Genomic DNA, 68,052 nt, shown 5'->3' with positions numbered 1-68,052 from the left:
GACCCCAGACCTCCTGCTGACTTGAACTTGTAACTGACACCAGCTACCGATTTTTACTCACCCTGCATTTTTAGTTAAAGATAAAAAGCCTATTTCTGATGATGAATTTTGGACCATTGTTATGTGACTGCCATTAATTCAAACCCTGTTTCACAAACTGCTGGAGGTGGGGCACGTTTAAACTAATAACTTGCAATCTAATCAAAAGGATTTCTTTTTAGGCAGACTGCCTGATATGCCTCAGCAAGACAGAACTGGATTCACTCTTCTTTCTGCTCAAAATGAAACTAAAGAGAGGATTTAACATAAAAATTTTTATTGGCTCAGCTCTGTAATAGCAAAGCTATTGTTGCTTATATTTATGGTAGAGATGGACTAGCCCAAAGAAATTAGGAGACGGGTAACTATAAACCTCAGTGGCCACATACATAATACCCGACCTGCATCACAGTGTGTTGATCTCTGCATCACAATGCCATCCTGGGAGACTCCACACTGGAACTGGCAGCCCTTCTCCAGAGAGATGATCCCAAAAAAGGGTGGGCTGCATAGGGGAGCAAACAGCCTAACCCTCTCTTTTCACCTATCCACCAGAGATGGGTTTCCAGAGTACAAGCTTTGCCGGATGATTTGCCACATGATGAGTATTGCCTTATGTCAGGGGCTCACAGGCTATAACTACACTAGCACTTCTGTCAGTCTGGGGTACTACCGCTGCTCATTGGGATGGTTTCATTATGCTGGCAGGAGAGCTCTCTCCTGTCAGCATAGAGCAGCTACACACCTTACAGTGGTGCAGTTGCAGTACAGCTGTGTGTCGCTGTAAGGTCTGTGGGGTAGACATAGCCAGCGTCTCTCCTAAAGAGATGATGTGTGACCTTGGGAAATCACTTAGTCTATAGCAGAGCTGGGAAGAGAAGTCCAATGTTTCCAGTCCCAGGCCAGTAACCTATCCACAGACCATCTTCCCCAGGTTGGAGAATGTCCTTCAGGTAGAGGGAGTAGGACTCTGGCATTTCAAACGGGGGTGGCCTGTTTCCCTTGGGGTCCTCAAACCTCTTGCAGTCACCAACCTTCCCACAAGGGAAAGCTTCTACTGTTTCCTGAGGGCTGTTGGAAGGGGGCACACAGGAGTCTACACTGTAGTTCTACCATAGTCCCCAGAAGGATCTGTGCCTGACTTAGCCAGAATCTCCTGGGGCTCCCACAGTGCACACACTTGGCTGGAGTAGTCAGCCAGCCAGCCTGGGAGACAGTGAAGAGCACTCCTCACTCTGTGTCTAGGTGGTGTGGAAAGCGCTGGACTAGGGTCTCCACCTCCCCTTCCCTCTCCCGGTCTATGGGATACTAGTAGGGAGCAAGGCCTGTGCACTCTAATTACATTCTGGCCAATTAAATATTTCTCTTTGTCCCCCTGAATATCCATCAGGGGGTTGTCCAGAGTCTGATACAAAATCTTTGCTGCAAGGAAGCCTAATAGCAGATGCTGCCTTGTGTCTGTCTTATATGGTAAGAAATAAGGCAGTTACAATATCTTCAATAATGTATAGGGAATATAGCAAACTAGAAAGAGCTTCTATTGTCACTATAATCTAGTGTTCTGGAGGGATGGCTTATACTGACTTCTAGCCAGGAAAAGTCTTGAACAGAATAGGTTTATTATCACATATGGATGGTACAGAACAGGCCCAGCCTGTCCAAGTTTTCTCTAAGAAGAACTTTACAGGATTTACACAAGAATTTACTTGCAGATCAGCAGAGCCATGTGTCTCTCTCATTTAAAACACCCCATTGTGTGACTAGATTAACTATTTCTTCAGGAACACAGAGACCCATAGCTTTTTGCAAGCGTGTCTGTGTTTGTCCTTAAACACAGCAGCTGGAACATCGCTGTTGTTATACCAACATTAAAAACATCGAGCAGGCTACTTGCTAGCTAACATTTCAAACTCTTGATCTAGTGTGGTTTCAGAGTAGCAGCTGTGTTAGTCTGTATTCGCAAAAAGAAAAGGAGTACTTGTGGCACCTTAGAGACTAACAAATTTATTAGAGCATAAGCTTTCGTGAGCTACAGCTCACTTCATCGGATGCATTTGGTGGAAAAAAAAACCCCAGCAAATGCATCCAATGAAGTGAGCTGTAGCTCACGAAAGCTTATGCTCTAATAAATTTGTTAGTCTCTAAGGTGCCACAAGTACTCCTTTTCTTTTTGATCTAGTGTGGCGATTCTGGGCTCTGCAGTGGGAGATGTTCTTCTTGGTAACAATGAAGACCGCATCTGTTTTGTGGTAGAGAGAGATGAAACTCAACCTTCACATCAATGCGTAGACTCAGGGCCAGCATTCGAGGGTCTTGTGTGCATAGTGAGATCAAAATATATAGTAGTGCCCTATGTGAGGGAATTGGCAACTTCGTGCCCTATAATGTCACTTAAGTAGACATGCGGCTCACAAAGGAGTTGGTAAAAAGAAAAGGAGTACTTGTGGCACCTTAGAGACTAACAAATTTATTAGAGCATAAGCTTTCGTGAGCTACAGCTCACTTCATCGGAGGCATTTATTTATTAGAGCATAAGCTTTCGTGAGCTACAGCTCACTCACGAAAGCTTATGCTCTAATAAATTTGTTAGTCTCTAAGGTACCACAAGTACTCCTTTTCTTTTTGCGAATACAGACTAACACGGCTGCTACTCTGAAAGGAGTTGGTGTTAACCTTCATCTTTTGCTTAGGTAGAATCTGTGAAGTGGCAAGAATTCTAATATCAGCAGTGGAAAATTGCTCCTTCCTGGCTGGGGAAACAAATTCTTTGAAGAAATATGCATTTGCATAGAAGGGAGTGGAAATGTTTGAATGTGTATCACCTGGCGGGGAATGGTTGGGAATGGAAATTCCCTGGGGGAAGAAATGGCCTGTGTTATGCCATTCCTTCTCTCAGTAAAGTGGCTGCAGACAGCACAAAGGCAAGAGGGCTTCAATGACTCTGAGGAAGACTTGAAAAATGCCCTTTGCCTGTTCATGCCAGAGCTCCAAGGATTAGGGCAGGAGAATAGAAAATGTAATAGTCTCTGCTATGTGTGACAATTGTCAGATTTGAGCTAGGAAAGGGTGAACCAGTCCAGATAGGACAAAGACCAGTCCAGGCCTTAAATCCAGAATCACCCTGAATTTTTTTTTTTCTTTTCAGGTTCAGAAAAGTCTAATTAACCATTTAAGTAAATGACAACTTTGCACTTCCTGGTTTTCCTTCCTCTTCCCCACAATTTCATTCTAAGTCACTGATGCTGCTTGTGCCTCCCTGTAGTTCTTTGTCCCTTTCAGGGATGGAGGCTGCACCCTCACCCCCTTCCTTCCTCAGGTTTCAGCCTAATGAATACTTAGGGAGTGGCAGTTGGTCAAAAGTTGGCCTAGGTGAGCCAGAATTGCCAGTATGCCATCATCCCAAAATTCAGGGATCAATACCCATCTACAATTCCTATAGTCTCCAAAAATAAAGATAAGTACTTCCCTATAATGCCATTGGCAGTGACTTGTTTTTGACATTCTAGGAAGGGAGCTATCCATGTCACTTCTTCAGCTATTCAGTCCAACCCTCTTTTAAGAGGCTGTATATGTCAATGGATACCACAGAGTTCATATTTCAAGCAGTGGAACCACAGCCGCAATAATTCCAGCACAAGTGCTGCTGCTAATCCCAGCGGAAGAAGGGCAGTTGTCCATAAACCTACTCTCCGGCACAGTTGATTATTTTAAACACAATGAGCCAAATTCACCACCGTCATAAACAGGCTCAACTCCATTAACTTCTGAGATGCTGCATCCATTTATATCAGCAGATATTTTGATCAGATGCTTTTTAATAAGTAAATCATTTGTATCTGAGGGCAGGAGGATGGATGAAGTGGAGTCAATCCAGTATCTTTCAGAGGATGCTTTGGGTGCATTTCGTAGAGATGGGTTTGGGCTGCCAAGTTCAAAGAGGTTCAGACTTTTTCAGATTCAGGTCCATCTCTCATTCTATTTCTTTACCAACATCCCTGCTTGTTTTTCTGTAATGCATTAAATTACTTATGACCCTACAGCTGATCACCACCACAGCTGGTGCTGGATGCAATTAGGCTGACCCTTCCCCCTCCCACCCCGATCAGACAAGAAGCAAACGGCTCAAAGTTTGTCAAAATTAACATGTAGAGGGATTTATTATAATCTCTGGATATTGCATGTCTGATTGCAAACACAGCTTCTCATCATGGATATTGTTTCTCCACCAGCACCACTCATTTTGAAATAACGGAAGTTGCTATATACTTCTAATAGTGAGGAACAGGTTTACCTGATCCCCCAGGGAAGGTGGCTGGGGCAGTGAACAAATGGCTATAACCTCCTTCTCTTCTTTTCTGAGGCTCCCCCAATGGTGCTGTAAGGTATGAAGAAAGCCAAGGGCTTGTCTAGATTAGTAGTTACACCAGTGTAAACCCCAAATGTAGATGTTCTGCACTGGTGTGACTTGACCTGGTAACTTCTGCCAATTTACCCTGCAGCTGCATATCTGGCACTGGCATAGCTACCAAAAACAAAAAACAAAACAAAAAAAAAACAGTACAGAGAGAGCCCAAATGTAGCTTAGGAAGAAGTAAAAAAAACAATTAAAATGTCATAGACTCATAGATATTAAGGTCAGAAGGGACCGTTATGATCATGTACTCTGACCTCCTGCACAATGCAGGCCACAGAATCTCACACACCCACTCCTGCAATAAACCTCTCACCTATGTCTGAACTATTGAAGTCCTCATATCATGGTTTAAAGACTTCAAGGTGCAGAGAATCCTCCAGCAAGTGACCCATTCCCCATGCTACAAAAGAAGGCGAAAAACCCCCAGGGCCTCTGCCAATCTGCGCTGGAGGAAAATTCCTTCCCGACCCCAAATATGACAATCTGCTGAACTCTAAGCATGTGGGCAAGATTCACCAGCCAGATACCCAGGAAAGAATTCTCTATAGTAACTCAGATGTCCACTCCCACCCCACAAAAATACTCCTAGACATGCCAATACCATCACACTGAGTTATCCATTATCTGAATTCTGATTCCAACATCCATTGCTCTCCGCACATGCTAACAATTCTTGCCACTGTCTTCTTCTGGGACAGCAACATGAAAAATGTTGGGTCACTTTTCCATTTCCTTGAGCTTCCAGCAATCCCTCATGCAAATATCTTCTACAACTTAATAAAGACTGAACCCCAATCAATGGAATGATACAGCAGGTTTTCAAAGTAATTTCCATAGAAACCCATTTAATTTCTAAAGAATATTATTTAATTTCAATAGACTGTCCTGTGACAGTGGTAAAAATATAATCTGAATCACTTTCTTCTAACACTGAACAAGAAAGTGCATTAGAAATAAGAAAAGCAGCATTATCCCTACAGCTATTTTGCCTCTGTTCTTCACTGTACAGCTTCTGCCTAGAACCTTCCTTAGCCCCTTCTTGCTTGTTACAGATTTAAAGAAACAGTACACATACCCACATGTAAAACCCAATTGTTTTTAACCCTACTCAATGCTATAGCATGTTTTCAGAATGGAGTGCAGCTAGGAAACCTGGAAACCTGGTCACCAAGCGCTTGTGTTGAGCAGAGAGAGGCCAGTCCCAGGTCTGCCATAGTCACTCGTTAGGGGAAGAAGAAGGGCAAGGGTGGAACCAGCTTAAGGATGGGCTGAAGCACCACCTCTTCCCTTATTCCAATGAGGAGCAGCAAGGAGGTTAGAGGTGGGAGCCTGCTTCCTTGAGCTCTCAGCAGCCAGGCTTGTATGCTCTCCAGTTGTATTGAGGTTAAACTCTTCATTGTTACCTGTGCTGCGTGAGAGAGGAGGGCAGAATATGGCTGACTAGCCAAATCCGCCCAGATTAATCTGTCACTGACTGTGATAAAGTCAGGCCAGGAGGATCTGGGAAACAGGTATTAGCCCTAGAATGCTAAAGGCCCTTTTTCCTACAAGCTGGGAAGGAGTTACTTCAGGTCAGTTAGAGACACCTGAGTCCAATTAAGGGCTGCCTGAAACCTGTTAAAATCACTGCGGCCGGGGAGACAAACTGCTACAAGACTAGAGGCAGCAGGGAGATAGGCTTCTCCAGTGTGAGAGACTGCATTCTTCCCCCATGGGGGAGACACCCAAACCCCATTGCTTGTAGGCTGGAAGGGAAATTTTTTACCAGGGCATATTTGTGCTGGAGATTTCTCAATTTTTTAAATTTTTTTAAATTTTTAGACAGGAGTAAAGTAAAGAGCATGGAACTCTGGGTCAGGAACATCTTGGTTTGAATACAGGGTCTCATAAGGAGTATGTTACAGAGTGTTGTTACTCCCACACCTTCTTCCACACAGAAATTTCACAGGGTCCAGTGATTGTGCCTACACCAAACCCCTTTATTTTAAGTTCCCCTCACAATTTCCACAATAATCCCCATGCACAAGTCTATTTACAGCATCACCATGCCTTTTGGCCCAGGACCTGAGGGTAACAGAGGTCTCTTGCCCCCAAAAGCCTCCATGTAACTGAGCTAAACTAGCCCTAGTCCCCTCTCTCCCCTTGGCATTTCCTTCCTGCCGTGGGCTGATGGGCTAATTGGCTCCTTATCCCATCCAGCCTGATTACCCCATCAGCTTTCTCAAGGGGAACCCATTAATACCTGAGTGATCAGAGTGTAGGCTCACATGTTCAACCCCTGCACTCTGTCACAGGATACATCTACACAGCAAAAAACCAAAACCAAAAACTCCCAGCAGCAAGTCTCAGGGCCCAGGTCAACTGACTCAGGCTAGTGGGGCTCATGCTGTGGGGCTAAAAATGGCAGGGTAGACACTGGGGCTCAGGCTGAAGCCTGGGCTTTGAAACCCTGTAAGGCGGGGGGGGTCTGGAAGCCCAGGCTGCAGCACAAGCCTGAACATCCAGACTGCAATTTCTAGCCCCACAGGGTAAGCCTCACAAACCCAAGTCAGTTGTTCCAAGCTCTGAGACTCACTGCTGCAGGACTGTTCTTGCTTTGTTTTGGGTGGGTGGGTTTGGTTTTGTTTTTTGTTGTTTTGTTATGTGGATGTACCCACTGACTTCCTATGTGGTCTTTAGCAAGATCAAAGTGACTTGCCATCTATATTTTCCTTCCGCAAAATAGGGATAATAATGGTTACCTACCTGGCAGAGTTGTTGTGGAGATTAATTAAATAAGATCTGTATAGTGGCTAATATTCTTATTCTTCAAAGGGATAGATCATCAGTATAACATAAAATGGATATTCTGATGCAGAAGTCAGGATTAGTAAATGTCAGAGACACTTTAAACAAAAAAAACCAAGTTGCCTGTAAAGTAAATACTGCTCAATGCACAGTGGAACTTGTCAAAAACAAAGGAATTTCTATTCTGTGACAGAATCCAACATGTTGACTTTTTTTGGTGGTGTTGTTCCAGTTTGGATTAGAAGTCCAGAGTTAGAAATTTCTTGCAGAAAGGAAATTTAGAAAAATTTCAAATCAGAAACATTGAATTGTTTCATTTTGGTCATGTCAAAACATAATATAATAACTAAGATTCACTTTGTTTAGACTTTTATATATTTTGATAATAAAATCTTATTATAAATAAAGTCCATAGAAAATGAATCACAATGATAAAGTCTTAACAAAATGTTTAGCATCTCAAAACTATTCAATATTATTGAAACAAAAATTGTCAGTCTACACATTCCCATTAAATCTTTCGATTTCAATGAAACTCTATTTTCTGATGGAAAACTATTCTGTCAGAAAATGTTACCTAGCTTTAGTACACAGCATGACTTTTGGCACTCTTATGCATTTTATAGCAGGTCAGCTGTTACTTGCCTTACTCACTCAAATATTCCTATTGACTTTGGGTCTATTCAGGTAAGTAAGTGAATTGGACTTGGCCCAAACTCTGTGAAAGAACATTTCTGATCTAAGGCCGTTACTGATCTAAGACAGCGATTCTCAACCAGGGATACATGTACCGCTGGTGGTACTTAGTGGTCTTTCAGGGGACACATCAACTCATCTAGATATTTGTCTGGTTTTACAACAGGTTACATAAAAAATACTAGTGAAGTCAGTACAAACTAAAATTTCATACAGTGACTTGTTTATACTGCTCTATATACTATACACTGAAATGTTAAGTACAATATTTATATTCCAGTCAATTTATTTGATAATTAAATGGTAAAAATGAGAAAGTCAGCAATTTTTTAATATGCAAGACAAATCAGACTCCTGAAAAGGGGTACAATAGTCTAGAGAAGTTGAGACCTACTGATCTAAGGGATGCTTGGTGAGTTTTGAACCACATACAGATCAGTGTATTCGTCGTCATCTTTTTTTCTTCTTCTTTTTTTAAGGGGAAACGTCTATAAAGAAGCAGGCATGTGAGCTTCCACCAAGCTGAGGCTGTGAGATGTTAATGAGCTAAATGTATGAGGCGGCTAGTCAATACAATGTGTATTACCTTAGTAACTCCAGAAACACAATCACACTTCCATTCTCCATATAGATCTTCATCTCAAAGAAACAAACTGGAACCACGGCCCCCACCATCCCTGATTATCTGCAAATAGTAAACACTTAACAAGAGGAATTTCTCTTCCTGTCTGTCTTCTCCCTAGAAATTGTTAAATCAATTGACCTATTTGTAACAAATAGAATTTCATTCCTTCTCTTAGTTTGATGTCACTTAGGTCTCAATCCAAAACACATTAAAATAAATGTAAGGCCACCCTCAGACTTCAGTGGGCCTTTGGACCGCAGTTCAACAAGACACTGAAGCACGTACCAAATGTTAAACACATGAGAAGTCCCATTAACTTCCATGGGACTACTCATGTCCTTAAGATAAGTGTACTTGCTGAATTGGGGACTCAGAATTCTCTATCCCACTAAGTCCTAAGAACTTCTGCCATGTTTAAACTTGGAAATGCATAGATGATCTGACATTTTTCTGGCCCTCAGATTCATACTCCTTGCAAAAAACAATTTATGGTGATTTTGCAAGAACTGAGCCTTTAATGTCGCCTGACTTGTAGGATGGGAATGTCTTTTCTTCTCAGGACCTCAGTGGTATTCAAGGGAATTCCCTCTGCAGGGAACTACACTAGTTGGAGTGAGAGGAGAATAAGGCCCCAGAACTGGAGGAGAGTGAGAATGGAAAAGTCTTAGACCAACTGACACGGTATTTGAAACCACAGTGTAGAGGAGAGCAGGGAACTTTTTACAACTACTATCAAACATGCACAGTCAATATGATTCCAAAATTATGCAGGGGACAGCTGTATTATGCACAAAGCAGACAATTCAATGTAAAGATAAGCCTGCTTGGATTTTTTTTTAAATCAATACATAAGAACTGACAGAGTGTATGAGAATAGTATCAGAACTTGGAATCGGTAATTATGGGCTACTTGAATTTTGGAATAAGGCGGCATACCAAAAAGATTGGTTTCAGAGTAGCAGCCGTGTTAGTCTGTATTCGCAAAAAGAAAAGGAGTACTTGTGGCACCTTAGAGACTAACCAAATTTGTTAGTCTCTAAGGTGCCACAAGTACTCCTTTTCTTTATACCAAAAAGATTGTGGCTTGAATAGGAACACGGTCATTTAGACTGAAAACTTGTTGAAGGGTAATGAAGTAAGCAAATGTAATAATTAAGAGCAAGTATTGAATTAGCATAGGTGCCTTGTAAGATACTGCAGAGCTCTGTATTTGGTCTATTTAAGAGTAATAATCAGAAAGAGGGTCTAATTGATACTTTAATGAAATCTTCAGGTGATATGAAATTGGGACATGTTATGAACACTGAGGACAAAGAGAGAGTGAAGAGAGGCATAGAGAGAATAGCAATATAGGCAGAAAATTAGATTCAGCTTGAAAAAAAATGCAAACTATAACCTGAAATGCACCTGTGTAGTCAGGGGTTAAATTCTCATACAGTATTTCCTGGAGCCCTCCATTTGGGGCTCTGGGCTTCAGCTGTGGGATGAGGGGGCTCAGGATTTCAGTCCCACAGAGCACACAAGGGCTCAGGGCTTCTATCCCATGGGTTTGAAAATATTTACTGGACCTCTCCTCTGGACAGCTCTGGCTGAATTTAAGCCCCATGTGTAGTGATTGGGGAAAACCTGGAAAGCAATAAGGTTGAAGGGGACTTGTGAGTGATAGTAAATCAGACATGAGTTTGCAATGTTGTGTGACAGCAAAGAGGCCAATGCAATTTGGGGCTGTGTACAACAAGAAGGCATCACATCATGCTGCCAGGAGATAATCATTACTCTCCAAGGCTCTAATATGACAGCCCGGGCCATATTTATTCAGTTCTGTGCCCATTATTTCAGAAAGGCATTGACCAGTATGCTATTTCTAGGTCTGTCACAGAATAGGGGACCTTAGGAAAGACACTTAATTTCTCTGTGCCTCAGTTTCCTCATCTGTAAAATGGAGATAAAACTTACTGAGATCCTGGGCTGGATTCTGCTGCCTCTGTGCAAAGAAACATTGTACTTTTTTTCCTGGTTTTCTCTGCTCACTTTCCAATCTGCTCTCAAGCCCTTTCTGGTCCCCAATCTCTCCAGTCTCCTCCATGAATCTTGTCTTCAATGTCATTCTGAGCCCTTCTTTCCCCTGATTCACCCTGACTAATGTGACTTAAAAATTCTTAAGACTACTCTGGGCTTCTGATGTCCCACACTTCCACAATCTCCTGAGCATTCTGTGCTTCTCCGGTTCCCCCATCCAACCACTAGGTCTCATATTCTCTCCCTGCTCTTCCCCTCCCCCCCCCCGTGTGTGTGTGAGTTATATATATTGGTGTGTACTGCTCCCCGTGTGTGTGTGTACTTTATATATTGGGGGAGCTGTGTGTCATGTTCCCCACATGTGTGTGTATACTGTATATATGCGGGGGAGGGTGTATATATATATATAACTGTATATAATGAGGTGTGTGGGCACACATATGTGCATCTTTGCATTATCTGAAATAAGGGCATTTACATGTGGAAAATAAAGTTCAAAAGTGTGAATGGGAAGGAGACAGGAGTGAACAATGGTGTATTTAATGCTGGATAGTCACAATTGTGTGAGAAAACTCATCCCCGTGTTTGGACTAGGAATGTTGCAAGAGAATCAAACATAACCCTGTGAAAAATAAACAGAAATAATCACAAAAACAGATGGACATCTCCTAATCCCCACTAGCCTAGGGCAGGATTTTACTCATGTTTTTAGAAGATTCCCTTTTCTAAACACCGCTATCAACCAAAATTTGTTTTTTCTAGCAGATGCTGTAGCTGCCAGCTGTGCTCTGATTTCCTCACTCCCTATCCATCACCTTATAAGCTTCGGTCAAAAAGTCACTGTTTCAATTCAAATCAAATTCACTGAACTCTGACAAGAGGTTGTCTCACCAATTATTGCTTTCTCTCTAACGAGAGGAAGTAATCCTTGCGACATCAGCTGCTTCAGGAGGAATGTTTTCAAAGGCAGCTCTTCTGCCACTCAGATATAATGCTCAGAGATTGTTATTTTATTTACAGTCACTTCACACAAGGATGCATGATAGGGCACATTTGTTGAAAAAGTTTTGTTAACTCAGAGTTAAAGGTTGCCTAACATTGCCTTCTGCCCCTCCAGAACATGCAGGGTGGCTAAATTTACACTTCCTGAAAACCAGCAAATGTCTCCCCCACAGCCTGAACCCTGCAGCTGTTAAGATATGCCCCAACCCTGCTCTGTCTGCTCATAGGACTGTATCTGTCCTGAGCACGTGAGGGTGTGGGGGGGGAGTGGGGAACATGCAGAAGAGTAGTGCTGGGGAAACTCTTAGGCCTTGTCTTGACTAAGACCCTATTCTCATTATATTTGTATTACTGTAGTGCCTAGAAGCTTTTAACATGGACCAGAACACCACTGTGCTAGGCACTGTACAAACACAGAACAAAAAGTTGGTCCTTTCCCCCAGGAGCTTACAATATAAATAACATTGGTGTTAGGTTGGGACAAGGACACTCAAGCTAGCTAAGCCTGATCTACATTCGACCACTTTGCCTGCTCCAGCTAAACTCCCCAAAGATTTGCCAGGTGTTAAAAGAAAAGGAGGACTTGTGTCACCTTAGAGACTAACAAATTTATTTGAGCATCAGATTTCGTGAGCTACAGCTCACTTCATCGGATGCATTCAGTGGAAAATACAGTGGGGAGATTTATATACACAGAGAACATGAAACAATGGGTGTTATCATATACACTGTAAGGAGAGTGATCACTTAAGATGAACTATTACCAGCGGGGGGGGGGGAGGGGGAGGGGAGAAAACCTTTAGTGGTGATAATCAAGGTGGGCCATTTCCAGCAGTTGACAAGAACGTCTGTTAAGTTATTCACCCTTATCTAAAGATTCCCTCTAGGACATCACCTTTGGGCTCCTCTGACTGAGCCTCGTGAGGCAGTGCGATGTGTGCCAGTGGAGCAAGTAATGGTGCAGCACAGAGGCTGCACGGCAGTGTGTGAATGCCAGTGCAGCAGTGGAGTTCTGGTGGGCATTGAGAGCATGCAAGACAGTGTTAGACTGGGGGAAAGCATTCATACGATTACTAGGGTAAGGTCACTACTTAACAGCTTTTCCAACAGCAAGTCATCCGGTCAAAAATATGGAGTGAAATTTAAATTATTAAGGATGAAGATTTTAACTGGAAGATTTCTAAAGTCTAGGGTGGACTCTCTGGTCAGTTCCAGAGAGAGAGAGAGACTGGATATGTCTACACTACAAATGAAGGTGTGATTGTAGTGCAGGTAGGCATACCCACACTAGCTTTAATCTACCTAGCATGAGTAACAATAGCAGTGCAGACACACCATGGACCCCAGCATGCACTAACAACTGGAGTATGTACCCGGGGTCCCTGGCAGGTTTGTACTGGGATAGTTAGTGCTTGCTGAAGCCTGTACCACCCGGGCTTCACAGCTATTGTTACTTGTGCTAGCTAGATCAAAGCTAGCAAGGGTATGACCACCCATGCTACAATTACACCTTAATATGCACTGTCTAGACATAACCAGTGAGAGAAAGAGAGACCTAGATTGCAAAACAGATATTTTGACTATTCCATTTCATTAAAAACCTTTGAAAGGTTTTGTTTTTGTTGCCAAGTAGAATAAAAACAAATTTCAAAACCTTGAAGGTTTTTGCAAAGCAGAATTGTTTTTCTCAGGCCAACTCTACAAGAGAGACACAATGAAGAGAAAAGAATGGTTTTGGTAGGGAACCACATCTTGGAAAGGTTGGCTGAGGCAGTGTCATTTCAAATCCTTCAGGAATCTCTGGGACAAGAAATGCTAGTATAATATTTACTGCTTCTGTGCTGTGTGGTTAGTGACCTAAGTGATGACAATAAATTTGAATCCCTTGGGGAATCAGGAATATACTTTTTTTAGTATCTGGCTCAGGCTGGGGCATCTCACAGGTTCTCTCCTCCCCATCTGAGCAAAAATCTGTATCTGTGTACCAGGGGGCTCAAACTGTTGCCTCCAAATATCTCTCAGTCATGACACACACAGTAGCTCATGCACAAACCAGTCCTAATCGCATCACCTATCCTCCCTGCCTGCCTGCCTGCCTGCAGTGGAACTGACTCTCACCACTCAAAGCCTGCATGCCATAGAAATTTGAGGCAGGTAGTGTGGAAAATATTGCACACTGAAGCTTAGCCCTTGCAGCCGGGGGGGTCCTCAGCTGGATAGTTGTGCAAAGAGCCCCAGATTTTCTTGAAGTAACCCTGAGCTTTGTGGTTGAGGCATCAACCTTGAGCCATATTGAACCACAGGTTGAAATCCCAACAGGTTCAACTCAGCCTTACCATTTTTCAAAATCAGTTGGGATTTCTTTGCAAGAAACAGTAAGTTTCACTGGGTAGGTGGGGCCATCTTCTCTTTGGTTCACTATCGTCATCTGATAAGAAGTAAGTAATATCTATTATTAGTAGAATTGATGAGAAACTGGAATTTCTGACATTTAAAAAACAAAGTTTGTTCAGAATTGGAATCAACAGCTACAATTTTGAAAATTCCTGCAAAATGAAAATTCTGCAAAAAAAAAACCAGTTTCAAAACATTGAAACATTTCATTTTGTAATGCTAAATCCTTTTGTTTTGATCAGGTAAAAACATTTTGTTTCACCTTTATCATTTTGGTTTATTTTGTTTAAACTTAATATTAAAATTAATTTGGTATAAAAGTTAAAACAAAATGAATTAAAAATGTTTTTGCCTTATCAAAACAAATCACATAACTATATCCAAACAAAAAGAGAGAGTCAAAATTGTTTGTCTACTTTTTCCAGGAGAAATTTAATGGAAATTAACATGTTCCCACAAAACACTTAGAGAAAACTGTATTTTTAACAGAAAATTGCTTTTAATGGAAAACATTTTGACGAGCTCTGATTATTATATTTTACATGAAGTAGTTCTGCCTGAGCTCCATTTAGTCTCTATCGCCTAATTTGTCATCTTCTTTTTTAAAATTTTTACCTTTTTTTAAAAAAATAGCTCTAGTAAACGTACTAACCTTTCATACATTTTATATTTCTCTTACTGATAATGAGCCTAGTTAGAGCACAGAACAGGGAGTCAGGGCCGTTGGATTTTGTCTGATTCTGCTCCTGACACTGAGCAAATAGCTCAGCCTCCCTGATCCTCAGTTTGTCCATCTGTAAAATGGGGTGATAGTAATGAACTAATTCACTGGGGTACTTTGCACCGTAATTAAATGTCTGGAAAGTGCACTGAGCTGCTTACATGAAAGGTGTTATGTAAGTACAGTTTCATTAGGCTAGATTCATCCCCCATATGATTCCATTGACTCCAAGTGGGTTTCCATCATAAATTAATTTAGCCCATTATTTGTATAGTCTCCTCTCTTCCAATGAATATAATCCCAACTTCTTTAATTTTTCTTCATTAATTTTGTTTGTTTGTTTGTTTGTTTGTTTGTTTGTTTGTTTGTTTGTTTGTTTGTTTGTTTGTTTGTTTGTTTGAGGGGGGTTGTATTGTCATAGTGCCTAGGAGCCCTATTCATAGACCAGGACTTCATTGTACTAGGTGCACACAGAACAAAAAGACAGTCCTTGCCCCCAAAAGCTTACAGTCTAACATACAAAAAGAAAAGGAGTACCCGTGGCACCTTAGAGACTAACAAATTTATTAGAGCATAAGCTTTCGTGAGCTACAGCTCACTTCATCGGAGTGAGCTGTAGCTCACGAAAGCTTATGCTCTAATAAATTTGTTAGTCTCTAAGGTGCCACGGGTACTCCTTTTCTTTTTGCGAATACAGACTAACACGGCTGCTACTCTGAAACCAGTCTAACATACATTTTTGTTACCTGTTCTCAACTCGTTCTGTGAAGAAGGAAGCAGCAGGAGGTACAGGGAAGGATAGGGGTAGTAGTGGGGAGTGGAACTACTGAAGTAAGAGGCAGCTGAGTAATTGGGGAATTTGTGAGCATCCAGAAAAAAGATTTTTATACCTGACTTCAGTGATTGGACAAGCCATACAGTAATTCAGTTAAGAAAGTCTTGTAAATGTTATGTCCCTATAATCTGCATTTACTTAAATTGAGTTCATAGAAATTATAACCTTAGAAGTTCGATATGGAAAAGACTTCATAGATAATTAAGTCCGTGTTCCTGACAGTTCAGGCTATACAATTATTCCCTAGACAGAGGACTACAGTACTAGCATACATGTCTGCTACAGTGACTGCACCACTTTAAAATAACGGAACTCCACAAAAATATTTGAAACTTGGTTCTGGCATCAAAGCATGGTTCAGTTCTATCTTCTGCCTGCATAATAAGTAGTGCTACCAGTGCCACCTCTAGTTGTTAAGGTTGTCTAACACTTCCCATTCTGGGATCCTGTTTTCAGTTGCTTATAACTTTGCCAAACTTCATCTGTTTGGACTGAAATTTTCTATGCTAGGTGTCTGCCTCAGGCTGAGTTTCTTTAGAAAGTGTCACCTAAAATGGTTCCAAGAACAAGGTTAGAGAAAATATATCATTAAAACAATTCTTACAGCCTTCTGAGTGAGATGCTATATCACTTCCAATCTTTGGAAAAGGGATTTGACATTTTGCAGAGGCATCCTCCTGGTGCCAGCAATGTGCCTTTTGCTGTCTACCCAGAAATACAATCATATTTGGCCAAGTTATAATCTTCTGAATGTTTTAGTTCATACATGTTCAATAGAGACCCTTTAGACTTTGGTGGCTAAATTCTCCAAGGATTCTGTCACACTGAGCATGTGTGCCCCTCCCAGCTCCTATGTGCTGACTAGACAGCCCATGCCATGCTCCAACTCCCCAAGATGCTCTATTCCAGGGCTTTATGAGCTGAGCAGGACTATATCTGTAATTGCTCCTCGCAGCTGCACCAAGTCTGTCCTCCTGCCACATGGCACCAGAACTGAGAGCTGGGAAACTGTCACAACTGTGCTCTCAATACTCCCCCTACTGATGTCCAGGATGTGAGGAGGAAAAGGAGGAAGCTGCCCCACCATCTGGAATGAAGAGGAGTGAGAAAAGGCGGGGAGGGGGTTGCAGGATCCCGAGTGGGGGGATAATAGCAGTAAGGCAAGTGTATAGGAGGGGAAAGGGGCCAGGGGTCAGGGTGGGCTGAGTGGTTGGAGTAGAGTGAGCTAGAAACAGGCTAGGGGCACTAGATCAGAAAGGTCTATAACCACAAGAAAGCACTGCCATCCAGGGCTTAGAATTGAATCCAGGAGTCCATCTACATTCCGCTGCTCTCACCTGGGATCCAATTTACAGAAATGCTGAGGACTCTCAACTGCAACTGAAGTCAATATGAGCAGTGCTTTGGACACATGAAGTGTTAGCTAATGCTATGTACTCTACAAAAATCAGGCTGTAGGCATCTCAAATTGGGCACCAAAAATTAGGGAACGCTTTTGACCTTTCTCTGTGCCTCAGTTCCCCATCTCTAAAATGAGGATAATAATACCCTCACCTCACAGGGATATTATGAAAACTTATTAATTCATGCTTATGAAGCACTCAAATACCACAGTGCTAAATACTATAAAGAAGCTCACAAGGAAATGAATAATTCTGTCTTCAGAGTGGGGTTTGAATAGTGGGCAGTAAATGAAGCATGGGACCACCAAAGGATGAGGATAAAACAAAATACTTCATAGCTACTGTTGGAGAAAAACACAGTTCTCACTCTCAGGTTGGATGCAGCAAATCAGATACACTTTCTTATCTCAAGCAATTGCACAGAGGGAGAGAGTGCACTAGGACACAGGGTTTCCCCCACCTAGGCAGGTCTCTCCCAGATAAACAATTAGAGCAAGTATTTATACCTTTATTACAGGCAATAATAAGCAACAACTGCATATTGTTTATACATATTCCTTCATGATATCTTATTTTTCTTACCATTTCTTGCATTCTATTCTTATCTAATACAAGGTCACAACAGCCTCTTTCACAATTGTTTTCCACTCACTTTGCACTATCTCCGCTTCTACAAATCTCGGGTTATTAAAGCTAGAGTTAGCCTGACTCCTGCTCATTTCAGAGGCCTGCATCCAAATTCCCTTTATCTACTTCCACATTACTCATTAAGTGAGCACCAAAACTGTATATTGGAAAGTTTGGGGCTGATTCTCTCTCACTCACGCAGGTGTAAATCAGGAGTTATGCCTTTGGAATCCATGAAGCCTCCTGACATCAGTAGAAGGAGAATCAGGTGCTAAATCTACTGGAAATCAAAAACAAAGGTAGTATTCACTGCTGCAGGATTCTGTATACTAATGCTGGTCAGCAAAACCAAGTATTTTGCTTGAATGTCCCTTTTGTTTTGATCCAGTGCTAAGTACAGTGAAAGTTGTACAGTTCATCAGTATGAACCTTTTCCCACCATCATTTCTTTTCCATCTCCAATTTTATGGTTTGAATTTTTGCAGGGGGTCACACCTTTGTCTCTCATCTAGTAACAGATAATAGATTACAACAAGCTATTTGCTGAGTTAGCCAAAAAAGATTAAGTGGCATCTTCAAAGATTCTGGGGAAGAAAGTAATCAATACAACCAAGGAGATAATCAGGAAGCTGGTTAGGATAAAGATAGCACTGAGATATGCCTCATTTGGGACTGAATGTAGGGGAAGATAAAAAGATGAAAGAAAAGGAAGAACAAAGATCAAAGAATAATAGCTCTCTGTGAAAGAAAGAAAGAAAGAAAGAAAGAAAGAAAGAAAGAAAGAAAGAAAGAAAGAAAGAAAGAAAGAAAGAAAGAAAGAGAAAAATAAAAATTTACATAATCTAAGTCTTATAGTAAATATATAGCATATATAGTGGTGTATGACTGACTTGTGTGGGGTTTGAATAAAATAATCTGTACTGCATGTCTGTTTTAATATATGCCAAGCCAAGTGAATTTCAAAAACACTTCGTTATCTTATGTTTCAGAGTAGCAGCCGTGTTAGTCTGTATTCGCAAAAAGAAAAGGAGTACTTGTGGCACCTTAGAGACTAACAAATTTATTAGAGCATAAGCTTTCGTGAGCTACAGCTCACTTCATCGGATGCATTTGGTGGAAAAAACAGAGGAGAGTCTGGCCAATGTACATGGCAGAGGGGCATTGCTGGCACATGATGGCATATATCACATTGGTAGATGCGCAGGTGAACGAGCCTCTGATAGTGTGGCTGATGTGATTAGGCCCTATGATGGTATCCCCTGAATAGATATGTGGACAGAGTTGGCAACGGGCTTTGTTGCAAGGATAGGTTCCTGGGTTAGTGGTTCTGTTGTGTGGTGTGTGGTTGCTGGTGAGTATTTGCTTCAGATTGGGGGGCTGTCTGTAAGCAAGGACTGGTCTGTCTCCCAAGATCTGAGAGAGCGATGGCTCGTCCTTCAGGATAGGTTGTAGATCCTTGATGATGCGTTGGAGAGGTTTTAGTTGGGGGCTGAAGGTGATGGCTAGTGGCGTTCTGTTGTTTTCTTTGTTGGGCCTGTCCTGTAGTAGGTGACTTCTGGGTACTCTTCTGGCTCTGTCAATCTGTTTCTTCACTTCAGCAGGTGGGTATTGTAGTTGTAGGAATGCATGATAGAGATCTTGTAGGTGTTTGTCTCTGTCTGAGGGGTTGGAGCAAATGCGGTTATATCGTAGCGCTTGGCTGTAGACAATGGATCGAGTGGTATGATCTGGATGAAAGCTAGAGGCATGTAGGTAGGAATAGCGGTCAGTAGGTTTCCGATATAGGGTGGTGTTTATGTGACCATCGCTTATTAGCACCGTAGTGTCCAGGAAGTGGATCTCTTCTGTGGACTGGTCCAGGCTGAGGTTGATGGTGGGATGGAAATTGTTGAAATCATGGTGGAATTCCTCAAGAGCTTCTTTTCCATGGGTCCAGATGATAAAGATGTCATCAATGTAGCGCAAGTAGAGTAGGGGCATTAGGGAACGAGAGCTGAGGAAGCGTTGTTCTAAGTCAGCCATAAAAATGTTGGCATACTGTGGGGCCATGCGGGTACCCATCGCAGTGCCGCTGATTTGAAGGTATACATTGTCACCAAATGTGAAATAGTTATGGGTCAGGACAAAGTCACAAAGTTCTGCCACCAGGTTAGCCGTGACAGTATCGGGGATACTGTTCCTGACGGCTTGTAGTCCATCTTTGTGTGGAATGTTGGTGTAGAGGGCTTCTACATCCATAGTGGCTAGGATGGTGTTTTTAGGAAGATCACCAATGGACTGTAGTTTCCTCAGGAAATCGGTGGTGTCTCGAAGATAGCTGGGAGTGCTGGTAACGAAGGGCCTGAGGAGGGAGTCTACATAGCCAGACAATCCTGCTGTCAGGGTGCCAATGCCTGAGATGATGGGGCGTCCAGGATTTCCAGGTTTATGGATCTTGGGTAGCAGATAGAATACCCCAGGTCGGGGCTCCAGGGGTGTGTCTGTGCGGATTTGTTCTTGTGCTTTTTCAGGGAGTTTCTTGAGCAAATGCTGTAGTTTCTTTTGGTAACTCTCAGTGGGATCAGAGGGTAATGGCTTGTAGAAAGTGGTGTTGGAGAGCTGCCTAGTAGACACTACGGTGCTAATAAGCGATGGTCACATAAACACCACCCTATATCGGAAACCTACTGACCGCTATTCCTACCTACATGCCTCTAGCTTTCATCCAGATCATACCACTCGATCCATTGTCTACAGCCAAGCGCTACGATATAACCGCATTTGCTCTAACCCCTCAGACAGAGACAAACACCTACAAGATCTCTATCATGCATTCCTACAACTACAATACCCACCTGCTGAAGTGAAGAAATAGATTGACAGAGCCAGAAGAGTACCCAGAAGTCACCTACTACAGGACAGGCCCAACAAAGAAAAGAACAGAACGCCACTAGCCATCACCTTCAGCCCCCAACTAAAACCTCTCCAACGCATCATCAAGGATCTACAACCTATCCTGAAGGACGAGCCATCGCTCTCTCAGATCTTGGGAGACAGACCAGTCCTTGCTTACAGACAGCCCCCCAATCTGAAGCAAATACTCACCAGCAACCACACAACAGAACCACTAACCCAGGAACCTATCCTTGCAACAAAGCCCGTTGCCAACTCTGTCCACATATCTATTCAGGGGATACCATCATAGGGCCTAATCACATCAGCCACACTATCAGAGGCTCGTTCACCTGCGCATCTACCAATGTGATATATGCCATCATGTGCCAGCAATGCCCCTCTGCCATGTACATTGGCCAAACTGGACAGTCTCTACGTAAAAGAATGAATGGACACAAATCAGACGTCAAGAATTATAACATTCAAAAACCAGTTGGAGAACACTTCAATCTCTCTGGTCACTCGATCACAGACCTAAGAGTGGCTATACTTCAACAAAAAAGCTTCAAAAACAGACTCCAAGGAGAGACTGCTGAATTGGAATTAATTTGCAAACTGGATACAATTAACTTAGGCTTGAATAGAGACTGGGAATGGATGAGTCATTACACAAAGTAAAACTATTTCCCCATGGTATTTCTCCCTCCCACCCCACCCCCCACTGTTCCTCTGATATTCTTGTTAACTGCTGGAATTAGCCTACCTGCTTGTCACCATGAAAGGTTTTCCTCCTTCCCCCCCCTGCTGTTGGTGATGGCTTATTTTAAGTGATCACTCTCCTTACAGTGTGTATGATAAACCCATTGTTTCATGTTCTCTGTGTGTGTGTATATAAATCTCTCCTCTGTTTTTTCCACCAAATGCATCCGATGAAGTGAGCTGTAGCTCACGAAAGCTTATGCTCTAATAAATTTGTTAGTCTCTAAGGTGCCACAAGTACTCCTTTTCTTTTTTCGTTATCTTATGTGTGTCATGGCATTTTGCAGGAATCTAACAGCATGTTGTGTACTGGTTTGTTGCCACCTTCCACCCCAGAGGTGGGAGCCTTTCATGTTGTTAGTCTGCACACATCAAGCTTCTGTTCCGATGTTGGTTTCACTTTCTACCAGCTGTGTCTGTTGACAGTCAGATCCTAATCATCCTGGTTGCTGAGCTCTGCACACCAGGGGTTCAGTGAGAAAAGAAAGCCGATGTTCATGAAAGAGTGGATAAAGCTTGAACAAGGTATCCCCATTGACCACCCTCTTGCATACACAGTCCTTTAGGAATGTGCAATTTAGGAATGGGAATTGTACCCACGTGGAAGGGTGGCATCTCTACTACAAGTAGAGCCATGTTGAGAGATCTGGTTAGAGTGTTTCCATCCGCGAACCAGTTACAACACAGCTCCATTTTGTGGTGTAATAGCATAACCATATTCATGGGAAAGCCTTAGATGGAGGCATGGTGAAAATAAGGATCGATCCCATTTGAACTACAGAATAGTACTTTGCTGCAACTGGGTCAGGGAACAGCCATATTATAACCAGGTATCCCGGTATGGTTCTGTGTCTAACACAGATTAAGCCAATAGCCTTACCTACCTTAGCATTTTTCAGGAAATCTCCCTCTGCCTCATTACCAGCAAAAAGAAAAGGAGGACTTGGGGCACCTTAGAGACTAACGGATTTATTTGAGCATAAGCTTTCGTGACTTATGCTCAAATAAATTTGTTAGTCTCTAAGGTGCCCCAAGTCCTCCTTTTCTTTTTGCCAATACAGACTAACACGGCTGCTGCTCCGAAACCTGTCGTTACCAGCAAAGTAGTTCGACAGAGGGTAATAATGGCAGAGGCACAAGCGTAGACAGACATTTTTACCACATCAGTTCTACACCTGATTTGAGCTGGCCCTACGTCCAGTCTACCTTAGTGCTCCTGCCATTGCTGAAACTAGACGATTTCCCCCCAAAAATGTTAGTGTAGAATAGATGCAACCAATGAGGGGGACGTGACCAACCAAAAACAGATAGTGAAAGGAACATGCGTGAGGAATAGGTGCCAGTGCAGCATGTTCCCATCATCCCACCACAGCAACGTACTCAGGACAAGGGCACTGTGATACTCAAAGTCAAGCAAGACTGCTTTAGAGCGTATGCCATAGAAGCAGAAAAGGGGAGGCATGGGCAGATGGCGTGTCTCTGTTAGCCCAGTACTAGATGTCTTATTTGCTGCTTTGGGGAAGCATATGCCCTTGCTGACCCGATCTCAAGTAATTTGAATACAGCGATCTCCACACCTGCGATCTGGGCGATTGACGGCTACGGTAGCAATGATTCATATCCTAGTGGCCGCAGGAGCAAATTTGCTTCCTGCAGTGCGCCTCATGTATGTCCATTGTGTTCATCAGACCCCTATAGTGTCAGTGCTTCTTTTCTTCCTCTGGCCTGTGTATTAGCCTGGCTGGCTGCTGATCAAGTGTCTTCTAGGAGTCCTGCGTGCAGCTGCCCGCGTTTGAAAGTGTAAGTGTAGGCATTTCTGGGTAGCAACCGCTTGGTTGTGTTAGGTTTCCACTCTCAGCTGTGCTTTCAGGCGCCATTTAGCATGTACCCTCAACCCTCCGTGGGAGCTTTCCTGGTGTGAGACACGCAAGCCAGCCCCCTCAGCGGCTTGCAGGTAAGTCTCTGGCACCCTATCGGGGGGGGGGGGGCAGCGTAGAGCAAGCCCTGTTATGGCAGCTGGGAGCGCCGTTTTAGAGCGATGCCGCATCTCCATCTGAGGGATGGGAGAGGGCGGCAGATGCTGGGGGTGAGTGAGAGAGGAAGTTACAACATGTGTATTTTGTGTGTGAAAGCGTACGTTGGGACGGACTTTATTTTACCCTGCGTGAAACCTCAGTGGGCCAAATTCCGATCCCACGGGGGGGGGGCAAATCTCGGATGCTACCATCGCTTTTGGCGGGGCTACAGGCGTGTACGCGCGCTCAGAGCGTCGGCCCTCCGCCTTCAGACGGGCTGAGCGAGCAGCCGGGGCAGGACCTTGGCCCCCCCGGCGAGGGGCTGAGAAAACGCGTCTCCCCAGAAAGCTGCTGCTTGCGGCGTCGCGGGAATCAGCGGCGCCGCGGCCCCCGCCGCCCCTCCCCCCGCGCCACATTCCGGGCTTTTGCTGTAGCTTGAACTCAAAAGGCCTTGGGACGAAGGCTGCGGGAAGCCCCCCGTCGTCGCGTCTCTCTTCCGCCCGAGCCGTGCCCCGCTCCCGCGGGGGGAGGGGCGCGGGCCCGATCCCCCAGGGGCGGGGCGGGGCGGGGGGAGCAGGCCGTAACCTCTGGGGCTGGATTCGCCCTCGCCAAGAGAAGGCTCCTCCGCCCGCACCGGGGGGGGCGAGTTGCGGAAGGGGCGGGGGAGGAGGGAAAGGCGGACGATCCACCTCTACCCACGCGGATAGGTGGCCCCCGGGCGCAGAGCCATAGGCACGGCCCCTTCTCCAAAACCGCGGCGGCCGCAGGGGCTTCCGCCGCACTCCCTCGGCTCCGCGGCCAGCGGCAGGGAGAGGGCGAGCCGCTCCGGCCCCCACCCTGCGCCGCTCGCCGCTCGCCCCTGGCCATGGCCCCGGCGGCTGCCAGCCTCTGAAGATGCTGGGGGGGAGCCAGCAGCACCGGCCGGGCGGCTGGGATCGCTGCAGGGTCGGGGAGAGGCTGCACGCGGCCCTGGCCGGCCTCCAGGAGCTCCAGGTGCTGCGGGAGAAGCAGCGGGCGCTGGTGAGCGGGGCCCTGGCCACGCGGCAGCAGCCGGCCGCCCGAGGGGACCAGGCGCGTAGCAAGGAGCACAGGCTGGAGGCCACGCTGGCTGCCTTGAAGGAGCAACTGGTAAGGGACGAGGCGCCGCGGCGGCGAACCGCCCAGCTGTTCGGCCAGCTGTTTCCTGTAGAACAGCGGGTTGAGCATCTGAGACGCCGAGAGTGTGTTGTGTGTCTGGGGGGCCGAGTGCAGATGAAGCGTGTGTGTGTGTGTGTCTCCATCGCTCATGCGCACCTAGGTAGGCTAGGTTAGACCTCAGGGATGGGAACAGACCGCTGCACAGGACGGCTCAGGAAGCGGGCAGTGGCTGTGCAGTATTTAGTCCACCCAGCGGGAGAAACGACGTGCTCATGCACAAGCACGCCTTTGCGGATACGCTCGCTGCTGCCTTTAACTCGTTCCAGTCATAACTCCATTTTTCTACCCCCGTGGGGTGTGAGGGAGAAAACGTTGCCCCTGTGCAACGCGACCGAAAATGATTTCCCCCCCCCCCCCTTCACATCCTGTTAAAGTAACATTTCCTGTCTGTATCAGCTGATTTGAGCAACGAGTTTCACATTTGAAGGGCACAAGATCGTGACAACATGTGGATATGAGCTTAGTTTTGCATTCGGTGACTCCGCACATTGGAACACTTCAAGTTTATTATAAAAAGTGCGAGTGGATTGTCTAGTGTGAAAATGATTATCTGGGGCAAAATGATAGGAATGAAGGATGAGTGATTTCCAAAGACACTGGTATTTGTGCCTGAAATGAATGTCTGTTTTACTTTTATCGATTATAACAGTAGTATACATACTTTTTGATTTACTGTAATTTAGCCTCCTTTAATTAAGAATAGTGGCTGCAGCTCTCCATTCCTGCCAAATGATTTACAGCCTATTTCTATAGTTTGGCACTGAATCTAGTTCTTTTGCACATTAAAATGTATGTTTTGGCTAAGTATGTCAAAGACATTTTGTCCACGCAACATACCAATTCCCATCTTCTATGTGGTATGTAAATGTATTTGTTTTGTATGTTTATTATTTAAATAGAATAGTACCCAAGTACACAAATCTACAGATGTCAACTTGTAATAGGGGAGAATTAACAAAACTGGAAGTCGGCTCTAAAAGTCTTTTGTTTTTGGAGAGTGGGATCTTTGTTTAGAGCAGTGATTGACCACTTGATATGACCACATGTCTGAATATGCATTTGAAGGAAATCTGCGCTTTAATTATTTAGAAGCGCTGCACAAGCATCTTTCTGTGTCAAGTCGAAAACTTAGCTATGTCTTTTAAGGGAAATAATTTTGCAAAGACATCGCTAAAACACACGACCAGCAGTATTAATTAGCACTGACAGCCTTCCTGCGTGCCAGTCATAATACATGGCACTGGTATATTCAGTTTCAGAATTCATGACTACAGCCACTGTTATAATGTTGTTTTATTTAATAAGATTTGGTTACGGTTTTTACCGAGTGCATTTTCATCAGCCTAAAGTACATAACATAAATATAACGTGAAAGTCATGAGCCAGACAGAATGCTGAATGCTCTAACCAGAACCGTTTGTTCATAGGTTTCAGAGTAGCAGCCGTGTTAGTCTGTATTCGCAAAAAGAAAAGGAGTACTTGTGGCACCTTAGCGACTAACAAATTTATTTGAACGTAGGCTTTCGTGAGCTACAGCTCACTTCATCGGAAGCTTATGCTCAAATAAATTTGTTAGTCGCTAAGGTGCCACAAGTACTCCTTTTCTGTTTGTTCATAGGAGGACAAGGAACAAAGCTGATGATTAACTTGATTTAAGTAGTATACATATCAGACTTGTCAGCACTCATCTTATTTAAAAGTAACCATTTAGAGCTGAAGATCAAACTTTTTCTAATGTATATATGTGGGGGAGTAATGGAGGGGGAAGGATCAGGAAAACTTCTGGCTTGCATCCCTTAAATACTTTGTTCTGGAATGGATTGCCTGATCAAAAGAGGGAAATAATTGAATTTGTTTGACATCAGCCTTGCATTTAACACTTGTACATTTTTGTGGAAGGAAAAAAAAAATCTAAATTAGGACTGAAACTAGTTTCATAAGAAAGAATACAATCAAAGGCTAGAGGCTTTAATCTCTCTAGTACTGGCAATTACACACATCAGTAAACTCAAAGTTAATTCAGAGCTCTCTCCCTCCCCATATTGGTGGTAGACTTGGTCATCAGTTATCAATCAGGTGTGAAAACAGAAAGGATATTCATTAAGTGCAGGCAGTTTTATCAGACAGAATCTCAGAGTGAAAATTGGCTTTAACCTTCAGGGAACCTAAGCACCACTTGTGAAAACACAGCAGCAAGCATATCTTGATTAAAGTCAAAATTGCAGCACAAGTGTACTGCCAACAACTTGATTACCTGTCATTGATAATTTTAACTAATGGCTACACTTCATGCTTTTAACAAAAAGAAAAGATGATTTAAAGCATTTATTGCCTGCTCAAGACCAGTGGGTTAATATAAACACTCAGTGACCTCTGACCAAAGTGATCCATTGGTGTCTGACACAAGGTGTTGTGCTGTAGTTACACATTTTTATATATATTTTCCAACTAAGACATGAAAGTGGAAGATTAGTTTTATCAGAACTTGTCTGGCCATTAATTATGCTTTCAACAGGGTGAGGAAAACTAGACCATAAAATTCTACTTTTGAAATAAAAAGCAGATATAGCTGCAGGAATCATGAGAAATGTATTGTCCTAGTTCACCCTTGGAAAAGGACTGCTTTCACCAGGAGGTGTCACTACAGCCATGGGAAAGAAGTAGAGATACTTTTTCCTGGGGGATGATGCCAAAAGGCACAAGAAAGGCTATATAGTTAGATTGGATTGTGTCATGTGTTGAGTAGCAACACGCCACTTCTAATTAATTTAGGTGGAGTCTAGATTTCCAGGTCCCAGACTGGCAAACACAACATAGGTAAAATTGTTTCCATCCGCTAAGCACCTCTTAAGTTGGAAGACTCAGATACAACATAGGAATGACAGGTTTCAGAGTAGCAGCCATGTTAGTCTGTATTCGCAAAAAGAAAACGAGTACTTGTGGCACCTTAGAGACTAACACATTTATTGGAGCATAAGCTTTCATGAGCTACAGCTCACTTCATGCATCAGATGAAGTGAGCTGTAGCTCACAAAAGCTTATGCTCAAATAAATGTGTTAGTCTCTAAGGTGCCACAAGTACTCCTTTTCTTTTAACATAGGAATGGATAATCATGGGTTGATCTTCAGTGTAGGTGAAACCAAATTTTAAGCATATTCTTGAACTGCACTACAGCATTTGGACTTTAGCAGGGTTGTAGTCTTGTTCAGGACACACCTGGGTGTCTTCTTCATAGCAAGAGCAAACCATGTTAAGTTTGCAACTGGATCCCTCCTCTCCATCCCCAGTAATTGTAACAGTGGAAATAGGATGAGACTCTCATTGCAGAGATGGTGAAGGGAAGCAACATTGAGTGGCACTACCCAGTTGCACTGACTATTAAGAAAGCTAATCTAGTTTCCTGAGATGACATTTTGGTAGCATTGGGTAGAAGGAAGAGGAAAGAAGGTAGTCAAACTTAGTAAAAATAAGTAATTGTGAGGTTCTTTAGATATGTGAATGGACAGAAATTCAAGGCAATATCACCCACTATTTCTCAAATGTTTCCCCAAATAATAATATTTATAAAATGAAGTCAATTGAGTGCAATCATTTTGCATTGTCTAGTTCCAAATGAATTAACAGATTATGAAAATCTGGTGAAGGGACATGTAGGTTTATGCTGAAATGTCAAGAGAAAAGACATTCCAGTCTCTTGAGTCTTGACAGATTCTATACACTGCAGATTACCATTGTCTATCTGGTTTTATATGGGAGGAAGAGAGAAACTTATTTTGAAAATTTCATGTGTACCAGAAACCAAATGAAGTAAAGCGTACTGGCAGAGCCTAAATTTATATCCACAGAAGTCAACAGTTAAACCTCCATCACTTCAAAGCTGCAATATTGGGCCCTAAATGATTGGCCAAGATTTTCAAAGGTGACTAGTGATTTTCATTGCCTCAGTTTGGTGAGCCCACCTGCCTTCTGAGAATCAGGCTCCTTTAAGGGTCTCAAATTGGGCACCCAAAAACTGAGGCCATCCAGAATACTAGTTGCTTGTGAAAATTTTGTCCCAGTTCCCCATGCAAGCAAGGACAGTGCCGTCTCATTGTACAGTGTACTGCAGACTTCTTCACATCTGTACACCTCCAAGTGAATATATCTTCACATCTCAAAGCAAATAGATGGTTTCATTCTGCCTAATGAAAAATTTATTTTGTGAACTGCGAAATCTTGAGTTTAGGATTTATTGTTCGGGGTGCTACTTGCTGCTTTTTTAAAAAAATCTGAATAATTTTAAAAAAATCTGAATAATTTAAGGAGCACTTGTTCTCTTGAACCTTAGAAGGAGTTAATGAACAGTGTGGAGTCTCCCAGAAACATGAAAACCCCGGAGTGGGGGACAATGGGAAAGGGTTAACAAGGATGATGTAACTCATGCATATTGGTTAAAGCAAAAGCTCAAGGGTGTAATAAATAATCTTTGAATATCTGAGAGCCTTGTTGAATACTTCGTGGCCTCTCTGCCATTAATCAGAAATCACAGACTGAGGGATTGGCTGGCAAAACATTAATCATTAAGCAATTAATTCCAGCCATCCAAACAAAACTTTGTGATTTCCTGAATAGGTGGGACCCAGGGAGGCACAACTTGTTTATTTTCCTCAATACAATTCAAATAAATGAAAGGAGAGTTGAAAAGGTAATGTCCATCATGAGATGGAGAAGAAGAAGTTCTTTGCTATTTAGGTCTTACCTTAACATTTCTTTTGTGACAGGAAGAACAAAAACCCTCCCCCTGTTTTGTTAGGAAGCAGTTGTTGGCTCGTGCCTAAGTCTTCTTGTATATATGGCACTAATAAAGGGCCTCACACCTCTTGTGCCTTGCAAGTTTCATCCAGTTCTTTAGGATTCCAGAGCAGGCTGGAGAGATCTTTTCAGTCCCTTGAGCAATGTTGCTAGCTCTTACAATTTTATTGTGAGTCTCATTAAAGCTCCAGCTCCTGGCACCTTGGAATTGCATCAGAATGTCAGCGTCAGTTTTTGTTGTTGTTATTGAAGTTTTTAGCTCTCATGGTTGTGGAGAAAAGCTTGAAACATGAACCCTAAAGGTTCAAAACCCAGAAGCCAAATAAAAATAACCCCAAAAAAAATATATATATATATATATATATATATATATATATATATATATAAATCACATGATTTTTAAGCCAACTTCATGGTTTTGGGATCCTGAACTCATTGATTTTGTTATATACCCATATAACTATAGAGAAATGTCTTCAAAGCTTGGGTCTTTTAACCAAATATGCTTGCTGTGCCCTGTGTGATAAGAAGATAAATTTACTTTCTATAGTGTCCGTTCATCATGAAGGATAAAGTGTTCTTAGAGACTGTACATACTATTTGTCTTGCTTATCCTCCATTAAGGCCATGTCTACACTACCACTTTTGTTGGTATAACTTATGTCGCTCCAAGGTGTGAACAAAACACTCCCCCGAGCGACATAAGTTACGCCGACTGAAGCGCTGGTATGGACAGCACTATGTCCGTGGGAGAGCTCCCACCAGCGGAGAGCTGGTTTTATTATGTCGACGGGAAGAGCGGCTACATGAGTGATCTTACAGTGGCACAGTTGCATTGATACAGCTGTATTGGTGTAAGCTCACTAGTGTAGACATGGCCTAAGATGCAGCAGACCCTTCTGAGGTGGAATGAAGGAGATGTTGTTACCATTCTATACCAACACAACTATACAGTGAACCCAATGCAACCCCACTGGAGTCAGTGTAAAGTTTCCCATTGACATCAGAGGAAGTTGGATCAGTCCCAGTGTGTTACAGAAAAGGAAGAGAAGAATAATTGTTTCAGTGTGAAAGTACACAGAAAATGTTTAGGGTAGGTAGGCAGAATACAGGATATTCTGAAAAGCAATGTTTTATACTTATGCCAGATTTCAGAGTCATTACATTAGCCAATTACTGCAGTCCTTAGCTGAGCAAAACTTTCAGTGGGACTTTTGCTTCAGGAGTACATAATTTGGCTAATACACATGGTGAATTCACTATCTGGCCCCGAGATCCTAACTGTGGCTATTCTTTATTTCCTCCTTCTTTCCATGACCTGTGAATAGTCTCGTTTAAGGAGACAGGATGTTGGCTTGAAAAGTCACCTGGACCAGCTGGACCAACAAATAAGTGAACTGAAGCTGGATGTCAGGAAGACCTCGAGTGAATACCTTGACAGTGACAGCAGACCCAGCTCAGGTAATGCACTCTTGACAATTTATTTATTATGGTTCTAGTGGCATTTGTATGAATTCATAGACTCGTAGAGTTTAAAACTAGAAGGAACCATGAGATCATCTAGTCTGACTTCCTATACAGCACAGATCATTCAATTTCACCTGGTTACCCCTGTATTGAGCCTAATAACTTATGTTTGGCTATCTTTCAGAAAGGCATCCAGTCTTGACTGGAAGACATTCAGAGATGGAGAATCCACCACTTCCCTTGGTTGTTTGTTCCAGTAGTCAGTCACCCTCACTGCCAATGATTTGTATCTGATTTCTAATTTGAATTTGTCTGGCTTCAGCTTCAGCTTCTTGTTATGCTTTTCTCTGCTAAATAAAAGACCCATTATAGTCTAGTATTTCCTCCCTGTCAAGGTACTCGTACTCTAATCAAGTCACCTCTCAATCTTTTTGATGAGCTCTTTTCACTGTAAGGCATTTTCTCCAGCTCTCAAACTGTATTTGTGACTCTTTTCTGAACCCTCTCCAATTTTTTCAACATCCTTTTAAAAAATGTGGCCACTAGGACTGGATGCAGTGTTCCAGTGCCAGTTGCACCAATGCCCTATACAGAGGTAAAATCAACCTCTACTCACTTCTTTATACATCCAACGATCACATTGGCCCTCTTTGCCATAGCATCACACTGGGAGCTCATGTTCGGTTGCTTGTTCACTATGACCCTTAAATTCTTTCCAGAGTCACTGCTTCCCAGGATACAGCCCCTCACCCCTTCCCTTCTGCAGGTATGGAACTGCTAAATGAAACTCAGTGCATTAATTAAACATAAATAATATCTCTTCTGTGAAGTGGAAAATATTGGGATATTTTAAGTAGTGCACATTAGAAATTCCTGCAATTAATATTTTTCTGTGGTGCTGTCTGAGAGCTGAGCAGAAATTAGGCACCTTTCCATCATTCCTTCTCTTCGGGTACAGTTAGGATTTTGGGTCCTCTGCTTTTGGCTGCTCAACTTGAGACACATCAAAGGTGCCTTATTTTCAGAAAGTGCTGAGCCACCACGCTCTGAAAATCAGACCCTTTTAAGCTGCCTCAGGTTGCCTAGCCAAAAACTGAGACACTCACAGTCACTAGTCACATTTGAAAGTTTACACTGTTATTTTCGGAAAAGAAAAAGACATAGGAATAGATTATCAAAAGGCTCAGCTCCCATTTGAACTTCAAGCTTGTTAAACATGATCATGTGTTTAAAGTTAAGTAGGTGCTCACTTGTTATGCTGGTTGAGGGCCCAAAGTGAATAGATCAAGCCCAATACACTCTAGTTCAACCACAGTTTATCTTGTAGAAGGACATCCAATCTCAATCAAAAAACCCAGTGATCATGAATTTACCACTGTAGCAAATGGCAAAGAGGATTTATTGTTTATTCATAGGGCCCTACCAAATTCATGGTCCATTTTGGTCAATGTCATGGTCACAGGATTTTAAAAATTATAAATTTCATGATTTCAGCTATTTAAATCTGAAATTTCACAGTGTTATAATTGTAAGGACTATGACCCAAAAAGAAGCTGTGGGACAGCGGTGTTGCAAGGTTATTGTAGGGAGGGAAGAGGGTTGCGATACGACTACTCTTATTTCTACACTGCTGCTGCTGATGGTGTTGCCTTCAGAGCTGGGCAGCTGGAGAGTGGCAGCTGCTGGCCGGGAGCCCAGTTCTGAAGACAGAGCCACCACCACCAGCAGTGCAGAAGTAAGGATAGCCTGGTATGGTATTGCCACCCTTACTTCTGCACTGCCTTCAGAGCTGGGCATCCTGCCAACAGCCGCCACTCTTCAGCTACCCAGCTCTGAAGGCAGCACAGAAATAAGGGTGGCAATACCGTGACCCCCCTAAAATAAGCTTGCAACCCCCCCTGCAACTCCCTTTTGAGTCAGGACCCTCAATTTGAGAAACACTGGTTTTCCCCATGAAATCTGTACTGTATATGGTAAAAGCACACAAAAGACCAGATTGCATGGGAAGAGACCAGTTTTCATGGTCCGTGACTCATTTTTCATGGCCCTGAATTTGGTAGGGCTGTAGTTATTCACTGTAAGCCAGAAAGATTTTTGTATTTATTTGAACTCTACAGGCTTTTACGACCTGAGCGATGGTGGTTCCTGCTCACTATCCAACTCTTGCACATCTGTGTACAGTGAGTCCATATCCTCCTCCCACACCAGTCTGTTGCCGAGCTGTCAGCAGCCCAAAACACGGCTCAGTGTCTTTGATTATCGGCCCAAGTCTGCAGATGAAACCACTGTGCACACCACTAAGTTCCAGCACCAGGGAGTCTATGTCAGTGATGGATGTCGAATCAAGGCTAGCACGGACATTTCTGGAACTCCTGCCAGGTCCAGACCCAGGCCAGTTTCCACAGGTAATTGGTTGCAGAACTGAACAATGTGAAGGGAAGAAGAATGTTGATAGTCCCACTTATTACATTTAGCATCATAGTGTGACGTATGAATAGTGTAGCTAGAAGAATAGTGTGCATTTGAAACAAACACAAGCAATAAATAAATAAATAAAATCAAACTGCTTGCTGCCTAATTCTCAGCTATAGCATAGTTAGGTGCCTTTAACTAATAACAGACAAGCAGGTCAGACAGTGAAAGACAAGTAGATCAGTATATAAGACCTGAGAAGTTATCGTAATACTTGTTTGACTAGTTTTGATTAAACTTCCCAGCATTTGAGTTTACGAAATCAGCAAAATAGCAGCTATTTTGTGAAATATCTTGCATGAGCTGACAGAGGTGTGTGAAAATTCAACCGGGGAAAAATAGCAAAAATGTGTTGAGAAAGATTGCAAAAATCTGAGCAGAAGGAGGGAGCTGCCTTCTTAAGGATAGATTGTCTCAGGGAAGTATTTAAGTTTTTGGTGTCTGTTTTCCCATTCTGTTGTACAGTGAGAATGATCGCATTTACCTACCTACCTACCCACCTACATTCATAAGACTGTGGACAGCTTAAATCTTGTTTACATTCAGATTTTACTATTTACAGCTCAGGATAACAGACACAGAGAGGTTAATTGATCTTTCCTGGGTCTCAGTGTGGCCTACTGAAATAGGCAGGGGCCTGAGAGCCAGCCTTGGGTTGAAATCCTGGGTCTGATGTTGACTTACTTTGTAACCTTGATTCTAGCAAGTCTTCTGTTTACCCAGATATAAAGGATGAAGAATAATTTACCTCCTACATAGGGGTCTTGTGAGATCTAACTAAAGAATGTTTATAAATTGCTATGTAAGAGCAAAATATTAAGGACCCTTAGAGGCAGAAATAGAACTTTAGTTAATGGTTTCAGACCTGTCCTTGTTCCTCTATATCTGTGGTTCTCCTCCCTAGCAGTTTCTTTCTATGACCCCAGAGTTTTCAACAGATAACCACTGTGGGTGGAGGGTACTGCTGAGTGAGGGGATGAGTGATGTTGGGTGGAGTAGGTAAGGATGGTGTGTTCTAGGATGCTATAGCTCATCCCTTCTCTCCCAACCCTGCCTGCTATTTGCTGTGTTTTGGGGAAGCACAACTTCCAGATGCTGTGAGCTGCATGAACAGTCTGGCTGTGATGTCCAGGCAGCCAACTCCACAGCATCTTGAAGAGGCAATTCCTGCAATGTTGAGCGTGGGGTGCAAAGGAAGTGAGGGAAGAGCTACTGTGGGTCAGAATAGCATCAAAAGGAGAAGAGAGCAAATTTTTCCTTCCCTCTCCAGTGCTTGTCCTCTTTGGGCCCTATTGCCTGCCAGTTTTAGACAGGTTGAAATTTTTATTCTGCTTGCAGTGTTCTAGGTCCCAGAACTCTAGAGAGACAACAGAAGTTGGTCCAGTAAAAGATATGACCTCACTGCCTTGTTGCTCGCTCTCTCTAGCAGGGGTGATTTTACTGTGAGCCAATGATCAACCTCTTGCAACTCCCTACTCAGTTCCAACCCATAGGCTGAGAATCACTGCCCTAGAATGCATCCGATGAAGTGAGCTGTAGCTCACGAAAGCTTATGCTCAAATAAATTTGTTAGTCTCTAAGGTGTCACAAGTACTCCTTTTCTTTTTGCCCTAGAGTAAGGTTTCTCAACCCGTGGGTTGCAACTCAAAATTGGCTTGCTAGAATTTGTCCAAGGGTTGCGGGGCTGGCTGGGTTGGCTCCACACACTGGGCTTTACAACCTCGTGCACGGGGTCATATAACTGTTCATGTTTGGCCCAGCTGTCCCTTTGTCATGCCCCCCGGGGAAGGCAGGATTAGGTCTGGAGGCATCTTGGGTGGTCTTTGGATCACAACAGGCTATCAAGGTTTACAAATGGGACCTGAGCCAAAAAAAGGTTGAGAACCACAGCTCTAGTGTATGTGGTTGGCCCCTTTTGGGTCTACTGATGGTGACCTCTTGGAAAATGTGCTCCATTACTCCTGTTTGAATTTTTGTACAGTTTTTTATTTTCATCCTGGTAAAGAGTGGGTCCGTAGACTTTGTTATAGGGCTCTGAAACAGCAGTAGGTCAAAGTGCATTAGCGGAGCAGCAGCGTCCATACAGCCAGTTATTATGGTGTATATTCACTCCTCAGCTGGCCATGTATTAACTATGCATTTAGTCAAGGCCTCAGACACAGTGGAGGATCTAAACCATTGTCTATTTCTCTTTTAGGGTGAAGATAATTCTTAGTCTATTCCTCCAAATGTCTTTTTAAAACACACACACACCTACCTGCAAAAGAATTTTCCTATTTTCCTCCCATTTAATAGTCTCTTAAGTGTTGCCTCCGAGAATCAAAGACTCCAAGAACAGTGAATGCAGAGTGGGGTGACTCACTTCAGAAAGGCAACCCTCTGCAACTTTGTTATCAAATTAACGGGAAAAGATCCAATTAAGAGATTTCATTGGATTCTGGGGGGAGGAGGAGTGAGCCTGTAAAATGCAAAATGCATCTAAATAGCTTTCCAGTGTAGTTAAAGTGTTAGTGCTCACTGCAGTGTCTCACTGAGGCAAAATGTAAAAGAACACAGCAGTAGTTGCCAGCACTGAAGGGATTAAAAGACACTTTGACTTTAGCTCCATTAAGTCTGGTTAAAGCAGTTGGTTCAGGACTGTAGATTTCAAAAGACACATGAACCAGGATGAGGAGGGGAGATTGAATTCAAAGTTAACCATTAGAACCAATAATATTAACTGTTTACCTCCTGGGAATTTCAATAATTTATTTCCCCAGTTGTATGCAAAGCCTAACCCTGAGAGTGTCTCTAGCTGGTCCCGAGAGGAAAGAATTAACAAATTCTGCTAGACTTTACTGGATTTTTTATGACATTTGACTTTAGACTTCCTGATGCTTCAATTCTTTTTATATCTCTCCTGGGAGATGGTCTTTTATTTTTTAGTGCCTTTTGATCTGTGTAGTTTTAAAACATTTTAATGGTACAAGAATTAATTTCTCTTAAATGACCACAGTTTAAACCTCAAGTAAGACGTGGGTTCAGTCATTTGCTTTTAAAATCATTGGTCCAGATTCCGATCATTATATACCAGTGTAAACCCACTGAAAGCAGCTGTGTTACTGAGGATTTACACTGGTGTAACTGAAATGAAAATCTGCCCTTTTGCATTTACTATTCATTGTTTTTACATAGGTGTGTTTCTAAAGCATGTTTTCCTCATTCTTTTACGGTCTCAGCAAGAAGATAATACAAAGAAATGCAGAGTTCTTGGGGTATTAAAGCTTATTTTTGTCATGATTACACTAAAATACTCATTAATGACAAAGAATATGAAATAGTCTCTGAAATATGTCCTTGAAATATAAGGTGTGGCAATAGAAGAAATTACCTGTGATATAACTCTTTGATTTATTTCCATTCGATATCCAGGTGACCTGGAAAGACTCCTACCAGAAGACACTGGATTTCAGAAAGTGACAAACCCCAAATTCGTGCCCCCCATTTGTAATGGAGTGGAATTCCAGTTCCAGAGCATGGACCCAAAATACCAAAATGACTTGGTCTCCAAGAGTGGCAATGATGTGTATCCTTACCCAAGCCCTCTTCATGCTGTGGCTTTACAAAGCCCACTTTTTTCTCTGGTGGGGGTACCGTTGGAAACAGACAACCACCCTTCCCCCAGTAAACCCATTCCTAGTGTTACAGGTCCCAGCTTGATTAGGACTAGGCCAGTCATTGAGGCCAGGCCAGGAGGTTATATCAACAAACTGCTGCAGCTGACAAGATGCAGAGGGAACAATCACGCAGATGCCAGTGAGAGGGTTTCAACAAAGAGCCAGCCATCCACAATGCCCCAGAGACTCATTATAACCCCCAGCACTGGTGGAGTGAAAATTAGCAGCAGCAGCAACCAGCTGGAAAAACAAGGGAGCTCTCTGGAAGGTAACAAAGCCGAAGGGAAACTGCACAGGGAGGTGCCTGAAGGGGAATGTGCCAAGCAGCAGGGGACTGTGCACTGTATGAATATAGAGCAGCCATCCACGCTGCCTGACCCAGAGCCATCAGCTGTAAATAGTTGTTACCCTGCCAAGTCAACAGCCAGGGGCTCTCCTCTGGCAGAAGCAGTGGGGAGTGGCCTGGAGCACAGTTCCTCCTGCTCACACATATGCTACAAGGTCTCTAGTCCAGGTATCTTGAACACTAAAGCTATCCTGCCCAAAAAGCCTAACAGAAGGTGTGGCACCCTCAAGCTGGCTAATGTGGGGGGCGATGAGCCAGTGACTCAGAGTGAATTTGTTCACGCCCAGTTTGTCCCTGCAGAATCCCATCAAGTCAGAGTGAGGTTTGCTAGCTCCAAAATGAAGTCTGTGAAGGTTAAGAGAAGGAATAGTGAGAAGGTGCTAAGGCCTGGGAAGCAGACCCTTTGTGCAGAAAAGTCAAGGGGAGCCCATGGAGCTGCCAGGCTGCCTGTTGAGTGGAATCTGCCTCAAAGACAGCACGGAGGAAAGAGCTTTGTCAGGAGACCTACATACGCTGGAGAGGTTACTGGCAGGTCTTGTTCAGAGTCCAGCCTATTCCCCGTTCAATTCCAAATCCCCCCAGCACCATCCAGGCCTGAACTTTACCGGGCATCTGCTAATGCACTCTATTCTCTTGAAACGGCTTATGTAGACACAGCCGCCAAGAAAAAACAGCGTAAGTGGCAGTCCACTGTGGAAATCTCAGCAAAGGCCCACCTTGCCAGCCTCTCCAGTGGCTTTGGCCTAGGGCCACCAAGGCAGCCAGTAAGGAGAGCAGGGGTCCTGCGTACTGTAAGCATGAGGGCACGTTCGAAGCATCACCACCATGGAACATATGCCAAAAGCGAGTCAGACCATTCTGAATACTCTGCTGAATGTGCTTCCCTCTTCCACTCCACCATTGCAGAGACCAGCGAAGGCGAGGTCAGTGATTACACAACCAACTGCTTTGGGGACAGTGAGTCGAGCGAAAGTGATTCAGAGGGCAGCAGCAATAGCAGCAGCCTCACTCTTGACTATGATGATGCCGATGAAAGCGAGTTGGTCTGGCCCGAAGCTTCTGTCAGGCAGCCAGCAGCTGTCCTGGCCTCTTCCAAGCCTCTTCCCCCCATGCCCAAAATCTGTCGCATCAAAGCTTCAAAGGCACTGAAGAAGAAGATTAGGAGATTCCAACCTGCCGGTCTAAAGGTTATGACCATGGTTTAAGTGAGAGCAAGCATCGGTTTATCCCAATGAGATATCCTGCTGGCTCTGGCTCATTTACAAAACAAAAGAAGTGATGCTCAAAGGAAAGGACAGTTTTAAAGGAACTCTGAACAACCTCCAGATCCACATAAGGGACCTTTTCATTTGCTAACGGCCATATATTTGACTCTGTATCTAATTTCCTCTTTTGCCATGTAGTCTGTAAATATGTATTTGTGTATATAGCATGATGCCTTTTCTTCCTTTACTTCAGAGGTCACTGTGATTAAAAACGAGGTGGCAAGCCCAAACAGCCTCAGCTATAAGATTTTCTGGGAAAGGCTTGAAGTATCTGTTGCCCATGTGCAGCTACAGAGCTTCCCCAGTTTGAGATACAAAGGCCTCTGAAGAAGGGCAGCTCTTCCCCAGCTGAAGATACTGAAGCTTTCCTACACTAAGGATCTCTCCACAACCTGAGATGTCAGTCTTCTCCCAGTAAGACACCTGTGCACTCCTCCGATTAGCCACCCATCTTTTCCTGTGCCCATCTGGTAGAGAACTAGAGAGCTCTCCTTGGTTTTCTCCACATTAGGATGGGCTATTCCCACACCAGCCCCAGTCACTAGGAGGCCAGGCCCCTTCTTTAATAGAAATAATTAAAGTTTGAGAGGAGGGGATGTATTTGTGAATAAGAACAAGATTTTGATTCTGTTACTGTTTACAAAATTGAGGGTATAAATAAGATTTAACCCCCCCCCTTTTATGTTATTTCATTTATTCATGTGTTTTTTGTTTTGTTTGGTTTTTTTTTTGAATGGGTGAAAGAATGTTAAGGATGCTCCACATCATAGTGCGCAAATAGCTGGGGCTGAGAGCACAATAACTCTGCCCCTGTGGTTGCAGACTCAATAAATACTATTTAATATACTCCAGAAAACTGTTGCTGTCTGGCTTCCTGAAAGAAAGTGATTGTTCTATTAGCAGCTGATCTGAAATGCAAAGGTTCTAAAGGGCCAATGCTTGCCAGCGGTACCAGAGGGACAAAAAGAAAGGTCCAGGGTTTCACTATGATTTTATGTGTCTCTTTTTCTAGACAGAGTGTTTCTCAGTCAAGGGTTGCTAGAGTTTGGTTGACCTTTATCACTAACCCTTTTGGGTCTGTAGTCTAAGAAGCCTTGGGCCTGTAGTCCACTATACGCTGATGGAATGAGTTAACTGCTTTAAAAAAAAAAAAAAGCACTTGCACACAAGGGTTAATGTTGATAATATATGAAAATAAGTTTTAAACAAAATCAAGACATAAACAGAAAACCTTCCTGGTTCTGAGTGCACTCCTGTTCTATGGACTGTGGGAGAGAAGTCTTTCCAATCAGCTACTCTGAGGTCTGCACTACCTACGAAGTGGCACCAGTGTGATTTCACTTTTTAACTAGGCAGAGTAGAAGAAACTTACATATTGACGTGTGAATTTACCAGTTAAAGATGAAGCCAATTGTACTTTGCATTTAAAAATGAACATATTTAAACTGTAGGCTGACATTAAATGTTTCTGTGACGAGAACTGAGTGTGTCTATTTTAGACAAAGTGGTATAAAAATGTAAGCAATTTTTGGTAGTCAAAGCTAGGCTTTGATGTTTACACTCCAGTAAGACAAATGGGGGAAATTCACACTTCACGCTTGGTGTTATATTGTGTCAGTGTGACTGGCTGCAGAACAAACAAGATGATTTATGGCATGATGGCTTTCTTCAGCACCAGAGGTACTTTTTTCATAAAACCTTTGATTCTGGAGAACATGGAAAAAGTTACATAAGCAACTTTAAATACATGGATTTTCTTCATGTGTGGGTTTCTGTTGCTTCTACTTGGAAGAAGATCATTGTGCAATCCTTTGATTTTAGCCAGTTTAGTTTCAACCAAAAGCATCCTATCTTTGTACCAGACCACAATCTCATTATCAGACACATTGAAAAGTAATTTGCTGCCCCCTCACATCCATACACAGAAGTAGATACTTTGAGATATGTAGTAAAGTACTCTGTACGTCTGAGTCTATAAGATAACTCCATTAATAACACTCAAGGTGCTTTGATTTTTGAGTGAACAGCTCTGAAAAACATTAGACTGACACAAATATTTTGAAGTGCTTTATGTATATATTTAAGTAGCATGAAAACTGGACAGTGTATACCATAAAAACTAAAAATATGTTATCAAATATATTCTGCAAGTGCAATGCATTTTTTAAAAAACTATAACTGTAACCAAGAGGCTGCCACCACAGAATTGGGTGCATTTTGGTGCACAAAGTGCCCTATTTTGGATGAAAAACAGCACGGTTGTGTGACAGTTTCCATTCTAACTCCCATTTTCACTCACTCAGAATTTTCTGAAACTCTTCCGTTTCAGGCTCATATTCTTTATGCTTGGCCTATTCCCAAAGGTGAATTTTATGGAAAGTCTTTAAGTGGTTTTGAATACTGTGTGTATATGGAAAATATGGCCACACTACTGCAACTGAGTACATGCAAGCACATACCTTCACCCATTCAATGACTTCAATGGGTCTCCGTGTGGGTTTAGCATTAACACCTGAGTTCAGTCCATTACATGATCAGGACCTATAAACACACTCTTCCCTTCATAAAAATCTTGCTACTTGTTTTTAAGCATCTCTCTTGCTGAAATGGCATGGGGGAGTTTGTTTTTCTAGGTTAGTAACAATTTTTTTGCTATCTGTGCCTTGGCATTATTTTTGACTAGAGATTTGAACTGGTTGTTTTTTTTTTTAAATTTGAGGGTTCAGAAAACTAGTTTAAACTGATGTATTTATTTTTCTGTAATCTAAACCCATCCCCCCTAAAAAAGAGGTTAAAGTAAAAAACAACAAAAGGCAAGGAAGAAAGAATCCTAGCCTGTGTGTTGGGAAGAGAAAAGTAACTCATTCAAGCCTAATTTAATGGTGTCCAGTTTACAGATTAATTCCAGTTCTGCTGTTTCTCGTTGGAATTTGTTTTTGAAGTTTTTTTGTTGAATAATTGCAACTTTTAGGTCTGTAATTGAGTGTCCGGGGAGCTTGATGCGCTGCATGCATCTGATGAAGTGGGCTTTAGCCCACAAAAGCTTATGCTCAAATAAATTTGTTAGTCTCTAAGGTGCCACAAGTACTCCTTGTTCTTTCTGCTGATTACAGACTAACATGGCTACCACTCTGAAACCTATAGACAGTAAGTATCTCCTTAGTGGAATGTGAACACCAATAACTCTGAAGATTCAAGTTCAACTTTCAAATCTACGATGGTCAAAAGTTGGACCATCCATCCCTTTTTTGTCTAATCTTGGAATTATCAATGCTAGGGGTTTTTTAAGGTGTAAGAAAGTCAGCATTGGAATAACTTGGATGCCAAGGAGCCAGAAAAATAGTGTAGTAAGACTCCCCAAGCAACTGTAATTTTTGATTTTTCACACTTTCTATTGACTCCTTGGCATATACGTTACACTAATGCAATATCCTTTACATATCACCAGAGTGTGCATAAGTATCTTTAAGAGACTCTGAGTGTCTGATTCTCCACTGCCTTACACCTTGTGTAGTCATTTGCACCAGTGCAATACTGTCAAATCAGAATCACACAAGTGGTAAAATTTTGCATCTGCTTTGTGATTGTGTAAAGGATTACACAGAGAGTAAGGCAGTGGAGAATCAGGCCCAAAGAATCTAGTGAGTAAGAAGGGGTAGAGCAGGTCTAAGTTAAGCATCTCCTTTGATTTTTGGTCCAGTGAGGTGAATGAGTGAGCATGCATGTAGCAGAGATTGTTTGAATGAGTGTGACAGAGATGTGAGGGGGGAGATAAGTGTGAGAACTAGGAAGAGGAGAGAGAAAAGGGAGAGTTGATGAAGACTAGAAAGCTAAAGGAGGTCTGAGCAAAGGAGAAAGTTAAGAAAATAAGACACAAGCATAAAAAATTCATAGACTTCAAGGCCAGACGGGACCATTATTGTCATCTCGTCTGACCTGCCTATCACAGGCCATAGATTTCACCAGGTTTTCTGCAAGAACAGAAAACCCATGAAAGAGGAGAGAGCTCTGAAGCAAAAGGAGAAGAGCAAGAAATAAGGTAGGACTCTCAGCACAGGAGTTGGTTTTGTTTTTTGTTTTAAGAGCTGGATCTGCAGGTACAGGGTTAAAAAAATACAGTAAAGGGGTTTGGGAATGAGAAACCAGCCAAAAGGACACCAATGCGGGGAATCCTATTTCTCTCATTCTCTTTAATATAGCTTCTCACCTATTTTATTCTGAAAGGGAAAAGGTGGATTTTTTGGTTGAGAAAAAGGAAAGGGGTGAATAGGCAATCATTGTTCCCAACTACTCATACATCTCCCTGAACCCCTATTCTATTTCTATTGTATTCAGGTTCTTATACCTCTCGGCTGGACTACACTAGAAAAGTAGATTGACCCAGCTATGTCACTTGAGGGTGTGAAAAATCCACACCCCTGAGCTATGTAGTTAAGCCAACCTAAGTCCCTGAGTCAACAGTGCTAGCTCCTGCCTCTTGAGGATGTGGATTACCTATGCGGACAGAAGAACCCCTCCCATTAGGTACTGTCTACACTGAAGCGGTGCTGCAGCAGCACTGCGGTAGTGTTTCAAGTGTAGATAAGCCCTTACTCATCACTGTAGTGCCTGAGCGCCTTCCAGAAGCACAGTAAGCAGCATGGCTATATGTCTGTCACATGTTGTTTATTCTCTCATCCTCTCCTGGGGGAGAAAATGTGCAGTGGACTGTCTTGTTTTGGTAGGGTTTTATGTTTTGCAGGTGGATGGGGGGGATAATATACATGTTGCTATGTGATTATGTTAGAAAAGGCAAGGTCAAGCAAATGCATTTGAAGCAGAGAAGGTGGTAAGATTTCTCCTGAATCCCACCTTACTCAATTCACAACTGGTAATACCTGCTAGTGATTTCTCTCTTGGAAAACCTGGGCAAGCCACAGTAGATTGAAATAGCTCAACACTTCCTCTGAAACAGAATCACAGATTCTAAGAGCCAAATCACCCTGACTATGTAAGGTTCCATGCTGTAAGATGGTGAGCCCTCTCAGCTCCAGATGAAGTCAATGCGAATTAAGGATGCTCATTAGGATCAAGCCAATACACAATAAAAACATTTCCACTTTTGTTGTTTTTCTCAGAGGGAATCCAACAAATCCTCTTCCCCTATCTTTCTTCAGCAGCATAATGCTCTGAAAGAATGCAAAAAATGTCAAGAATAATTAGTGATTCACTTAAATGTCTAGCACTGAGCCTGCTGCATTTCAGGGGTGAGAAATGTGTCACTTCTACAATGATTTTAATTAGCAAATGTGTAGTTCAAATGGCTGTGGTAGACATAACTTTGTGTAGCTCTCCGGTGCAACAACTAACATCTTTTGTTGTTACCAGACACCTCTACTGAATCAGGATCATCCATCAGTGAAATGTATGGAGCAGCTCAAGAGCTGCCTTTGTCAAAGACAGAAATTTACACTTAAGGATGGGAGCAAATTGCCCATAGCCATCAAAAAGGAAGGAGAATTAAAGGACCTTTAGGAGGAATTTACAGTACAGAACACAATGATGAACGTAATGACTTCATTAATTCATGTATTGCTTTAATAATGTTGGAATTAGATAATTACAGACTCTCTTGGCCTTGACACAAGTTTTCAAGTTCACACCAGGACTAGAGCTCATTCCCAATGTCTATGCTGTGGGGCAGAACCTGGAAATATCTATCCTATTATAAATGCCATCCTTCAGATAAGACCTTAGGCTGAAGTTGCTTCTGGTCCACTAAGGTGCCTATTCAAGTGGAAGGTAGAAGATCCCTTGGTACACTTTGAAAACAGTAGGCATTAACTTGTGTGCAGGCCAACTTCCATCTTCCTTTCAATAAGTGTTCAACACTGCATGCGAGCTTCTGGTCACGCAATGAATTTTACACAGCCCAGCTTCGTCCCTGGATTCTGCTGGCTTCCATTGGCATAACCCTGTGTGCAGAATCCCCAGTGGTGCAAAGTCTGCCTACAGGAGGCTTACAGAGAAACAAGGTGCCTGCAATCCCTGCCTCTGTCAGGGGACCTGGATCCAGCCAGCCATGCCCCATAAGACAGCACAAATGAAGGACATTGGGGTGGCTAGGGACTGCACTGATTCAACACATCATCCAGGCAACCTTCAGTGTCAGGGCTCCTATAAAGACCCACCTGAAGTTAAAAGCACTGTCCCTGGTGTATTTAGTAGAGATCGATAACACAGCAGTGCAAAAACCATAGGCAGTACCTCAGGAAGATTCCCCCCAAGGCACAGTGAGCCCCCTAGCACAGGGGGTGCAATTTGAACCCTGGGTTCCACCCAGGATGAATCCAGTCCTCTGCATGTCAAGCTCCCTCCCAATGAAATTGCTTGAGACGTGCAGCTTGTGTATATAAATTGGACTATAAAGCCATCTTGAAAACCCTAAAAATTCACAAAAAGAAAAGGAGTACTTGTGGCACCTTAGAGACTAACAAATTTATTTGAGCATAAGCATTCGTGAGCTACAGCTCACTTCATCGGAAGTGAGCTGTAGCTCACGAAAGCTTATGCTCAAATAAATTTGTTAGTCTCTAAGGTGCTACAAGTACTCCTTTTCCTTTTGCAAATACAGACTAACACGGCTGCTACTCTGAAACCTAAAAATTCAGTATTTCTGAAATTATACACATCCATCCATCATACTTTACAACTTGGCATTTACCACAGACACTGCATGGTTACCATGGTTATTTCCTATTCTGTGTACAAAGAGCTGTTGTGGCATTTCAGGTACAAGTGTATCAAGCCATGAGTAAATGCTCAGTTCAATTTTTTGTATTGCTACTTTTCAAACTTAAAATCATTGTTATTTTTCTAATTTCACTGCAGTGCTGATGATTTCTAGAGTAAAAGCTGATGCAAGAGGAGAAGTCAAGCCTCCATTAATTCTGCTAAGTCTGTCTGTTATTATAACAGACTGTTGTTGACTAAGATTGATTTTTTTAAAAAAAAAGAATCCAGCATTTTTTCTTTCTCTGTCAGCTGCTAGATAGATCAGCATTTGTAAATAAAGACACAGTAGTTCAAATCCATCCTTGGTGTAACTTCATTGACGTCAGTCCAGAGATGAATTTGGCCTATTGCATGCAAGTCTTAAGATGTCAGTGAGTGCGGATGATTGGAGTAACAGCTGGAGAATGAGAAGGAGGGTTTCAGAACATTCCTTCTTTAATGGGCCACAGTCTAGAGAAATATCAGCACTTATTTGTGGCTTCTCTGTGGGAAAGGCCTCCATTGGGTCACATATATTTGTGGTAAAGTGAGGAAGGAAATAGGGCTGTGCTAGAGACATTTTTCATATTCATTTCTGTTTTGGAAAATGCAAAATCAAGTACAGAAACTAGTCTCAGTAAATTGTAAGCCTCCCCATCCCTACAAACCTATGAAGACACTACAGACCTATTAACTTTGCAGACGAGGCTACCCAAAATCCCATAGGAAACCTAAGGCCAAAAATTACAAACTCAGGTCTCTAAAATCAGGCAACTTGACTTCAGTGGGAGCAACACTTCTGACAACCAGGTCACTTATTTTGGGTACCAAACTTTACGCACCCAAGTTAGAAAATATCAGCCTAACAGTCCTCCGAAAAGATCCATGATATTTTCACATGCTCCTTGATGCTACATCAGTCCATACACTCTCCAAATACCTTTAAATTAACTCCTCCATGGTGCCAGAGGTTTAGAATGCCCAGATCATTTCCAATTAAAAAAAAATCACAGAGGACCCTTTGAAGCACTTATACCTTCAGGGGAACAGCTTCTTATTATTCAACATCTATATGTTCAGGACATCCCACAGGCGGTCAGCAGCACAATTCTAAGCCAATGATCCAAACTAACACTAGCAGTGGGCAAATTCCAACAAATCCAGACAGAAAAGGAGTAGTTGTGGCATCTTAGAGACTAACAAATTTATTTGAGCATAAGCTTTTGTAAGCTCAGGAAAGCTCCTGCTCAAATAAATTTGTTAGTCTCTAAGGTGCCACAAGTCCTCCTTTTCTTTTTGTGAATACAGACTAACATGGTTGCTACTCTGAAACAAATCCAGAGGTTCAGTTCTGAGAAGAACATTTTTGCTTGTTACAGGCTGGGAGCGGAAAAGTAGAGTCACAGGAAAATGAGGAGAAAAGGTGAGTTAACTTTGAGAAAGTTTGGTTCAGTTTCATATTGGGGTGAAGGGTTAGCTGGTGAAGTTGTTATTTTATCAGAATGTATTTGCCAAGCCCTACCCATTTATGCACTCTCTGCACTGTGCTTTGGAAATGTGCCCTTACCACTGTGTTTTAAGCTGAAAGACATTGAGCTTCAAGAAAAAGAAAAAGTTAAAGAAAATATAATTGTTCTAGCTCCATACTGAGCATACTGCCTCCCTGGCACATTCCAGGCTGGCTTAGCAACAGACACATTGCAATTTACTGTGCTAGATTGTTTCTGAAGAGTAACTGAGGCTAAGTCAGTTCAATTTTGAGATTCCAGCCATGGGGTTCTTAGCTTTTGCCCGAAGCAATTAACTTATTTCCTGTCTTTGCTATTAAAATTAAGAATTAGAAAAGTTAGTTCTCTATTCCTCATTAGGAAGGTCACCTGATTTGACCCTGAGTCACTTCACTTGGCCACACAAAGGCAGTAGCAGAGACAGTTGCAACCAACGTGACAATTGGTAGCATCTTAATATGTGACTTGGAAACGATTTTTTTTAACCTTTCTCCATAGTAAGGTGGTGAAAGTACGTAATTGCTGGGGACATAACCTAAGTATCCCATGCTGACAGCATTGGAATTAGACAGATTCCCAGTCTCAGTTGCTCCATACGCATTTTATTGCATTGGGCCAAATGAATGGATTTTGTGTTCAGCAGAGGAAGGGGATTTTCCTGCATGCATGTACATGTGTGTGTAATCCTCTTCAAAGCCATTTCTTTGGAAGTAAAAAAGAAAGGACTTGGGGCTACAAAGGGATGCTTATGCTTCTGTATCATCATATTATAAGTCTGGCTATATTATCAAATGAAATTAATCCCTAGTGTCAAAAGCAGGGGAAATAAGGGGAAAGGAGGTACAGCTGACCAAAAGTAGTGCTGTGCAAAATTTTTACAACACACACTGAAACCAGACCATTTTTTTTTACAGACTGGAGTAAATTTGACCAAGGATTGAGAGCTTTTCTTTGAGAATGGGCTGAATTTCTAGATGATTCTTGCAAGATATCTAGTCCAGTTTTGCAGCCCAAGTGATTCAAATAAGCTTCTGATGAGAAATCACATTCTTACTTGCTTATCCAGATTGAACCTGAAGTCTGAATCATTTCAGTTTCACCCTTTACTAGTGGCACATTCAAAAACACAGTCCAAACAAGGCAAAGATGCTACAGAAATGTAAAATGCTTTTATTAAAGTGTGTATAATTGTTGAGAAGTTTCCTCGTCTTTGGTGCTGTTTGTAGGTCTTGTTTGTTCTTGATGTATTAACTGTTTTTTCCTGAGCCACCTTTGTTGTTGTTACAAAATCATAATTTATTGTTTATTATTTCCATTTCAGTAGTGCCCCAAATATGCTACGTGCTTTAGCAGTCTTCATTTCTAATGTTCAATATAGATGCTGAACAAAAATTGGGATAATGAATCTAAGAGCCCAAAAGAAAGACAAATTCCACAGAACTTGAGACAAGAAAACCTTTTTCACAATATGGAGATGAGTTAGCATAAAAAAGCACTCCATAGCTAGGGCTAGATAACAAGAGAGGACTGAGATAATGACCAGTAGGGCTGGCAGATAGATAACAAAGGATATTTTAAGTTTTGTTTTTATTTCAGGGTTAATAATTCTCAGACCCTGTGGTTAGTATGCAAACACAAGACAGCCTCCCATATTAAGTAACATCAGTGTTGTTGTCAAGGAACCGTGTGTGTCATATAAATACAAAGGGATTGGAGGGATTGGCCAAGTATTTAGAGTTATTGAATGACAGATGTGTTTACATCATCAACAGCCAAAGGATTCTTTCCAAGCTATACCTATGCTGACAGCTGCTCAAGGGATTACATACCTTCCCTCCCTGCCACTCCTCATCACGACCCCTCCACCCACATTCAATCACATCTCTGTCAGACTTCTCAGCAGCTGGGAATATCTCCTAGATTGGCAAGAGATCATCTCTGAAAGAATTTCTCTTTTCCCCCAGAGACTCATCAAACTGTGAAGATTAACCTCAGTGTGTGTACGAAATGTTAATAATGGAATGTTTGGATATCCATCGGCACTCAGCCTGCACTGCCTTAGCTTTAGAAATGCATTTTTTGGTCCTGGGTTCATTTCTATGTCACGGGGGTATGCATGTCAAAATACAAGTTAAGGGAGCTTGGGTGTAATTACCCCAGAGGCATGCATGAGGCTAAACAAACTGCAGAAAAGGACAGAAGACATCTTAGAAATTAGATTGTAGGCTCCTTGGGGAAGGGCCAGGGTAGTTGGACTGATTTTTCCACTGCCTTTATTTTTGTGGTGTCATTTACACCTGTGCAAAATGCATGTACAATGCTACCACTCTGACTGAGTGGCCTTATGCACCCCCTTTGCACTGATGTAAATGATCCGTCAAGGCAATGGTGAATCAGCCTTCCGCCATGTGTCTCATTCTCCTCTTCCACTAGTTTTGAACCCAGGTACCGCCACTGACACCGGTAGAATTACACCTGATTGACACCAGTGTGAGTGGAACATCAGTCCCTGTCTCTCTATTCTGTATCGAAAGTACCATGGGCAGCCATTATGCTATATGCAAGTGTTAGATAACAATAAAACCACTTTATTTTTTATGGATTATTTCATATAAACACTATCCCAGAATGTCTCCGCCAATCAAATAATATAATTATGGAATTCAAAAATAGCAGAAGGCAAGAGTAATTAAGAGCAATAGGCCAAAGGGGAAAGGCTGCTTTCAAATGGGATTGAAACATGATAGAGAACTGATGAAGTGAAGAGATGGCAGCAGCTACAAAGGAGGCCCATGTGAGACTCCAGAGGGGAGTCCTAGTTGAGCAGAAGACAGAAGGAGAGCAGACAAAGCCATTGTCCTTTAATTAGAATGGAGCAAATCCACTGAAAAATTTAAAACAAGGGTCCTTATTCCTCTCTCATACTAGATCTACAGCAGCGTAACACTACTAAATTCAATAATTCAATAATAATAATAATGAATAATTTTGAATATTGAATAATAATTCAATAATTCAATAAAAAGTTTGAATATTGCATTACATTTTGAATATTTAATTTTGAATATTAAATATTTTAATATTTAATTTTTGAATATTGCATTACATTTTGAATATTTAATTTTGAATATTAAATATTTTAATATTTAATTTTGAATATTGAATAATAATTCAATAATTCAATAAAAAGTTGCTATTGCATTACATTGGAGTAGCTAAAAGGAGAACCAGGTCCCAAAGTAGCAAGTTTGAACTGGATCCTGGAATTAAAGGGAAAAGACTCAATACCTCTGAGGAGGGGTGAAGCAAATGAACATCACTGTACATGTAAGATGATGGACAGTAACATTCTGTTCAAAACAAGGCTCAACCAAGATTTCTCAAACCTGTTGGGTTTTGTCTACACTAGAATTATTTTCAGCACTGGTTCAGCTCTGCATGTTCCTGGCATCTGTTGTCAGCAATGGGTAAAAGTCCTACTGTAGGAAGACTTCAGAGTAGCAGCCGTGTTAGTCTGTATTCGCAAAAAGAAAAGGAGTACTTGTGGCACCTTAGAGACTAATCCGATGAAGTGAGCTGTAGCTCACGAAAGCTTGTGCTCAAATAAATTTGTTAGTCTCTAGGTGCCACATGTACTCCTTTTCTTTTTGTAGGAAGACTGTAGACTTGGGGACTGATGATTCAGGGACTGGTGATGAGATATGGATTTTTTAATCTCTGGGCAACAGGTTCCAGTCCAGAGTAGGCAGACAATTTAACATTTTCATCCATGGCCAATAATTTGGGGTGCTTTGATTTTTGGTTGCCCAGTGTGAGAAATGCATCTTTTTATTGTTCCTCATGGCTTAATCCAACTCCTACTGAAGTCAAAGAGAGTCTCTCCATAGGCTTTAGTGCGACTTGGATCAGGCTCTTTAATGGTTAAAAAGTCACCTGTTTTTTTTCATCACACTCATGACACACTGAAATGACCCAACATTGCATTGTCTGTTATGTCTTCTTATAGATTAATTAATGAGGTTGAGCTGAGGGTTTTTTTAAAAAAAAAAAGAGTCAAGAAAATAAAAAAGAAAAGAGGAAAATATAAGAATCTGATGAAAAGAAAAAAATAATGTTGTGATGAAACCCATTTGAAAACCTCTACAGTGGGGAGGTTCACCCCATAAGAAACATTTTGATTTTTCAGCAAAAAAATCAAAAGCTAAAACTTTTTGGCTTAAAAATGGAAAATTTCTATTACAAAAAATGCTCCTGCTGTGCCTTGTAGAGCTTTTAGTTCAGGTGCACTGTGCCCCTGTTGTCCTATATAAACCTAGCTTCCTGGTTGGATTATATATCTGATCATTCACCACTCTTTACCCTGGTACAGAGCCACTGTGGTGCATTAGGAGAGTCCCTAACCAGAATGAATCATGGGAGATTTAGTCTGACTGAGGAACCCAGCCCATAGAAGAGAATGGAGGTAGCAGGCACCTGAATGATCAATCCTATGAGGAACCAGGGCAGCAACTCCAAAAATCAATTTTTTTTCGGTTTTTGGCCAAAAAGTCAAATATTTTCAGTTCAGTTTCAAAAAGACAACACTTTTCATTCAAAAAAACCCATTTAATCAAAAACACAAGTTCTGGTCAAAAAATAATTTTGAGGGAAATATTTTGGCCAGCTGCATTTTAGTTTAGGAGGCAGGTCTAGATAGAGGACCAGATCTTCAGTTGCAATGGAGCTACACGGATTTACACCAGTTGAGAATCAGTTCAGCCCCTCTTAATTACAGGTAAAGGTTAGGGAGATAGCAGTTGAATGATGCTTGCTGTGTTCTTTTTTTCTACTGAAAATCTCCCTAAGGTCCTAACCAGAAGTTCTAAAAAGACAGGGATCACCAAACACTGATTTTTCATCTCTTTCACCCCGTCCCATCCAACTTCAATGCTGGACCAAATACATGAGTAAAATAGATTGAATTATCCTACAATTTTTTTATTTCTTAAATCTTGAATACACAAAGGTCAGGAAATTCACAGATCTATAGAAACTAGGTTTCAGAGTAGCAGCCGTGTTAGTCTGTATTCGCAAAAAGAAAAGGAGTACTTGTGGCACCTTAGAGACGAACAAATTTATTTGAGCATAAGGTTTCGTGAGCTGGCTGTAGCTCACAAAAGCTTATGCTCAAATAAATTTGTTCGTCTCTAAGGTGCCACAAGTACTCCTTTTCTATAGAAACCACTCATTCTGACTGACAGAATAGCCTATGGCAGTTTATTATATTTTGTCTTGTTGGAATTGGCTCTTGCGTCTCAGTGCCAGTATTGTGCACTGATGAGCTATTTCAGAAGGAAATTGGCTATCTATTGATGAGTAACTGGGAGTTATTTAAGCACTTCTATTGGAAAACTCATAGAAATGTCTTATCCTGTATCGCTTTGTTTTCGTTATCTATTGGGTATAGAGCAAAATCAGGACAAATAAGGAGGAGAAGAGAAAAAATAGGAAGACCATGGCGGATTTCATTGGTCTCAGGCTAGCTCAAAAAAAAAAAACCCCACCATCAAAGTGACACTAATTAGTACTTAGAAATAGTTTAAACCTTGTCTCTCAGTGTTTAAGCACTGGTTAGATGTACTAATGTTAGGTTCTAGTGTTGTTCCTCCCCTGCCCATGACTTACAAATAAACCAACACTCTCTGCATCATTAGTCCAATGTAGTCACACTAGGTATATAAAGAGGTGTAATTTAGAGTAGCTTGAGGAATCTGTATTTTACACCATTGTTACATGCTCTTGCATCTTATAATATATATCGGGGAATAGAGGGACGGGAGGGGACATGGGGTACAATTTCCATTATTAAAGCATAATTTACTTATTGGTCTTCCAATTTTTCACCAGCTGCAGTTGGTCTTTGCATTTCAATTGCACTGTGCCTGCCACCCTGTGACAGAGCTCGCATTTTGATGTATATTCAAAAAACACTTTGATACAAAAATCTCCGTAGCTAAATCACATTCTTTAATATAACCAGTTGCAAAAACACTGACTGCAACAAAATGTCCACTACACTACATTACCCACAAGGCCTAGAGCTTCAGGTCAGGGTTCACATTAACAACTCAGATATAAGAAGTCCCAACTGCTGGCCAGAAAAGAAGTTCTAGAAAAAAAGGGAAGACAGCCAGGGTAAGTAGTAGCTTCCCAGCTCATTACCCATGTTACTGAACAGACAAACCCACAATATAAGAACAACAAATAAGATAAGGCAGCTTTCATGATGAATAACCTACTCTAGTATTTGTCAGCCCTGTCTGGGTTGCCCAGTGTCACGTTAGTCTAATTTATTCACTTATCCCCAGAAGGAACAAACCACTGCTAAATTCAAAAGTCCTCTTAAAGGCCTTTAAATATATTTTCTATTAAAAAACCTCCTTTCCACAGGTTGAACTGTAACAGTTTTCAGTCCCTGAATTCCCTTTCTCCAGCCTCTCACTCCTCAACAAGTTTCTCTAGTTCGGTCTGTGTCCCCCTCAAATCAGCAGGGCTCTGCATGGGTGCAAAAGTCAAGGGTTGTTGATCCTGTTGCCCAACAGACTCGGTTCAGTCCACCTACCTAGAAGTTACATACGCTGTTGTCCATTGTCATTCCCCTAAACTACACCTTCTCCTATGTATACTCTCAAAGAGGGCTATGCAAAATGACCACCATTCACTGAGAATATCCATTTATGAAATCATAAATAGGTGACCTGACAGCAACACCTCATCTTTAAACACCTCTGAATTTTAAGCAAGCTCAGGTCCGAGTCCAAGGTTGCAGCTAGAGCCCACCATGAGTATTTTTACAGGCTTCTGTGAATTTGACCCAGGGCAATATCCACCAGAAAAATATACCCTTTTCCGGTGAAATATCTGAAATGGCAGCCACACCAAATTACATCCTGCCATCAATTTGCCCAGGATGGAAATGTAGCTTTTTGCTGTGAAAATCTATTTTTCTTTTTTTCATCCTGCAAAACTTCCCCCTCCCCCCTTCACACACCTTTATTTATGGTTTATGGCCTGTGTTATACAGGAGATCAGACTAGATGATCTAATAGTCTCTTCTGGCCTTACAAATCTCTAAATCTTTTAATCTAATTCATGTGCTGTAATTTATCTTTGAGGTCTACAGACCATTTCCCACAGACTTATTTCAGCTTTCGCTGGTGCTGGTAATAGCTCACTTTACCCGATCACTCTTGTGTATGTGTATGTGTGTATGGTAACACCCATTGTTTCATGTTCTCTGTCTATATAAATCTCCCCACTGTATTTTCCACTGAAAGCATCTGATGAAGTGAGCTGTAGCTCACGAAAGCTTATGCTCAAATACATTTCACAAGTACTCCGGATCTATTTTGCAGTCTCCAGAGGTTTAACTCCATGTCTGAATGTTTGGGTGTTTAATGAAACTGAGCTGCAACTCCGATCACTAATACCCATTTGAAAAAGAGAACTATAAACCTGTACTCCTGCTTTTCATTTTCCCTTTTTGTTGATAGATGTATAGAGATGTAAACTAAACACACACACACACACACACATACAATCTCTTAAGCCACTTAACTTAGCCATGCCATTTACATTAAAAGTGAAAAACAAACTGATGAAAAGTTTTTAAATACAGGCTTATGGCCAGAAAGGCTAGGAATTTCTCAGCAGGATACTGTACTTAGTTGGGTGGGCTGAATAAAGCTAACATACATACTTTTCCCTTTAATTACAGACCCACCTTACTACAGCATAAAGCAGATTGCTGAATAGTTTTGGATGCCATCTGTGGTATGGTTATTTAGATACTCCAATATCATAGTGCACATATTATTTAAAAGTAAAAACAAATCCCCAACTTTATATCATGTCCCTGCAAGCTCTCTGAGCCCTTACTGTACATATGAATGCAGAGGGACTTGTGAGAGCCTGATTTTCTTGCATGACAAAGCACTAGGATAGCTTTTGATGGCAGGTCATTCAGCCACAGGGTGCTACAGGACCAAACTGTATCTTATGCAACAGATAACTTCCTCTGGTCCTAAATGAAAGCTCCATCACAGGGGGTCTGGGAGGAACTTCTCTACTATTCTCATTTTGTTCATCTCTCTGTATTTGGTTGCCCAGCTCAAATGCACCTGTTTTCACAAAAACTGTCTTTGTTAGCATGGATTCCTGCACAGTGTTAAAATCCACTGAACATGGTCAAAAGGTCACTTATTGTAGCCCATCTCATCTAAAAAAAGTCTTCTCTGTCCTGTTTGTAATTTCTTGTTTCCCTTGGGTACAATATTTAACTTATGTAGATGCTTCTTTCTTTATCCTCCAGCACACTCAGGTGCATGGGGTATCTGCTAGTTGCTGACATTTATTTTGGTCTTGTGCTAGTCTGTTCAGCCTTCTAAGTGTCATGTTGATGGATCTGGCTTCTTTCTCTATTGTTCTGAATAATGTTTCTCTAGGTCACCCTCTTTTTCGTTTTTCAGCTGGTGTCCATATTATCTCTTGAACGGGAAGTCATGTTGGTGGCTACCTTCAAGCGTGTCTTAAATATTTCCAGGTTTCAGAGTAGCAGCCATGTTAGTCTGTATTCGCAAAAAGAAAAGGAGTACTTGTTGCACCTTAGAGACTAACAAATTTATTTGAGCATAAGCTTTCATGAGCTACAGCTCACTTCATCGGATGCATTTGGTGGAAAAACCAAATATTTCCATCTTCATCATCTTATCATGTTTAATGCTTTGGGTTGGTTTGCTGTACTTAGAATTTCTGATGTTGCAAGAAACTCTTTCCAATGGACTTTGAATGTTGTAGGTTTCCATGACTCTGCTCCATAAAAGACAGACATGATGCCAGTGTGAAAAATTTGCCTTTTGCACTTACTTTCCTCACAACTTGCTTAGCTTACCATAAGAATAAGGTGCATGCACTCTCCCATGCTCCCATATCAGATGGGAATTAATAGTTTATTCTCAATCTTGCCAGGCCACAAGCTTTTTGGTGAGATATGACTGACAGATATTGGCATCAACACTGTTCATCATGTTCAATTGATCATGGTGCTATGTAGCCTTCATCATAGCTCCCTGAAAGTTTATTGCTCAGCCTCACTCCCTCATTTCCTCTAAAGCTTTCCCAGCTGTTGTGATTCCATGCTGGGTTTTTCCTCTTTCCAAAGCTGGACAAAGATTTCATTGGTTTCACTTTTTCCATTCTTGGTGTCAGATATCCCAGGGTCCCATTTTCGTGCCTAAACCTGCACCATTGAAGTGAATGGCAGCTTTACCATTGACTTCAATGGATGCAGGAGCAAGGCCTTTATGGCATTGCATGGTACTTAAAATGAACTTATATGGGCATTATCATCCTCTTCCTCATGTGCTCAGTCAAACATGGGCAGATGAATGGGGATAGATAGATTGCCAAGCTATTAATAGCTCGATGTACATTGCTAAAGCAAAGTTCATATAGTTTGTGACCACATCAGATAATGTCTTCCTGATAAATGCATCCCTCTACATTTTCCATAATAAATTATCTAGGAAAGCTCTACATTGTACATGAAGAATACAGATCATTTGACTTAAAAGAACACGTGACATGAGAATGTATGTATCCTGGGCTAGCAGGGACTAGGAGCACCCAATTCCCTTTGTCTACATAAGTAATTGTGTTGCCTGGCTCTGAGGGATCGCTGCTTGTTCTACATCTCAGCCTCAATCCTGTTTGGGACCAGCACAGATTCTTCCATCTGTAGCATAGTGGACAAAGGAAGGATGGGTCAGTGGTCAGGGCAGTAATGTGGGACTTGAGAGACCTGGGTTCAATTCACTGCTCTTGTGTGATTTTGGGCAAACTACTTAATCTAGCTATGACTCAGTTTCCCATCTGTAATATGGGGAGAACAGCACTTCCATACCTCACAGAGGTATTATGAGGATGAATACATTAAAGATTTTGAGGTACTCTGTACTATGGCAACGGGGACCATATAAGTACCTAAGGTAGATATGAGGTTCAGAAATGGAACCTTATGGGTGTTCTACCTGTAGCCCGTCTGGAAGGTCTTGTGCTGGTTTTCTGGGCCATGGATGAATTTCAGCCATCAGGTGTAATGTTAGGTTACCTGTGGGGAATTATGGATGCATTAAAGGGAGAGCAAAGGTCTTATTGTGTGTGTACATATTTCAAACTTAGATCTACCTCATGGCATCCAGGGTGTGATACAGTGCTTTATTTGCTGTTCACTGGGGCTTGATCTCACATTTCCTGGACACCCCCATTGCAGTTAATGTATGTTTTGGTTTCATAAAGAATACAGCATCCACCTGTGGCTTATTACTGGCCATGTATTTGGCTGCAATTCAAGAAGCACTCCGATGGCATTAATATTGGATCTCTGTTCTGTCTTCTTTTATATTGTTTACATGGCCTCTCTCTGCTCTGTTAATTCCCAGTGACATCTTTAAAAGTTAATTTCTTCCCTTTGAAATGTGGAAAATAGTTTAAATCCCATATGTTGACAAATACAAGGATATAAAATCCTTTAAAATAATATTTAATCTTTGGCTTGACTCAGAACACTTACACGCTTTATGCTGAGGCCCAAAATGCAAACATTAGAAGGCTCCACCACAGATAGGAAAGGTTCCGGAATTTTAATCAGTGTCATGGCCAATTCTTCATCATATGCTGACTCGCATACAAAAAACATTTATTTCCCTGTTTCTTAGCACACTCGTTGTGAGTCTATATGGCCAAGAGTAGTTTTCAGTGCATAATGGCTATTGCTAGATGGATGCCTGGTTGTTGTTTTTAAATTAAATGTCTTTTGTTTTTTTTCCACTTGGAATTTTGGAATGTTGTATTGATTGTCTGTTATCTGTCAAGGCATCACTCAGCAACCAAGCAACTCTCTGCTGGAGACAGTCCTGCTTTTACAATCAGCAATAGAAAGCTATTGTCACTGCACAATGATGCCTCTGAGGTCTGGTCCAGTGTTTTGGGAGGGTTTTCTTACACTACAATTAGATCTAAAGCATACACAAAGTGGTTGTGACTTGGAAAAAAATGGTATGTTCAAAAAGAGAAGAACACCACTGCACCATTAAATGCTTCTAATGCATATAGAGATTAGTTGCAGAATCCCACCCCCGCTAATTTTGTATATTTCTGCCACTTTTTCCCAGTTAAAATATTTCACAGCAATAAAAAATATTGAAATATGTGTCTACAAAAGATACGACCAATTAAAATTGCATTTTACATTGTGTTTAACAAAAACCTAGTTGGAAAAAGATTAACTCAGCTTCAAAGAGGTATGATATTTATAAAAACAGCCCTGCTGGGAAAAGATGGCCATTTAAATGACAAATTAGATGCTGTTAAGGCTAATTTTGGCCCTTCTGTGAGCCTTCATAAAATCCCATACATGGAAACTAAATTAGGCAGAGGGTCAGGAGGGACAAAGTTATTCCTAGTTATGTTTATTTGGTATGACCATTCTGAACATGACTGTTTGCATAGATATCAGCTACTAATAAAGTACATGTTAAACTGTGCATATTATAAAATATAGATTTTACGAACCAAAATCCTGACTCCAAATAGTCCTAAACCTTATGGAAATTCAGGTCTGCGTTCAAAGTCTGGGGAGTTGGGGGCGGGGGAGTTTTTAAAGTTACAGAGTAGCTGTGTCAAATGGGGGTGTAAACTATTTTTTTTACCTGCATAGCTGGAACAGTATAAGCTCCACTGTAGACACGTATATATCAACATAAGTGCTTTTGCTGATATAGCTTATGACCCATATCTAGAAAGATACTTAGGCATCCACCCCCCAGATTTAGGCATCTAAGTCCCATTTTTAGGATCCACTGTGATCCACAAAATTCCTGCTCAGTTACTGCCTAATGCTTTAGGTGCCTAAACTCATTTGGCAGCCAAATTTTTTGCAGTAAAAGTTCCCTAGGTGCTTAAATTTCTGCCTCTGGGCATGCTGATGCCCATCTCCCACCTAGGCACCAGAGCGATCTACAAACTGGGGAAAGATAGGCAGAGGAGCGCCTACATTGCTTGAGGGGAGCGATCCTGTAGGTATGTTCAGGGGCCACCTATCTCTAAACAAAACAGCTGGTACTTGCCCAGGATGTGAAACCCCTGGGATTTGAACATGTGTATCCCCACCTGTCAGGTGAGTGCTCTAACCTCTTGACAGAAGAGTGATTCATGTTCTTTCTCGGGCACAATTAATATTCAATTATTTAATTAAAGTAGAACAACTTCATTAGGAGAGATACAAAGGGACCCATATCTCATTGTCCAGTGGTTAGAGCACTTACCTGAAGTGTGGAAGATCCCTGTTCAAATCCCTTTGCACCATCAGGGAGAGGAAGGACTTGTGGGTGGGAGCCCCCCATTCATCCTACGTGAGTACCCTAACCAGTGGACTAAAGGGGGTGCTGCTCCTCTGCCTTCTCCTTCTCCTCCTGGCTGCTTATTGGTGAACTAGGTAGGCACCTAACTAATTCTCACCAGAAAAGACACCGTAAGCTGCCTAACTCCAGAAGGGTGGTTCCCAGTTGTGGATCGCAAGCAGAGATAGGTACTAAATTCGGTGAGAGGGGTGGGGCTTAGCAAACACCTCTCTTATCAGCATCTCTCGTTGGCTAGCTTAGGCAGCTCCCTGCTTAGCATGCCGGCCTTTGTGGATCCCATTCTCAGCCACTTGTCTCTCCCTATTCATTGCATAGGGACCCTTGGTGCCTTGGGTTTTTGGAGCTCAGTGTTGTTCTAGTGATTTTCTAGCTACTGTGATGGGGCAAGGCCAGATGGCTATGGAAGAGTAGTCTTATTGGGATCCGGGAAGTGGGCGGGCGAAGCCCATCCACTGCTAAAGGATCCCCCACAGCCTAAAAGGGGGATCCACAGGACTTAGATGCCCAAAAAATTCCGGGGGACAACTAATAAAATAACAGGGATAGGAGTGCGGTCAAAGGGTCAAATGAAGGGAACCGGAAGGGGACACTGAGCAGAGAACCCCGGACAGCGCCCACTGCTCCTCAAAGGCGTCAAGGGAGTCAGAGGACGCCGCCCAGAGGAACTCTGCCCGGATACGTGAACGGACCGAGGATCGGAAATAGGCCCCACAGTCACAGGAGACTCCATTGACCAACCTCCTCACTCTGGTTTTGTAGATGGCCATTTTAGCTAGGGCCAGGAGGAGGTTGACCAGGAGATCCCGGGACTTTGTGGGGCCACGGATAGGGAGTGCATAAATGAGAAAGTGAGGGGAGAAGTGCAACCAAAAACGTAATAAAATATTGGTGAGGAGCCGGAATAGGGGCTGCAGCCTGGCACACTCCAGGTAGACATGTGCCAGGGTATCCCTCATGCCGCAAAAGGGGCAGGTGTCTGGGATTGTGGTGAACCGCGCCAAGTACACGCCCGTGCTCACGGCTCCGTGAAGGAGCCGCCAACTGACATCCCCGGCGGGCTTTGGGACTAAGATGGAATATAGGCTGGCCCACCGGGGCTCCTCACCCTCCCAAGGTGGCAGGAGGTCCCGCCATTTTGTATCGGGGCGGGACACGAGGGTGTGGGCGTGAAGGGTGTGGAGCATAAGCGTGTAGAGATGTTTTCTTGGCGCGGTTTGAAAGCAGACCGGCTGCATCTCGTGCAGCCGGCTTCTAGTGAAGGGGTGAAGGGGTCGGTTGGGTCCACGGGGCAGGGGTCCAATTAAAAGGTCCGGCAGGCCTGGGGTAGCGGGTGGGCGGGGCATGCCCTCGTGCAGGACCCGGTCGAGATAAACCCGAGCAGCGGGCGGCAAAGCGGCCTTCACCTCCTGAAGTATGCATCGGGGAGTACAAGGTCTGGAAAGCCCCATGCGCTGAGCGAAGGTTAGGGGATCCAGCCAGTCTCCCCGGTCATAGTCTAGGAGGTCTCCGACTCTTGTGACCTCTGCCAGGACCAAACTCTGGTGCACCGAGCGGGACTCCGCCACCTGCACGCGGAGTTCGGGGTTGTGTAGCAAGGGCTCCGCAAGGAGATCTGCCCCCTCGGTGGCCGCCACGGACCTGGTCGTTGTAAAGAGTTTCCAGGTCCGGAGGAGGTCCTGGTAGAAGACCGGCAGCCCGGAGAGGTCTCGCGGAAGACCTCTCGGATGGAGATAAAGGAGCTGCCGGTCGTATTGGAGCCCTCGGAAGCCGCGCAGGAAGGCGTGCGCCAGTATGCTCCACGCCGGACTACCTGCACCATAAAGGAGCCGCTGCAGGGTCTGGAGGCGGAAGACATGGACCTGAGTAAGCAGACATTTGAGGCCCTGCCCTCCCTCCTCCAGAGGTAGATGGAGAACCCCTGCAGGGACCCAGTGCAGTCCTGACCAAAAGAACTCCAGAATCGATGTCCGGAGGTTGGTCAGGAAAGCCGGGGCCGGGACCAGGGTGTTGAGCCGGTACCAGAGCATGGACAGGACTAGTTGATTAAGCACTAGCGCTCTCCCTCGAAGGGAGAGGCACCGGAGTAGACCTGTCCATTTCTGGAGTCGCTCTATCACCCCGCCCTCTAAATTCTGCCAGTTCTCCGGCGGAGAGGGATGCGTGGCAGAAAGGTAAACGCCCAGATAGAGCAGCGGACCCGTGCTCCACCGGATGGCCTGAAGCGCGGGTGGGAGGGAGCTCGCCTGCCACCAGTCCCCTACCACCAAGCCAGAGCTCTTGACCCAGTTGACCCGCGCAGAGGAGGCTGCTGAATAGATGGCCTGGCAAGCCTCCACCCGCACCAAGTCGCCCGGGTCCTGGACCACGAGGAGCACGTCATCAGCGTACACCGACAGGACCAGCTGCAGCTCCGGCTCCCTCAGCACCAACCCTGTCAACCTTCTTCGGAGGAGACAGAGGAAGGGCTCGATCGCCAGAGCGTACAGCTGGCCTGAGAGGGGGCACCCCTGCCATACTCCTCGCCCGAAGCTGACCGGTTCGGTCAGGGTCCAGTTGAGCCTTACCAGACACTCTGCGGAAGCGTACAGCACCCGGAGAAAATTCACAAACCTGGCTCCGAATCCAAACGCCTGCAGAGTGCTCAGGAGATACCCGTGATCCACCCTGTCGAACGCCTTCTCCTGATCTAAGGACAGGAGGGCGAACGACGGACCATCCCTACACCCAAGTTCCAATAGGTCCCGGACCAGATATAGGGTGTCGAAGATGCTGCGGCCCGGGACAGTGTAGGTCTGGTCTGGGTGGACCACGTCCGCCAGCATGGACCCTAGCCGCAGGGAGATGGCTTTTGCCACGATTTTGTAGTCCGTGCTGAGGAGCGAGACGGGACGCCAATTTCGTAAATCGCGGAGGTCCCCCTTCTTCGGCAATAAGGCCAGCACGGCTCGCCTGCACGAAAGAGGGAGGACCCCGCTCTGCAAAGACTCGGCCCAGACGGTGAGTAGGTCTGGGCCCAGGACGTCCCAGAACATGCGGTAGAACTCCACGGTCAGCCCGTCCATGCCCGGAGATTTATTGGTGGGCATGCGACGGAGGGCTTCCGAGAACTCGGCCAGAGTGAGAGGCAGCTCTAGCCGGTCTCGGTCGCCCACGCTGACTGTCGGGAGCTCCTCCCAAAGCACTCTGCAAGCGTTAGGATCGGTCGGATCCGGGGAGAAAAGGCTTGCGTAGAAGGCTCTCGCCCTCTTGTACATCTCCACCGGATCCGTGATGGGGGTTGCCATCTTCTGCCAGTAGGCAGATGATATGTTTCTTAGCCCCCCTCTTTTTCTCCAGGGCGTAGAAGAAGCGGGAGCCGCAATCCATCTCCCGAAGGAGATGGATGCGGGATCGAACAAAGGCACCCTGGGCCCGATGGTCCTCGAGGGTCCGGAGCTCCTCCCGCTTCTCCCGGCACACTCCGCAGAGGGGTGGATCCTCGGGGCTGGTGGCCAGACACCTCTCTAGCTCTAAGACCTCCCGTTCCAACTGCTCTATCGCCGCATCCCTCCGTCGGCTGGCACCCCGGGTGTAGTCACGGCAGAAGAGCCGGGCGCGCACCTTCCCTAAGTCCCACCACCGCCGCGCTGAGGGAAAGGCATGCCGCTGCCCTCGCCAGGCCAGCCAGAACTCCCGGAAGGACGCCACGAAGCCCGCATCCTCCAGCAAGCTGTTGTTAAAATGCCAATAGGCCGGCCCCGGCTTCTCCACGCAGAGGGAGGCTGTCACGGTGGCTATATGATGGTCAGAAAATGGGGCCGGCCGGATGCTGGAGGAGTGGGCTTGTGAAAGAGGAAAGTGTGATAAATAAATGCGGTCCAACCGGGAGTGGCGCGACCGATGGGCCTCCACCCAGACAAAGGTGAACGTGGAAGTGTCATCCGGGTGGTGGTTGCGCCAGACGTCCACCAGGGAGTGGTGTTCGACTATCTCCTGGAGGACGGCGATGGTGACTGGGCTCTGCTCGGTCCCCGAGCGGTCCCGCTCCTCAAGGGTGATGTTAAAGTCCCCTCCCAGGACCAGGCACTCCTGAGGATCCAAGGTGCCAAGGAAGGCGGATACCTGCTGATAGAATTGGAGCCGCTCCGGGCTTGCTGCTGGGGCATAGATGTTGACGAGGTTGACTACGAGCCCCTCCGTGCGGACCCGGAGGTGCAGCAGGCGACCCGGCACAACCTCGGCGACCCCCAGCACCTCGGGCCGTAGGTCGGGGGAGAACAGGGTCGCCACTCCAGCCGTACGAACTGTGAGGTGGCTAAAGTAGACCCTGTCCCCCCAATCCAGCCGCCAGCTGTCTTCGGCGGTCGGATCCGTATGGGTCTCCTGCAGGAAAACCACAGAGTACCTCCCCTCTCGAAGGAAGGAGAGCACCTGGGACCTGCGGAGACCCATCCTACAGCCACGGGTGTTCAATGTTGCGATGGTAAAGGGTGCCATGAGGAGGGCTGGGGGGGATCCTCGCCGGTAGGGATGCTCGTGGCTCCCGGCGGGCCGCACAGCAGTCCGTGACCCACCCCGTAGGTGAGTAAGGAGTCACGGAAGTGGCGGACCCGCTGGTAGGCCACGGCGCCCTGCCTCCCGGTCCTTTTCCCCTCCCCCATGAGGGCCCTTGCGGCCCGGAGGATTTGATTAAAGTCCCCCCATCGCTGGAGGGCAAGCTGGACTTTGTTGCGGGAGCCACGGACGTCTTCTAGGAACTCCCGCAACTCCTCTCGCAGCGCATGGGGGGCTGGGGTTATGGTCTGGTTACTCCCCGACGGGGCCCTTGGTACAGCCCCCTAGCCCAGCGAGATGGGCAGACAGGGTGCGGACCCCCGACGGGGCTCTTGATGGGTTGACCTGAATGCTGGGGCGATAGGGGGCAGCGGAGGGAGGATAGCAGCCCCTGGTGGGTCGGGACGGGTAAACACAAAGGCCACTCCCTGGGAGTCATCTGTTGAAAAGGGGAAGGAGACAGTCCCAGGGGTGGCAATAATATCTCGGGAGGTGGGCGGGATAAGGGCAGGGGCAAGAGTAGAGGTGAGAGTCTGGGTTGGGAGAGGGCTCTCAGTGATGCCGGGCACAAGCTCTCTGGTGGATTTGGCAGCCACGGCATCAGGAGGTGGACTTTCTTCTGTAGGGTCCTCTCCCGGAAAGGAGGTCGAATGCTCCTCACCAGCGAGGGATGCCCCTGGTGACTCAGGTTCCAGCCGCGTGGCACTGGCCGTCGCCTCAACTGGCTCGGCGGCTCTCAGCGGGGTGCCCTCTGCAGCCGGGTTGATGGAGGAGTCCAGGGGCTCCTCGGAGGTGGGAGCAGAAGCAACGGTTAGGTGGAGGGAACATGGGGAAAGGGGGTGTGGAGTGAAGTCGCCCAGATTGAGGCCCGCTGGCATAGGATCGTCCTCCCCCTGGGTGACCGGGGTCAGACCCAGGGCCTCGATCTCCTCATTTATAGACGGGAAATTGTTTTCCGCTACCCCAGGATTCTCCCCGCCGGCACCTGACGCGACGGTTACTTCGGGGCACATTGGGGTTTCAGATGATGCCTCGGGGGTCTTGGAGGGGAGGGACTCCCGTGGAGGGGAGATACCGCCTCCCAGTGCTGCCACGTCTTCCCCAGCCGGCACTGGTGGATGGAACACACCCGTGGGTAGAGCGGAAGGCTCGGCATCGGTGCCCCCCTTCCTGGTCTTCCGGGGGGCCTCCGCGTCAGATGGGAGGAGCGGAGCTCGAGCCTTCCGCTTGCCCCGCTTCCCCTGGACTAGGGCCCAGCCCTCCATGACATCATCCAGGGGCTGGCTAGCAGGGGTTGTGTCGGGGGCAGAGGCGATGGCTCAGGGACTCGAGGGGGTAACGGTGGGGCAGCACAATGGAGGGAAGATTCCCCTTGGGGTGGACCCTCTCCCATGCTTGGCGGTGTCCCTGCCGCACCCTTCTCCACAGGCCCCACCAGATTGCAAACAGCAGGGGCGGGATTCTCCCGCTCGTCTGGGCATAGTGGGGGAGGTGCTCCTTGGGCCTGAGCGGGAGTAATGGTGGACTGGGAAGGGGGAGGGGCGGTTTCGGGTGCCGGGCAGCCAGGGGCGTCGGCGATGACGGGGCCGGTGCCCTGCCGGGGCTCGGGGGTCCTGGATGCCCCACCTTCCCGGGCCAGGGGGCAGTCCCTCCGGACGTGCCCCATCGCCCGGCAGAGGTAGCACCGGGCCTCCCCCGTGGAATAATGCACCCTGTAATGGGTCCCCTGGTAGGGGACTAGGAAGGACCCCTCCAGCGCCTCTCCGTCGCGCGCCGCCGGCGGCAGTTGAAGCTGCACTTGCCGGCGGAAGGAGAGGATGTGATGGAGGGTGGGGTCTTTGCAGCCCAACGGGAGAGGGCTGATGACAGAGATGGGCTTTCCCAAGGTAGAAAGGGCGGGTAACAGGGCGGCATTGGGGAGAAAGGGAGGGACGGAGGTCAGGACCAGGCGGACGCCCAGGTCCTCTAGCGGCTCTAAGGGGATGAACACGCCCCCACAGCCAGGCCCTTCTCCCCCGCCTCCTGGGTGGCAGCCTCCGATGCTAAGAAGAAGACGACCTTGCCATACATTTTGGAGGCCGCCACAATGGCCGTGGGCCCCACCACCCTCGCCAATGCCCGCACATAGGTCTCCACGTAGGGTGAGGCGAGCACCAGGAGGCAACGGACGCCGTGCTTCCTGGTCATGGTGGGAAAGGGGCCCTGGCCGCTATAGATGGTAGCGGAGGCGGTGGGCTGGAGAAATGATGTAGCGGCAGGTGGGGAGGCTGCCGCCACCTGGGCGTATGCTCTGGGGGCCGGGGGAGGGACACCTGCAGAGCTGGTGGAGGGAACAGCAGGGAGGGGCGCCCCAGCTGGAGATGGGGCCGGGGCATTGGGGGCAGCCCCTGCCATGGAGGGCCTGGTCTTTTTAGTGGGGCCCTTCCCCTTCTTCTTCGCCTGGCCCTTCCCGCCGGATGGGGGAACTCCCCCCAAATCTCAGGGGGTGATAGACGTGGCAACAGTGGAGGTCACCCCGATGCCCGTCGCTGCTGGTGCCCCAGCGGGGGCGATGGCAGATGGTTTGGCAGCGGAGGTAGAAGCTTGGGGGGGTGACAGAGGGGCAGGCGGGGGAGGGGGAGCTCGGGCTACGGGAGGGGTCTCACCCGTCTCATCCCCCGCCATCATGAGCAAGGAGGAAAGGGGGGACACCAAAAGGAGGAGGGAGAGGGGAAGCAGGTCGACCACTCCTCCCCGCTAGGCTGCAGGCAGGGGAGGAGGGCGCCAAAAGGGGTGGGCTGGACGGGGGGCAATTAGGGGTTAGGGGTCAGTTACCGACACAAGGTGGAATTCCGGCTCCTCTTAGTGCACTACGGGAGGGGGGGATACAACAACATTGAGGGTGCAGCAAAGAGGGTTGCAACTAAAATGGGGAATTGCACAAGCGCATGGGAGGGGGCATGGGCACACGGAGCGAGGGGCTAAGCGGTCTGGGGGTAGAACAGGGAAACCAAGGGGCTAGCTTCAGAGGCTGGGGCGGGGCAAACAAACAAAGGCTGCAGAAGGAAATGGGCGGGGCAGGCAAACAAACTGAAGCTAGTAAGGGGGGCTGGAGCAAAAGAGGAGGCAAAGCAAGTGGCAAATGGGGCAGGTAGTAAAGGGCAAAGCTGGGGGTTAGGCAGTCCGGGGGGGGGGCACATGTGCCCATGTGCACTTGCACAAGTCTTTTTTAGCTGGCTGCTGCTTCTGGCCCAAAGGGTGGAAATAGGGCGTGGCAAGCCAAGCAAGCAGCTGAGTCCAGAGGCAGGAGCTGAGGCAGATGGTATACAGCCAGTGGGGGTGGTGGAGGGGGCAGTGGTGGTGGTAGTAGTGGTGGGGGTTGGGGGGACACACAGATGGATTGGGGGGCAGCTCCACAATACACCCCCTGTGTCCCTGGAAACACAGTCACGACCCCCACCACAAGAGCACAGTTTGAAAATTACTCAGTCTTAGGCCCCCTCCATGGTGGTCTGTAAAGTCTCTAGGTGCTCCCCCACTGGCAGATGATCCTCTTCTTCTCCTCCTCGGGCTTCAGCAGCTCCAGGTAGCAGACTCCACAGCAGCAGCAGCAGCTCCAGGAACTCCAGGTGGTAGTCCAGGCAAGTAGAAAGGACCCCTCTCAGGTGGTGGTGGTGGTGGTGGTATCCACAACAGCAGTGGCTGGGGTCCCTCACTCCTCCTCTCTGGGGAGTGGGCTAGCAGCCCCCCGCCCAGGGCTGCAGTTGGAGCAGTAGCAGCACCTGAGAGTGGGGGGTCTAGCAACCAGATAGCAGAGAATGCGGGGGTGGTGTCTGGCCCAGCCAGGGGAGCAGCTGGTATAGCTTAGGGCCTAGCAGCAGCGGGAGTAGCAGCTTCCCACCTCCCTCCAAGTTAGAAGGCTATGGGAGAGCAGTCTTATTGGGATCCGGGAAGTGGGCGGGCGAAGCCCATCCACTGCTAAAGGATCCCCCCCCAGCCTAAAAGGGGGATCTACAGGACCTAGATACCCAAAAAATTCCGGGGGACAACTAATAAAATAACAGGGACAGGAGTGCGGTCAAAGGGTCAAAAGAAGGGAACCGGATGGGGACACCGAGCAGAGAACCCCGGACAGCGCCCACTGCTCCTCAAAGGCGTCAAGGGAGTCAGAGGATGCCGCCCAGAGGAACTCTGCCCGGATACGTGAACGGACCGAGGATCGGAAATAGGCCCTACAGTCACAGGAGACTCCATCGGCCAACCTCCTCACTCTGGTTTTGTAGATGGCCATTTTAGCTAGGGCCAGGAGGAGGTTGACCAGGAGATCCCGTGACTTTGTGGGGCCACGGATAGGGAGTGCATAAATGAGAAGGTGAGGGGAGAAGTGCAGCCAAAAATGTAATAAGATATTGGTGA

General features: G+C 44.6%; 1 protein-coding gene across 1 annotated transcript; it reads left to right on the top strand.

Moving 5' to 3' along the window:
* The first annotated feature begins 23,744 nt into the window (after positions 1-23,744).
* DACT2 (dishevelled binding antagonist of beta catenin 2) lies at positions 23,745-39,256 on the top strand. Its single transcript, XM_038393605.2, has 4 exons — positions 23,745-24,338; positions 30,528-30,660; positions 32,784-33,071; positions 36,550-39,256. Exons 1-4 carry the CDS (start codon positions 24,105-24,107, stop codon positions 38,343-38,345), a joined length of 2,451 nt encoding a protein of 816 aa, XP_038249533.1. The 5' UTR covers positions 23,745-24,104; the 3' UTR covers positions 38,346-39,256.
* Positions 39,257-68,052: the final 28,796 nt, after the last annotated feature.

Source organism: Dermochelys coriacea, chromosome 3, assembly GCF_009764565.3.
Source record: "Dermochelys coriacea isolate rDerCor1 chromosome 3, rDerCor1.pri.v4, whole genome shotgun sequence".
In the NCBI taxonomy this organism is placed as follows: Eukaryota; Metazoa; Chordata; order Testudines; family Dermochelyidae; genus Dermochelys; species Dermochelys coriacea.
Note: the sequence above shows the minus strand (reverse complement) of the source record. Positions and strands in the feature narration are given on the sequence as shown.

Excerpts from the sequence above, each read along its gene's own strand:
- DACT2 (XM_038393605.2), top strand. The coding sequence starts at position 24,105 with ATGCTGGGGGGGAGCCAGCAGCACCGGCCGGGCGGCTGGGATCGCTGC. Across the intron at positions 24,339-30,527 it reads CTGCCTTGAAGGAGCAACTG|TCTCGTTTAAGGAGACAGGA; the intron begins GTAAGGGACGAG and ends ACCTGTGAATAG. Across the intron at positions 33,072-36,549 it reads ACCCAGGCCAGTTTCCACAG|GTGACCTGGAAAGACTCCTA; the intron begins GTAATTGGTTGC and ends TTCGATATCCAG.